Source organism: Mustela nivalis, assembly GCF_964662115.1.
Source record: "Mustela nivalis genome assembly, chromosome: 6".
Lineage (NCBI taxonomy): Eukaryota > Metazoa > Chordata > Mammalia > Carnivora > Mustelidae > Mustela > Mustela nivalis.
Genome location: NC_139025.1, coordinates 61,230,307 through 61,302,395, shown reverse-complemented (window position 1 = coordinate 61,302,395; position 72,089 = coordinate 61,230,307). Strand labels below are relative to the sequence as shown.

Here is a 72,089-nt window from a genome sequence, read left to right as displayed (position 1 = left end):
TTTTGAGTGGGTCAGTGCTCTCAAAGGATTGCTTTCATCCAAATACAGTGTCTGTTTGCATTTTCATGCTGGAGAATGATGGACAATGCATAAAAAAGAACAGACAATGCATCTTCAACATTGTTATTTACCTGTAAGTTCTTTACCTTTATTTCTCTGTTCTCTCTGCAAGTTAAGTGACCAGCCCAAGGTCAGAGTCAGACTCGGAGCTTAGAATCTGACACCCACGAGAGTGCTTTATTCTCTGAGCCAAGGCATGCTTCTCTTCAGTAAAGGAATCAGTGGAGGGCTCAGCTTTCCTTCCTCAAGATAACTGCTCTCTGAGACAGTAAGTCACACCCTTGTTAAACATGAAAAAAAAAGTTGTTCATCCTTGTAACTGCCTCATGACATCCTCACAGTGCAGACCAAAGGTTCTTTGTGAGGGATGTCGACTGAAATCAGGCTGTGGTACAAAGCCATGGGTCTGATTTTTAGTGGACCACTGTGTATTAATCATGGAATAATAAGGGGCTGAAAGTCAAGAATGACAATGCATGTGTGTAAAGAAAACATATGTTTTGTGATTTGCCTGAATGAGAAAGTGCTCTGTCCAGTGTCTTCTCCGACCTTACCTGGATGCCTACAACACTTTATAGTCTAAATCAGCACACATTTTAGAACTTGCTGACTTATAATACCATGAGCTGCTGTTTACTATTTGGGTATTAGTCTTGTTTTGATCTGTTTGACTGCAGAAACTTTTTAAGGATTTGGTGCATAATCATATGCTTGTGCTTTCTTGCCCAGCAATACCTACCCTGTTATTTGTGGAGCGTGGTTATTAAGAACTTGGATTCTGGAATCAGAGTGTGTCAGTTCTTCTGCTTGCTAACTTTGGGATCTGAGACAAATTCCTTAACCTCTTTGGGCCTCACTGTCCTCATCTGTAAATAAGAATGACAATGGTTCCTACCTCCGCTTTGTTATGAGCTCGAGATGACTTAATATACACCTAGCACAGAAAACAGTGTCTAGCACATAGAAAGGGTTCACTATTGCTATTTTAAGACATACTTAATGTCATTGACATTTAGGTTGGCCATGATTTATGGGTTCAGAAAACCTAAAGATTCTATTCACAGCTGGCCTAGGACTTCAGTGAGCAATTTTGAATTTTAATGGAGTGATATGGCTCTAGAAAGTTCCCAGTTGTTCAAAAAAGCACGTGTGAGAAGTGGAGCTGAGCTATGAATATAGCCATTTGGAAGAATTTTGGCCTAAGGTTAAGGTAAAGTAAATGGATTGACTCAGAGGTCATGACAATAGGATGGCCCTATGTACTCAAAATTATCTTAGCAAGAAATAATCAAAGACAATTCGTTGGAGGATTCCAAGGCTCAATAAAATCCTGAATTCAAAAATCTCTTCTAGCAAAGTCCTTTAAAGTTGTAGTAGGTTCTTGGGTTGAAACCCATTAACTCCAGCTTTGATTAAATAATCATGTGGTTCTGAAGTACAAATGGTGATGAAGAATGTGGCTGCTTGTATCCAAAGAGGGCCCCTGGGGCGCCTGGGTGGTTCAGTCAGTTAAGTGTCTGCCTTTGGCTCAGGTCATGATCCCAGGGTCCTGGGATTGAGTTGCACATCGGGCTCCCTTCTCCCTTTCCCTCTGCCATTCCCTCTGCTTGTGTGTGCATGCTCTCTCTCAAATAAAGAAATAAAGAAAATCTTAAAACAAACAAAAAACAAAAAACAAAACAACAAAGATGGCCCCCAAAGAGGACTCCTTTCCAATAGATACACTCAATCAGTCTTCTTCTCCCCATTATTCTAGGATGGCAATGAGACTTGCTTTTGACCTGCAGAATGCAGTGGACGTGACACTCTAGGACATCTGAGACTAGGTCATAAGAAGGCTTTTAGTTTTTGCTTGTTCTCTTGGAATACTAGCTCTGGAGGAAGCCAGTCATCAGGCAAAAAGTCCAGTTATCCAGCAAGACCCATCCTGTGAAGAAGTGGTATGTCAAGACAGTGGGAGAGGTCCACCAAGGATATAGAGAATAAGGGGATGCATTGGTATAGAGAATTTAAGAACCATTTTAAAACCAACTAAAAATCAGTCCGCTTTTTATTATTATCATGCACAACCAATTCTAAACAGTGATAAAATATTCCTTCCCATTCTCACTGCCTCTGTCACTCACCCTATCCACTATAAACCCGTGTTGTGAAGCCCATGGCAGCCATATGGAAGGAGAGATGTCTGACCAGCCTCCAGATGTGCCAGCCATCCCAGGCCAGGCACTGGGCACCAAGAGGAGACTTCTTCGGTGTCCACCCCGCTCTGGCTTTTGGAAGACTCCAGCCGCTGCTGCCATCTGATTGCACTTGCACAGGAGATCAAAGCCATAACCATTCAGCTAAGCCTAGTTAAATCACAGAACCCTAAGAGATAATATAAGTAGTTGTTTTAGGCTACTAAGTTTTGGAGTGGTTTGTTATGAAGTTATGAAGCTGTTGATAAGCAGAAGAGAAGAGAAACATAGAAGAAGGAAAAAGCCTCTCCCAACTCTTTTTTCCCCTCCTGCTAGGGATAAAACAGCACTCAAGTATCCTTTGCTGTGTAGGGTATCTAGAGATCAGCTTACCTTCATATTAACAAAAATACTTGATTTCACCACTAGATGGAAATTATATCATATGGATGTTGCCTAGCAACAAGGGATTAAAGACCGCTAAGGAATGACCATAGAATGCAAAGAATTTGGTCGGCCTACTAAGTTCCTGTGCCACTTCGCTTTTAAAATCTGGTCGTAGGAGGAAGTGATGCCCATGGGGAGGGGAAGAGTGTCTCCGAAAAAGACAATGCACACTTGATGATTATTAGCCTGAAATGATGAATGCACAAGAATGCCCACTTATAACCTTACAAATAGTCATTGTAATTTTTAGGAATAAATACTAGGAACTCTGTCTCTTTTCAACCTCACTTCGTTTGAAAAAGTGTTTGTAAGGGTTAGAATCCTTTTCCCTGAGATACCTTAAAGCTTTGGATATTATTGTAACACTCAAATTCATATGCAATAATGTCTTTCTGAGCTTTACAAGCATATTATTGGGTGATGAGCAAATTCACTGTGTTTTGGGGAAGAGAAAATCAGTAGGTTGGGGGAGCTATGTAATTTTCCTTTGGCTGGTCAGAGTAGGGCAGTGGCAGGGGCAATCTTACTGAGGGCTTTGGCGGTAGCTTAGTAGCAGGTGCATATGAAGATACTCATGATCAGCATAACATGTCTGTCCCTTAAATCACCAGAGGTCCTTTTCATTATTTCCTCTGGGTGGCCTTTCAGTCCTCCATTTTTTCCTGATAATTTGGGTTTAAAAAAAAATTTTTTTTTTTTAATTTAAAAGTGGTGTTGCAAGGGGAAGGTAAGCTCTGTAAAAGTGAAATAGGAATTGAATGCATTTTCAATATGTTTCAGCAAAACCTATGTGGAACCCCAAACATACACATTATGGGCGCACCCCCACATGTCCCAAGGCTTTCCTGAGACTTAGGTATTGAGGGAGAATAACCGTGCACAGTGAGTGGCAGAAACCCGCCCTCAGCCTGCCCGTGTTGCTGTGGTGAGCTCTCTCCCGGGCGAGCATGACTAGAGCAGACCCACCAAATCCCATGTAAGTGGTCAGAGCACAAATGAGGCTGTCGGTGGGTAGTCCTACCCTATTCATGAGCTCTTTCAGAACAATTTTCATTACTTTTTTTAAATACTGTTTTTGGCAAACACTTGCTACTTGAAATAAAAAATGCATGAGTCACCTACTGGGATAGGCACAGTGTGTGGTTCATTGAATTTAGCTAAATTGTGAGTCATCCATCAATAGTCCTCTTGGTGAACATACTTGTAATAATTTCACACGTTACAAACAAAAATTGGTATGATTTTCAAGATTCTTGAAGCTATTTCCCTTGGGGTTTTTTTTTTTTTTGGATTCTGTTTAGTGTGTGTGTGTGCTGTCTTGCTAGGTGGCAAGAAAATTGTCAGCCTGGTTTTCAGATGGATCCAAGGCTTGTCCCTGTCGTGTTGTAAAAGAACTTTGATTTGGGAGGCTTGGGGGGGGGGGGTGGAGGAGTGGCGCCTAGAATGTGGAGCTGGAGACATGAGTTGGGGAGAATAAGGATTCATGATTCCTATTTGTCCTTGTCGGATCATTGGCTTGTAAGATGAATTTTGGTATCTGAAAAATGGTCGGCCCCACTCTCAGAACAGTCTGAGAGCTGCCAGGGTATCCCCTGGGGCCCCTTGTCTCCGGGCAGGCGAGGGCGGGGCAGGGTGGGGCCGTCCGGAGTGTCCGTGCACCACTGCCCTCTATCGGATGGCACCAGCGTCTCTCCGGACCCACGCCCAGATGGAATGAGGGGTCCTGGTCCCGTGAGCGGTGGCCCAGGGAAATAAATTGCATTGAACTAAGACCAGTTGTTACTTGGTTTTTATAGTTGGCCTGTCTAAACCAAAAGAGATCGCTTTCTGGCTAGAGCAGTGTGTCTATGGTTTCTGGCCCAAAAGGCCCTTCCTTGCATTCTGGTGACTACCTGGGAAGACGCTGTTGAATGGCAAGACAGACGTTGTGATTAAACTGCTAAATCGCTGTTTTTTTTTTTTTTTTTTTTTTTTCCCAAGAAGTGAAAAAAAATCACACGAGAGAGCGTCCCTACCTGTTATTTTTCTCTCTCTGATAAGTGCAATAAAACTGTAAAGGCTCTATTGCCTTGGGCTGTAACCAGAGGTGATAGTTTGTGGATGGATGTAAAATGAGAAGTTACGGTTCTTTGCAACAGTAGCTAAGGTGCCTGTAGCAACAGGATGTATTCAGGAAACTGGCTGGTCACTTTGCTTTGTTTTGGCTCATCTCTCTGCCCTTCTTTACTGTCCCTGGCTGGACTGAAGTGTCCAGGCAGCAGCCTGGGGGTCCTGACTTACCAGTGCTAGCTGAGTAACTTGAGAAAGTTGTGTAACTTTCAAAACCTCGGGTTTTTTTTTTTTTTTTTTTTTTTCCCTCATGTGTAAAGCGAGGCACTCAGAACAGATGATTTCTTGGGATTGTTGCATTTCCTAGATTCAGTAAATGATATTTTCTCCCTGGATAATAATTTAAGCACCAAAATTAGCTTATTTAAATATCATGCACACACTTAAACAAATCACTTTCTTTTTAAAAAGCAGGGTGTTTACTGTGATAATTTAGCACCAGGGTGGGAGGTGGTGGAAACAGCGGTGGCTATTTTGTTGCTCTAGTCCTTTCCTGTACCTGCTGGATGGGACAGGCGTCCTTGCCCAGCGGCCTCGCCAGAGTCTCTAAGGCCAGCAGATGGCGCACTTGCACAGTCCACACGTTTTCCAGGCTCTCAAGGTAAACAGTACTGATGAGCAAGCATTCAGAAATAGCGGCTACTAATGTTTGAATAAACTGCAATATTTTCTAGGCTACTAAGACCATGACTTTTTGAGATGGAACATTTACTAATATTTATTATTGTTTGGAAGATAGTGAATCTATAACACTGTCCGCTGTTAACAGCACCCTTCACCTGGGAATCAAAAAAAACCTGTAATGAATTGGCTTATTTTTTTCAGGTGGAGAAATTAGGTAGAGGATAAGTTGGTTAAGAGCCCTGAAATAATTCAGATCAGACATCTTGGTGATATTTTAAAATTGTCATTCTTACTCTTCCTTTCTTTATCTTTTTTTTATTTTTTAAAAAAGATTTTATTTATGTATTTGATAGAGAGAGATCACAAGTAGGCAGAGGGGCAGGCAGAGAGAGGGAGGGAGCAGGCTCCCTGCTGAGTGGAGAGCCCAATGCGGGGCTTGATCCCAGGACCCTGAGATCATGACCTGAACTGAAGGCAGAGGCTTTAACCTACTGAGCCACCCAGATGCTACTCTTTCTTTCTTTAATGATCCCTTCTGATTGTGGAGGGGAATGTGTGTGTGTGTTGGGGCTGTTGACTGGGGGTTTGGGAAAAGGCATTGACACCTTCCTCACTCTGGACCATTGCCACCTGCCTCAGTCACTGTAACTTTTGACCTCCACAGCCTGTATGTGGAAGACCTCATGATAATGTAGCTGCTTTATTGATTACTTGCTTTGAGCCAGGCATTATCTAAGCAGTTCTCATATATTAATATATATTAATCATTTACTCCTCCCCACAGCCCATAGAGGTAGAATGGGCAAGGGACTTGCCTGAGGTAACAGATCTTTGTAACTTCCTGGGTTCTGAATTAAAGCGTAAGGGTAACAAATTGTTTTTTGGTGGTAATCACTCTGTGCCCAACGATTTTCGAGCTACTAGATCATGAGCTGATTTATATTTTAACTTTTAAATTATGGGAAAGGTACGGTAACCTTGATTGTATCATGTCAGCCTTGGCAATATGCGCTCGTGAGGTTCTTGTGGGTTTAGAAGAGTTCCACAACCTCATGCTTAAGAGAAACTAGTCATGGGAAATGGTAATGAGATGTGAATGAAATGGGGAAGCTTGGCGACTTAATTACTCCAGTAATAAATATATTCCAAGCATTCACTTTTTCCATTAGCCACCAATGGCTTCAGGGATATGTAATAAGAAATCAACATTTATTTATTGCAGAAGCCTACGGAGTGCTCCCACCTGCGTACCAGGTACAAGCATTAGTTCATATAATGATTCACAGTTGTGATGAGTCCTGTTTTACAGGTGAGAAAACCAAAGTTAGGAGAGGTTAAGTGTCACAGCTAGGAAGGGATTCAAACCAGCCTATAGGGCTTCTGATCCATGCTGATAAGCTATAGGCTGTGCTACCTCCAGCAGTAGGAAGCAGGTATGTTGGCAGAGAATACAGCAATTTAGTTGGAATCAAAAACAGAAAGGAACACTTTTGGTGTTGATTTCCTCCTACCTAACAAAAGTCCTGGGATAGCAAAGAATTTCTAAAGTAGTAAGTGAGGGGTGCCTGTGTGGCTCAGTGGGTTAAGCCTCTGCCTTGAGCTCAGGTCATGATCTTAGGGTGCTCAGGCTGCTTCCCCCCCACACACACACACCCACCCTCCCCTGTCTGTCTCTATGCTTACTTGTGATCTCTGTCAAATAAATCTTTAAAATAAATTAAAAAAATAAAATTTCACATTAAAAAATAAAGTTGAAAGTGAGAATAAAGGAGAATAAGAAATACAAAGAACAGGAAACAGCAGGGAGACCTACAAATGTTTCTTTAAATTTAGAACAATGATCCATTCTTCATTTTCACTGAAGGCTAAACAAGAGGCAGTTGTGTTTTCAGAGTTGTGTTGGGGTGCACATTTGGTAGCTTTACCCTCCCTGCTCCTATAATGATGTCAGCCCCCCCACTGCATCTTTCCTAGGGGAAAACCTTCTTTACTGCTAATGTGCATGCAAATTACCTGGGGATCTTGATTAAAAATCTGGATTCTGCTAAGGTAGGTCTGGGGTGAGGTTTGAGATTCTGCATTTCTAACCAATTGCTGATACTGCTTCTCTGGGCCTGCCTGTGAGTGGCCAGACTCCTCCTCTGTGTGGTCTGGACTTGGCCAAAGAAGGTTCTTAACTGTTCTCCTGTCCCCAAATCACAGACCTAGGAGAAACCTGACTTGAGGAGGAAGCAATGAGGTCTATTCACTGAGAGATGCTGAAGAGAAGAAAAAATTGGGGAGAAGGGAGAAACAGAATAAGAGAGAGAGACCTGCTAACATACCTTGAGTTCTGGACACCAGCTTTGTCCTAGAACATCTCAGGCAGACAAGCCAAAAACTTCCTTTTGGATTAAGCTAATTTGAGTAGTTTCTGTTGCTTGTGATTAAAAGGTTTCTAACTCAGAAGTGATTTAGGTTTGATATAAAAGAGAATTCTTTCCTGGGGCAGGAGGGTGGTTGCAACTCTTAACTGAAGATTATTAGGCATAGAAAAGATACTGAGGTGATCTTGGGGGGGACTTCCAGGAGACATGCTAAAATATTTAACAACTAGTGGGGCATGGACAATGACCAGCAAAAACAAAATACCAACCACAGTGACATTCCAACAAGCGCTAACTGAACTCCAGCCATGGTCTCCTGGATGCCATTTGTAGCAGGCATGGAATCTGCACTGTTTTTGTATTGCTACGGAATTCTCTAGACATATAATTTTTCAAAAGAGGTTTTCAGTAATGTTTATATAGATACAATGTTCTTTTGCTGCTTATACATTTAAAACTTCAATCTCCCCCAGTGGAGACTTCATTTAGAATAAAACTATCTTATGTTATCCTAAATGTATTAAGTGGAAATGAATATTACAAAAATGTAAGCCCTCAGTGTGCCTGGGTGGCTCAGTGGGTTAAAGCCTCTGCCTTTGGCTCAGGTCATGATCCCAGGGTCCTGGGATTGAGCCCCTCATCGGGCTCTCTGCTCAGCAGGGATACTGTTTCCTCCTCTCTCTCTGCCTGCCTCTCTGCCTATTTGTGATCTCTGTCTGTCAAATAAATAAATAAATTCTTTTAAAAAAATGTAAATCCTCAATCTTTAGGAATTTTATTTTTATTTTTTTTTTAATTTTTTTTTTATTTTTCTTTAGGAATTTTAGAATGTTGGGTGAAGTTAAAAGTGATACTACAATTTGGTTTTATTATACATGGTAAAAATGTATCAAAAGAATCCCAAGAAGAGTCAGTTTTTTCAGAGTTATTATAACCATGTTCGACTCTATTTTAAATGTGCTATTAATTTCACCCGGAATAGAAAAATTCTTATGCATTAGTAGACAAAGAGCAATGGTGATGGGGGAATTCTTAGTTTGCTTTAGGTCTCCTAACTTTTTCTTTTCTTTTTAAATTTTTTTTAAGTAAGCTCTACACCAAAAGTGGGAATTGAACTTAAGTCCCGGAGATCAAGAGTCACAGGCTCTACTGACTGAGCCAGCCAGGGGCCATGGCCTAGTTATTTTCAATGTTTTCTCTGCCTGCTTAGTTTAAAGGCAAAAACCCTGCATTAGAAGTTCAGGGATCTGGGTTTTAGTCTAATGCCTTTTTGGCATTCCACTCTGTACCTCCACCTCCCCTTTCTTCCTCCCCCTGCCCTGAGCCCCAGTCTTTGTCTGCAAATAAACCAAAGGCAAGAAGCTTTTGCTAGGAATAAGGTACTATTCATTGCTCTTAAAGTGAACACAAAGCAAGCTCAGGAGCAGAGAGTAAGATTCTCCAGGAAAAGGAAAAAGGCCTTGATGTAAGGAAGCAACATTCCGGAGCAGCCGGACATTGTTCTAGTCCAGAAGGTGGGTGGTTTCCAAATCAGGGACCACGAAAATAATACTGGAGATCTGTGAGTCCTGAACACCCATCAGGCCCTGGGGACGCACACCGCATGTAGACCTCACACACACCGGGTAGCAGTTTCCTAATACGTGGAAGTGCTGCTTGAAGGATCAAATTCTGAAGTTCCTTCCACCAAGAGGTTTGGAAATGAACTCACAGTAGCTTTCTGTTGGACTTTTTCTTTTCTTTTTTTTAAAATTATTTATTTATTTATTTGACAGACAGAGATCACAAGAAGGCAGAGAGGCAGGCAGAGAGAGAGGGGGGAAGCAGGCTCCCTGCTGAGCAGAGAGCCTGATGCGGGGCTTGATCCCAGGACCCTGGGATCGTGACCTGAGCTGAAGGCAGAGGCTTTAACCCACTGAGCCACCCAGGTGCCCCATGGACTTTTTCTTAATATAAATATAAGCTCTAAAATAGAAGATCCTGAGTCTCGATCCTGTGGCACTCCTTCAACTCTTAAGCATGTTAAAAAAAAAAAAAAAAAGTCCATAATTTTTTTTTCCCCCTAACTAAAGGACTTGAATACAAAGTATTTATTCTGAGGTTATTGGAAGAACTGGAGGATCAAAGGGAAGATTCTGCCAATGCAAGGCAAGCTGGAAATGGGGGGGCGGGGCATGTTCTGTGTTTGATGGGGGGTCTCCACCGCCATGGGCGGCTTCATGGATGGCAGAAACAGTTCCAGACAACTGCAAAGGTCTTTTACCATTTGCTTCTCCATCCCAATGAGTAATAGCAGCTTCTTTCTCAGCTCTGGGTGCCTCCACCCAGCAATGTGGGACTTTCTTGACATTCTGTAGAGAACAGGTTCCTCTTCACTTTCCACACAGCCAGATCTCAATTCTAGCTCCTCAAACACAGCCTATAGGAGAAGGAAAGACTTTTCCTTCTAAAGAAATAAGAGCAGAGTTTAACTATAGAGAAAAAAACGGATGATCACAAGAGAGGAGGTAGGGAGGGGGATGGCTGAACGAGGGGATGGGGATTAAGGAGGGCACTTGTGATGTAATGACCACTGGGTGATGCGTGGAAGCGTTGACTCACTCGGTTGTACACCCAACACTAATATGACACTGTATGGTAACCGCACTGGAATTTAACTCAAAGCTTTAAAAAATGAAGAAATAAGATCAGAGAGACTCTAGAATAAGGGACACTAGATGATGTGGGGGCTGAAAACAGGAGGGTTTGGTTCCAGTCTACATATGAAATGTGGAGCCTCAGGACGCCTTCCTTAGCTTGTTTCTAGATCCCTGGCAAACAGACATTACCGCACTGTCCAGTCTTGGACAGAAGGTTGCATTCGTGTTCTCTCAAATCTGCCTATCTATACATCAGATAGTGACATTTGGCGTCACCTCAGTGAGAATGTCAGCTCTTTAATTTCTTTAAATTATATGTACCTGTTAAATCATAAGAATAGGGTGTGAAAATGGCAAATGTCTTCCTTGGGAGGTTTGCTACCTCCTCGGGCAAAGAGTCATCTTCACCCTACCTCAGTTTTTCTACTGTCCTAGAACGATCGTTTTCATGACATTTTGTAGATAACTTGGACTTAAAAAGATGAAAACTGAACTTCTTTCAGCAGCAGCTGATTTTTTTTTTTCTTTTTAATTCCCTGGACTAATCAGAGGGTGCTCCTTATATATCCTTAGGACTATGAAGAATTACCTAGAGGCAAGATAAGAGCTCATTAATTAAATATTTCCGTACTGGACACTCATCATGCCTGACAGTTCTCTCATTATGTGCCCCTGAGAGGGATACTAGTTGTCAGCAGCTGATGTAAAATAATTTGCTCACTGCTGCAACTGGAGGAGAAAAGGCTTGATAGCAGTTTTTCATGTCTATTAGGTAAATTATTTGAGAAAAATGGTTTTCACAGAAGGGAAAGTCAAAACATCTCATGAGAAATCTTAAAATAATTTGTTTTTCATGACAAGAAAAAAAAAAGAACTTTCTTCAAATGTAAACATCTTTTGTGTGCCCTAGGGACCCCTCCACCTTAGCATTTGCTGCCTCTTTCCTCAGGTACAATTCTCTATTTATTATATAGAATATATAGAGAATATTCTATATGCCCTGATATACTCTGACAGAAATACTGAGGTTAAATAATTAAATTGTTTTTAGTGAATGTTGTAAACTGAGAAATCCAGTACTTTGTGGACTTTTTGGTGGGTGAGATCTTTGGGTATTTTTCAACATTCTTTTCCTTGACAGAGATGAACATATTTAAAGAATCCATATCTATGTCTGTGATCTACATCTATATCTATCTATATCCAAACCTGATAAAAATTTTGCTTTGTGATTTCATTTTTACATTAATTGTAAAAGCAGAGCTCTGGTCATTTGGCCAATCATGCTGGTTTCCATAAATAAACTAGTGCATCATGTCCTGATTCCATAGCTGATTACAGCCACATGTGGAAGAATGAAACTGGACCATTTCCTTACATCATACAGAAAAATAGACTCAAAATGGATGAAAGACTTAAATGTGAGACAGGAATCCATCAAAATCCTAAAAGAGAACACAGGCAGCAACCTCTTTGACCTTGGCCACAGCAACTTCTTGCTAGACATGTCTTCAAAGGCAAGGGAAACTAAGCCAAAAATGAACTATTGGGTCTTCATCAGGATAAAAAGCTTTTGCACAACAAACGAAACAGTCAACAAAACCAAAAGACAACTGACAGAATGGGAGAAGATACTTGCCAATAACATATCAGATAAAGGGCTAGTATCCAAAATATAGAAAGAACTTATCAAACTCAACATCCAAAGAACAAATAATCCAGTCAAGAAATGGGCAGAAGACATGAACAGATATTTCTGGAAAGAAGACATCCAAGTGACCAATAGACACATGTAAAAGTGCTCAACATCACTCAGCATCAGGGAAATACAAACCCAAACCACAATGAGATACCACCTCACACCAGTCAGAATGGCTAAAATTAACAAGTCAGGAAACAACATGTTGGGGAGGATGCCGAGAAAGGGGAACCCTCCTACACTCTTGTGGGAATGCAAGCTGGTGCAGCCATTCTGGAAAACAGCATGGAGGTTCCTCAAAAAGCTGAAAATAGAGCTATCTTATGACCCAGCAATTATACTACTAGGTATTTACCGTACAGTTGCAAATGTAGTGATCCAATGGGGCACCTCACCCCACTGTTTATAGCAGCAATGTCCACAATAGCCAAACTATGGAAAGAGCCTAGATGTCCATCAACAAGTGAATGGATAAAGAAGATTTTATTATATAAAATTGGAATATATATATATAAGATTATAATACATATAATTTTATACAATAATAATTTTATACAATCACATCTTACATAATCACATATTATATAAAATTGGAATATATATATATTCCAATATAATTGGAATTCCCATATATATATTCCAATTTTATATAATCAAATATAATATTTATAAAATATAATAAAATTTATATATATATATATACACACAATGGGATATAATGAAGTCATCAAAAAATATGAAATCTTACCATTTGCAATGACATAGATGATACTAGAAGGTATTATGCTAAGTGAATTAAGTCCATCAGAGAAAGATAATTATCATATGATCTCACTGACATGCGAATTTAAGAAAAAAATGCAGATGATCATAGGGGAAGAGAGGCAAAAAATGAAACAAGATGAAACCAGAAAGGGAGACAAACCGTAAGAGACTCTTAATCCCAGGAAACAAACTGAGAGTTGCTGGGGGGGATGGGGTGGAGGTAGCTGGATGATAGACATTGGGAAGGGTATGTGTTATAACGAGCACTGGGTATTGTATAAGACTGACGAATCCCTGAACCCTACTTCTGAAACTAATAATACACTATATGTTAATTAATTGAATTTAAATTAATAATAATAAAATGAAGCAAAGGAAGGCACATCTTGAAGGTCATTAGAGGCTTACCTCCAATGCAGCACTGGATCCAAAGAGTCTTGCATGCAATTCCTGAAAACTTTCCTGAAAGAAACACTGTTTTAAATACTTCAACACTTCACAATTGGATTTTTTAAATAACTCTGATGCTTAAAGAAAAACATGTATAAAACTAGCTTGATACAAAAGTATCAGATTAGATAAACAAAGAAGCAGGACTAAGGTTTATTCTGAAATACAAATGTTGAGGATGCCCCACCCACATCTGACTTCTGCCAGAGTCAATCCTCAGCTCTCCTACCCCCAGAGCATCTCCCACCCTTGGGGGCTCAAGCTGCCTACAGGCAGGTGCAGCCCAGAGGGGTGGAGGAGTTTATGCCTCCAGAGATAGTTGTCAACCGCCGGGATTAAAACTCAATGAGGTTGAATTACAAGGTGCATTGTACACAATTCCTCTGAGGTAATTCGAAAGAAGTTGAACCCTAGTTGTCCTCAGTAGTCATCAGCTTATCAATGCACCCTTTATTTTCTTCTCCTTCCCTGTCTCAGTCTCTGCACACCCTCACTCCAGTTTTCTGGTCTACTCAAGTAGACTACCTGTACCAACATATCTGCATCTAGCTCTGCTCTTGGGAAAACACACTAAGATGTAGAAATAATTCAATATTAGGAAATCTCTTGGGGTGCCTGGGTGGCTCAGTTGTTCAGCATCTGCCTTTGGCTCAGGTCATGATCCTAGGGTCCTGGGATTGAGCCCCACAATGGGCTGCTTGCTTGGCGGGAGGTCTGTTTCTTTCTTCCACTGCCCATACTTGTGTTTCCCCTCTTGCTGTCTCTCTCTCTGTCAAATAAATAAATAGAATATATATATATATAAAAAAGGAAATCTCTTCATGTAATTAATTTCATCAGTATATCCACAGAGATAGGCAATAGAATCCTTTGAACAGATTTTAAAAATTTCACTATAAAATTTTTTTAAAGATTTTATTTATTTATTTGACAGACAGAGATCACAAGTAGGCAGAGAGGCAGGCAGAGAGAGAGCGAGGAGGAAGCAGGCTCCCCGAGGAGCAGAAAGCCTGACGCAGGGCTTGATCCCAGGACTCTGGGATCATGACCCGAGCTGAAGGCAGAGGCTCTAACCCACCGAGCCACTCAGGTGTCCCTTAAAAAATTCACTATAATTCAACATCCATTCTGATAAGAACTACTGTTAAAATTTGAATGGAAAAAATTTCCTTACTATCTCAAGCAGTTAGGGTTCATTCAAAAAAAAGGGGGGGGAAACCACTCTAGATATGTGAAACAAAAGAAATTTGATATGAAAATTGATTACAAGCATAATGGAAGGATGGGAGGTAGGTAAGGTCACTAAAAACAGTAACTGCAGCGAATGACGAGTATCCTTGGGCTTCAGGGAGATGTTTCCCAGCAGTCAAGGGAATGACAGTCAAGCAGTCAGAGGCTTCTGATTTTTGGTCAGCTGCTACACAGGACTCAGGAGCCTGCACCCCCCACCCACTGTTTTTACTGCCCTTGGCCATTGCCACAGTCACTGCTGGTATTGTTGTTGCCATTGCTGCAAGCTGACACTGTCCTCGCTGCTGCTGCCACCAGATAGGCCATCAGAAACCAGAAGTAGCAAGAGGGTTCCTTCCACTTTTCTCATCTCCCACCAGTGCTTTTCCATTGGCAGACCAAAGAGAGAGCATCTGGAAAATGTGGTTTTGGGTATTCCAGCACCCTTCCTATATATATCTAAGCACAAACGTGGTAACCAAAATCCTACAAAACTGAAGATAGCTGGAATATTTTCCTTAATCGTCAGGGATGAGACAAAGGTGCAAAGCATCACAATTCCTTTTTAAAAAATAGCTTTATTGATACATACAAATTATACAATTCATCCATTTTAGGTGTACAATTCAGTGATTTTTAATATATTCATAGATATGAGCAACCAACAGCACAGTAAATTTCTGGCAATTTTTGTCACCTCAGAGAGAAATCCTGTACTCTGTGGCTATCACCCCCCACCCCCATCTCCACAAGTTTCCTCCATCCAGCCCTAAACAACAATTAATCTATTTTCTGTCTCTTTAGATTTACATACTCTGGATTTTCATACAAATGTTATCATATAATACTTGGCCTTTTGTGACCAACTTCTTTTGCTTAGTGTATTTTCAAGGTATGCCCATGTCTAGTAGGTATCAGTACTTCATCACCCTTTATGGCCTAATAATACTGCATTGTATGAATATGCCCATATTTCACAACCCTTCTTTAATATTTTTCTAAAAACTGTAATTAGGTTGGCTAATATTTTTCTTTATGTTTCCTTTAAGTTGTAGCTCTTATTTATTATTTCCCTTTAAGTTATCAAAGTAAGCATGACTACTGGAAAATAAAAGAGAAAATTATTTCTATTTTCCGATTATATGATTGTCTACCTTGAAAGCCAAAAGATTTAAGGAAAAATGATTATAACTAGTTAAAGAGCTCTGCACAGTGATTTTCCTGTATAACAGTCAGTTAGCAAATATTGTGGAAAAATATTTCATTTATAATATCAACGGATGTTTCTATACTTAGAAACAAAAATCAGATGCAGTGTATAGGATACACAAACACACAAACCTCAGAGACAGGAGACTTCCATAATGAGGAAGCTGTTGTGTTGCTAGAGTAAAGAAAATACTGTAAATGTAGTGTAAATTAATTTATAAATATGTTACTCTCAAATGAAAATTTTAATGATACTTATACAGGAGCATTATAAAATAGTTATTGTTTAGCCAGAAGAATAAATGGATGGGAATATATCAGTAAAATGAAAAAAAAAAAAAAAAAAAAAAAAAGAAAAAACAGTGAAGAGGGAACTGTATTGATAATTCATATATTACAAATAAAAAATAATTTAGGCAGTTTGCTTATGTAACAAGAATAGACAGAGTAATTAGTAAAATAAAACATATAATCCAGAGGCAGTGTTAAATATGAATAAGAAATTAGTATATGATAAAAGTGTAATTAAGCTTCATCATTATTGGGGTGCCTGGGTGGCTCAGTGGGTTAAGCCTCTGCCTTCAGCTCGGGTCATAATCTCAGGGTCCTGGAATTGAGCCAGGCATCAGGCTCTCTGCTCAGCGGGGAGCCTGCTTCCCCCTCTCTCTCTGCCTGCCTCTCTGTGTACTTGTGATCTCTCTCTGTCTGTCAAATAAATAAATAAATAAATCTTTAAGAAAAAAGATTCATCATTTGTTATTCAATAGGACATCTGACTAGTGATTGCAATCTTGCAGTCATGAATGTTCCTAGTTGCAAACATAAAAAAAAAAAATTATTTTTTTAAATAAGCTCTCTTGTTAACATTAGGTGGCTTTCAGAATTTTTAGAGCTGAAAGAAAATAACTTCTATACCTAGCAAAAATATCCTTCAAAGAGAAGGTGAAATGAAAATATTTCCAGGTAAAAACTGAGAGGATTGTTCACAAACAGATTTGCACTAAAAAAAAGTTACTAAAGGAAGGTCTTTAGGCAAAAGCAAAATGATCTCAGAAGGAAATAGAGAAACACAGGAATAAATGAAGAACTGCAGGAGAGGTAAATAGGTAGAAAAATATAATGGAAAAAATTCTATTAAAAAACCATAATAGGGGCGCCTGGGTGGCTCAGTCCTTAAGCATCTGTCTTCAGCTCAGGTCATGATCCCAGGGTCCTGGGATTGAGCCCCACATTGGGCTCCATGCTCAGCGGGGAACCTCCTTCTCCCTCTTCCACTCCCCCGCTTCTGTTCCCTCTCTCGCTGCATCTCTCTCTGTCAAATAAATAAATGAAATATTTTTTTAAAACCCATAATAATAATGAATTACTGGGTTTTAAATATATGCACAATTAAGGGGCATGAAAATAAGAGTTTAAATGTGATGGTAAGGTAAATGGAGTTGACATAGTCTAAGGACCTAATATTGTCTGGGGGGTGGCAGAAGAATTGAATAAGGATACAAAGTTCTAAACAAAATATTTGCAAATAGAAGCTATCAGTTTATTTTTAAAAGATAATATATCACAATCAAGTTACTTTTATTCTAGGCATGCAAGGTTGCTTTAATAAAAATGTCAACCAATGTAACTCACCACATTAGCAGAATAAAGGGGAAAAATAATATGATTTTCTCAGAAGACGAAGAATACCCAGGTGACAAAATTCAGTACTTACATTTATTATTTATTACATTACATTACTTACATTTATTATTTAAAAAACTTAGGAATAGAGAAAGCTTCTTTAATCTGAAAATATGTGTCTTCAAAAAACCTACAGTAAAATGATAGTTAATATTGATATATTGAAAACTTTCCCTCTGATCACCTGCTGTCATCACTTCTGTTCAGCATTTCCTGGAAATCCTAGGCACAGAAAAAGGCAAACAAAAGAAATAAAATATGCAAAAATTTGAAACAAATGAACAAATACATCTTTTAGGAATTGAAAATGTCATGATTATATATCTAGATAATTCAAACAAATTTTGCAGAAACAGTATTAGAATTAATGAGTGAATTTCAGAAGGTCACTGGATATAAAATCAGTATATAAAATTTAAGATATATAATGAATATATACATATACATATACATAGCAGCAAACAATTAGAAAATGAAAATTTTAAAATAATATCACAATATCACTGAAAACATTAACTAGGAGGAGGATCTCATAAAAGAAATGTAAGACTTACACAGGAAATTATAAAACTTTAGGGGCACCTGGGTGGCTTAGTCGTTAACATCTGCCTTCGGCTCGGGTCATGGTCCCAGTATCTTGGGATCAAGCCCCATATTGGGCTCCCTGCTCAGCAGGGAGCCTGATTCTCCCTATCCAGCTCCCCCTGCTTGTGTTCCCTCTCTCACTCTCTCTCTCTCTGTCATAAATAAATAAAATACTATTTTAAAAAAAGGAAATTATAAAACTTCATAAAACCCATAAAACTATAAACTAAACAAGAGATGTATCATTCTCATGAATTGTAAAGCTCAGTGTTGTAAAGACATAGATTCTCTTAAATTCATCTATAGATTCAATGCACTTCCAAATAAAATTGCAGCAGACAGTATTTACAACAAAACGAGGTGATCACGAGGGGTGGGAGACACCGACATGTGCTCTGGAAGAAAAGACTGTCTGCCCAGCTCCTAGGAGCTCTCAGCAATTTCAGGATCTGCCTCAGCTTGCAGAGAACTGCCTTGCCTGGAACCTCACCTTTCCCAGGACAGGCCGCTTTCAAGAGCTGAATGAGAGGGGGTATAAACTCGGTGCTGTTTGCACGAACTGTGGGAGGGTTGTGATAGGCAATATTTTCTGCAGACCTCTGCTGGGTTGCTGGAGGCATTGCCAGACATGCACTGCAGTTCTACAAGTCCTTCTGCCCCATCATTCTTTTATCTGTGCTGTTCCCTAAAAAGCACTTTGCCCTCTAAACTCCATCATAATGGATGCTTCTGGCAATCCACAACCTGAGACAAAAGGCATTCCTGTGAACTGTAAAATACTAGCAAGCAGGAAAAAAAACCCACTATCATGATACCTGCATGGGACCTGCAATCTTTGAGGAGGTGGGGGTGGAGGAAAACAGAGGGAAGCAATGCAACGTTTGACCTGAGAAGAGCAGATCTCCAAAGTCACCTGTAAGTATTTCCTAAAAAGCCTGATGGGCTAGGTTGCAATCCATGATAATAATATATCCCATCTGGGAGAGGTTTTGCCAAGTCTAAAAGTGGGTCGTACAAGGGGACAGGTGGTAAGGTCTGAAGAAGATGAAGAAATCTAGCCCTTGTGAATTCTCAAAACTGACCACCCGCGTTCCCTTCTTAGATGGGGTCCCAGAAGAGTATGACAGAGATAACAGATGGAGGGAAGAGCAGGTGTAGATAAAGGTAGGAGATGGGGACAGAATTGGGGAATATCAGAAGCTAAGCTGCTTCCTTTTTGAACACCAAGAAAGCAGAAGGAGTTCTATGAAGTTAAAAAAGCTGCCCTGAATTATGCCTTCATCTAAAAGGTTTTTCTTTTTATAATTTTATTTGAGGGAGAGAGAGACAGAGCATGAGCGGGGGGGAAGGAGCCAGAGGGAGAGGGAGAAGCAGACTTCCCGCTGAGCAGGGAGCCTGATGGAGGGCTCGATTCCAGAACCCCAGGATCATGACCTGAGCTGAAGAGAGACACCTAATCAACTGAGCCACCCAGGCATCCTTCCATATGAAAGTTTGGGAAAACTAATTTCATGTGATAAATAAGCCATAGAAATTATTGAGGTAAAATCTTATCTAAACCTGTAAGAAAAAAAAAAATCACTGCTACAGACAATTAAACCATTCCAGAAAGACAGGCCAGCAGAACAGATGAAAACTATAAACTCCTGTATCAATGTGAATAAAAAGACATGAAGAAAATACAAGACATGACCCACTCCCCCCCAAAAAATAAGATTTAGAAAAAGAAAGAAATGAAGTGGTAGGACTCAGAAAGAAATAGAAGAAGAAATACCACATGATCCCGCAATCCTGCTTTATCTATCCAAAGGAATTGAAATCAGGATCTTGAATTACTGTCTTCACTCTTAAATTTATTGCAGCATTATTTACAATAATTAGGACATGGAAGCAACCTAACTGTTCATCAAAAGATGGATGAATAAAGAAGATGTACTATGTAGATTCAATGGAATATTATTCAACCTTAAAAAAGAAGGAAATCCTGCCATTGGTGACAACATGAATAAACCTGGAGGACATAAGGTAAGTGAAAGAAGCCAGACATGGAAGGAAAATTACTACTTGGTACCACTGAAATGCGGAATCTAAAATAGTTAAACTCATAGGAGCAGAGAGTAAAATGGTGGCTGCCAGGGCTTAGGGGAAGGAGAAATGGGGAGGTATTAGTCAAAAGCTATGAAGTTCCATTTATTCGAGATGGATAAAATCTAGAGATTTACAGTAAAACAGACTGTCTCTACTTAATAATACTGTATTGTATACTTAAAAATTTATTAAGAGGTAGATCTGATGTTAAGCATTCTTATCAGGAAGTGGTATCAATCAGTCAATCAATAAGGCAAGAAGAAACTTTGGGAGGCAATGGATATAGTTATGGTATAGATTGTGGCAATGGTTTCACAAATGTATACTTATCTCCATACTCAAGTTGTGTCCGTTAAATATATACAGATTTTTCTATGTCAATCATGGTTTTTAAAGTGGCTTTTAAAAAAGAGAAAGAGAGGCGCCTGGGTGGCTCAGTGGGTTAAGCCTCTGCCTTCAGCTCAGGTCATGATCCCAGGCTCCTGGGATTGAGCCCCGCATCGGGCTCTCTGCTCATCAGGGAGCCTGCTTCCCTCTCTCTCTCTGCCTGCCTCTCTGCCTGCTTGTGATCTCTCTCTCTCTCTCTCTGTGAAATAAATGAATAAAACTTTTAAAAAATAAATAAATAAATAAGAGAAAGAATTAGAAACTAAAAACAATAACTTCCAACATAGATACTAAATTAGAAGAAGGGGTAAGCATTTTAGAAGAGCATTTGAATATTATTTGTATTTATCATGCACATAGGGTTACATGCTTAATCGTAAACATGTGGAATTCCATTCTTTTTTTTTTTTTTTAAGATTTTATTTTTTTGACAGAAACAGCAAGAGAGGGAACACAAACAAGGGGAGTAGAAAAGGGAGAAGCAGGCTTCCTGCCAAGCAGGGAGCCCAATTCGGGGCTTGATCCCAGGACCCTGGGATCATGACCTGAGCTGAAGGCAGATGCTTAAAGACTGAGCCACCCAGGTGCCCCTAGACTTCCATTCTTTTTTTTTTTTTTAAAGATTTTATTTATTTATTTGACAGAGAGAGATCACAAGTAGGCAGAGAAGCAGGCAGAGAGAGCGGAAGGGAAGCAGGCTCCCTGCTGAGCAGAGAGCCCGATGCAGGACTCAATCCCAGGACTCTGAGATCATGACCTGAGCCAAAGGCAGCGGCTTAACCCACTGAGCCACCCAGGCGCCCTAGACTTCCATTCTTAAGAAAGACAGGTACACAGAAAAAACTCAGTCAGTGAAAAATGATAGATGACAACATGACTTAGAGAAAAAAACAACAACCCCAAGTTCCCTGACTCCAGAGGAAGAACTTTGAAGATTATGCAGCCAATCTTCCCCGCCCCACTCTGCCTTTCTTACACACCGGAATACTCTCCTGCCCAACTTGCCAAGGGCTTTCCTGCCACAGTGATGTGGGTTGGAATCTTTCTGACTGATCTCGGACAAGTTATTCAACTTCTCTAGGCTTCATCTTCTTGATCTGTAAAAGCACATAATATATATATATTCTACCAGTGGTTTAATAAATGAACTAAAGTCTACAAAGGATTGGGCATAGAATAGTAAGTGCTCAGTCAATGTTAGCACGCTTTCTCATCACTCATGAGGTGACCCTTCAGTTGAACATATTTGGCCAGGACCCAGTACCCAGATAATTGGTCAAACATTATCCTAGATGTTTCTGTGAAGATATTTTTAAGATGAGATTAACATTTAAAATCAATGGCCTGGGGCACCCGGGTGGCTCAGTTGTTAAGCATCTGCCTTTGGCTCAGGTCATGATCTCAAGGCCCTGGGATGGAGGCCCGCATTGGGCTCCCTCCTCTGTGGGGAACCTGATTCTTCCTCTCCCACTCCCCCTGCTTTTGTTCCCTCTCTCAGTGTCTCTCTGTGTCAAATAAATAAAATCTTAAAAAATAAAAATAAAAAATAAAATCAATAGCCTGATTGAAGTAGATTCCCTCCACAACATAGATGGGCCTCATCCAATCAGTTGAAGTCTTAATTTTAAACAGGCTGACCTTTCCCACCAGAGAAAAGGGAATTACACCAGCAAATGGCCTTTGGACTCAAACTACAACTCTTCTCTGGGTCTTCTACTACCAGGCCCATCCTGTAGGATTTGGACTTGCCAGCCTTGACAATCATATGGGCCAATTCCTCAAGATAAAAGTCTCTCTATGTATACACACTCTATTGGTTCCATTTCTCTGGACAACCCTGACTAATACAGCATGCAGTATGTAAGGTAATTATTTAGTGCTGCATTAAGAGCATAAGCCCTTTATGGTGGAAACTGCATACCTAGTGTTTCTTATCACCTCTACCTATACCTTACCTTAGCATCTACCACATGATAGGTTTTTACTAACTATTTATGAAATGAATGCTTGAATGCACAAGTGAATGCTGTAGAGGGAATCTGAAGGGTGAAGGCTTTCATTGAATTTAGGAAGTTTTAGAAATATAAAGTCGATAAAAACCTCGGGTATAGTTTTTTTCATATAAATTTCCTTTTGATTTGTTACTGAGAAGATAAAGTCTGAGGCTCTATAAAAAGTATAACATTTGAAGAGGGGGAGACTTTGTTCATTAGTTGGGAACTGGGCAGAAAATTGGTGGTTTGAAGACTTGTATTGGAAATAGCACACGTAGCAAATACAGAGGTCGTTCTGTGTGGTCACCAGCCATGGGCCCCTTGAGAGATGCCATTAAACCACAACACACATAAATGGGAATAATATTATCTATTTACCTATCATTTTTTAAGTGACCAGAGGCAAAGAAATGAAAAAAAAATCAGAGGGACAAGAGAAAAAGGTCATTTCTTGGACTGAATTTCCAATTTGAGTAAAAAACTGAGTTTTAAAGTCTGCTACAAAGGGTCAAAGGGACCAGATCACAAAACTAGAAGGAGTAAAAATGCGATTTAGAAGCGGCGGAGTGGAGTCTGGCTCAGAAAGCAAGCTGAAGCTGTTTGCCACTAAAGAACTTTGGAAGAAAAGGATCACAACACAGTGAAAACTGAAAGCTTTCGGCAGCGATGAGGAAGAGAGAATGCTCCAGAAACTTGAGGCCATCCAAAAAGAGACTATGAAAGAATCTCTGGAATGTCCTTTTTCCCCACTCCTGGCTGAAGACTAGGCCCCAAAGCTCCCCCCCCCCTTTCTCTAGCCCATCTTATCTTATGAATCCTGCTTATGACTGGAGGGCCTGGGAAGATGATGCTTTCCCATTGATTACGTTTGGTGTATTCTCCAGCGATGGCCTTCTCTGGCTCTTACAAAGGCCATTCCAATTCTAGAGGCTGGGACTTTTCTAGGGACAAACAGCTAAGGGAACAGAGAAGCAGGCTTTGTGCCAAACCCTGAACGAAGCACTCTCCATATAGAGAGTCTGAATGGGAGTTGTCTTATCTTTTACTTTTATGAAAAACTGCTTTCTTTTCCTCTCTCCTCATTCCCTCTATCCCTCTCTGTCTACTCCCCCCTTCCTTCCAAAAAACAGTTAATTAGCTGGTACTATGTTCCTGACACTGTTTCTATGTGCCAGAGATGGATCAATGACCAAGACAAAGTATGTGTATTCATGAAGCACAAGTTCTAGTGGGGGAGAAACACGTACAAAATATAGAGAATTTCGGACAGTGACAACAGCTGAGAATAGAGGGACTGAGAGGTGCTGTTTTTTAGGACTAGGCAGGAAAGTCCTCACACTGACATTGAAACCTGAATGATTAGAAGGAGGCAGCTTACAGAACTCTACGGAAATATGCTCCTGGACAGAGGGGACAGAGTCAAGAATGTGGTGTGTTTGAGGGATGGAAAGAAGATCAAAGAATCAGGAGCACAGTGGGCAAGGGGAAAATGGCAAGAGATGAGATTGGAGAGGGATGTAGCGGTCATATCACATGGACTTTGGAGGCCAAGGTAAAAAATTTGGATTTTATTCTAATTGTCGAGGGAAGCCATTGGCAGCTTTTAAGCTGGAGAGTGATGCAATCTGATTTATGCATTCCATATATTTTTGACCTTTTCACTTGAGCCCTGGCTAGTAATTTTGAGCCCTAGCAGTGCTATTAGAAAGCCTCAAATTACCAGCTCTAAATCAAATTGATCAGAAGTGCTGTCACCCTTAGTAGAGAGTTGAAGTCAACATAGGAATCAACCCAATTTAAAAATGAGCAAAGGATTTGAATGACATTTCATAAAAGAACATATATGAATGGCTGTTAAGCACATAAATAGATGTTGAACACTGTTAGGAAAATGCAAATTAAAATCACAGTGACATGTCACTATGCACACACTAGAATGGCTAACACTGAAGACAGACAGTATTGAGTGCTGGTAAGGATGTGAAGTCACTGGAACTCTCCTATGGTGCTGATGGGGTGGCATAATAGTACAGCCACTTTGGAAAATACTTTGGCCATTTCTTATATTTTCACTTTACTGTAGGATTCAGAAATCCCCTCTTAAATATTTACCCAAGAGAAATGAAAGCACATGTCCACACAAAGACTTGTACACATATACACACGTCCAGAGCAGTTTATTCGTAACAGCCCAAACCTGGAAACAATCCAAATACCCATCAACAGGTGAATGGATAAACAAAGTACGGTGTATTCATATAGTGAAACTCTACTCAGCAGTACAGAGGAATGAACCACGGCTACAAACAAGTGGGGATAAATATGAAAACTATTGTTTAATAAACAAAACATTGTTTAGCAAAAGAAGCCAGATGAAAGACAGTATTTAATGTGGGATTCCACTTCTATGAAATACAAGAACACACAATAGTCCACACTGATAGAAAGGAGATCAGTGTTTGCCCCGGGGCTTGGGGTAAGCTGATAAAAGCCTTGAGGAAATTTTGGGAGATGATGAAAATGTCCTGTATCTTGACTGTAGTGATGATTACAATTGTGTAAACTCATCAAACTATATATTTAAAATGGGTGCATTTTATTGAGGTGAATATAAAAACCAGTAGGAAATACTTGCAGTGTATTCCCACGAGGGATGCCTCTCAGAAAAGCTTGTAATCTCAGGTGCTGTCAAACCTTGTGGAATCAAGACAGAGACAAAACTAGCTTCTTTCTTCTTTCCTTCCATTTCCCACTTCCAACTCCAAGTAGCCCCAAGGGTTATTCTGTCCTCCACCCTCACCCTTGAAGCTTTGGTCACAGAATTTCCTGCCTCGGTTGTATGGTTTACATCACTGGACTCCATTTGGGTGACCCAGAAATCTCATCTTCCAGGAGCATGGATCAAGTTGGTATCGCCAGCATTTCTTTGGGAATACTGGCTAATTCACCCTCTTACACCCTATTGATAGGCCCACTTTCATCAGGTCATTTTGAAAGACTTCCAGTATTAATCTATTCTTAATTCCTAATCTATGTGCTATGTTTTTCCTGGAACTATCCAGATTACTATAATTCCCTGTATTCATCATTTATTCCCGACATTGATAGAAATAACGTATATATGCTTTACAGACAGATATATCCTTCATAGAGGAAACAGAACTCTCATAGATGCCAACAGTTAAATGTGCCACTGCAGAAAATGAAGAGAAGACTTTTTCTCTGTCAGCACCCTAACTGTGGGGTGCCTAAAATTGGGTCTACCACTTGAGTAAGTGGCTGAGTTAAATATTTTGACTTGAATTTCATAACTTGTCACAGTGATCCCATTGGCAGTAGAGTGGTGGGTTGCCAAGAAGGCAATTAATTATCTCTCTGTCTCCCTGTGTATTTAAATTTCGTTCCTTCTCCCTAAAGAGAGGTGATGCTATGGCTTACAACTAATATGCTCTTGCAGAGCTCTCCACACCAATTAGAAGGGTTCTGTGTTATGACACTCTTTGATAGGATGTTATGACACTCTTTGATAGAAAGCCGCTGTCCCATAAAAGCAGAAACTTCATTGAAAGTACTGAGAATCAAGGGTGTACTCTAGACACCCCGAATGGGAGGGGACTGTGCTCACTGGGTCCATCAAACAAAGCTCTTCCCACATAGGTCTTTCCATGCAATCCATCTGGTTCCCTGTATTGATCTTCTAGCTCCACCCTATTTAGTACTCAGTTGGATGGAGGCCTATAATCTAGCATTTCTAAAGTCACTACTTGGGACTCTTATGTGTTTATTGAAAACTCTGAAAACCCTCTTCTGTGAAAGGTGAAATTACCTGTAGCATAGCAGTGGGCAGAGGGGGTTGGGATTAATTCTTGATGAGAGTCATGCTTTTCTCTGGGAAAAGGTGAGAGTCATTGCTATAAACTATGCTATGACACTTCTTAAAATCATGAATTTTAACATCCCCAACTCTAATTTTCCCTTAGAAAGGCTTGCTTGTGGTCTCACACCAAATTGCCCTGTCTGGAAAATAGGAAATTTAATCTCAGAGATGTGAGATCAAGCTGATATTTACATAGCATCTAAGATTCTTAGATACTATTGCATTCCCATTATTATCAGGGCCAAGAATTGCATAGATAACTCAGTCATTGTTTCCATTATTTCAGTCCCATTTCTTATTTAGCTTTAACTAGAGCCAATTCAAATAACAAAATGATAACAAATCAAATGACATCAGACCAGAGATTCACAGTGTACTGCTTTTTCCTACTCCCGAACCTCTTCTGATCAAGGCATCAAAAATCTTCGGTAGGGGTCAAGCTTTATGGGAAGAAGATGTACTATTAATTCAACTGCCTAGAGTTCTATTTGGCTGAAAAATTCCTGACATAGATGTACTCATTCTCATCAGTACTTTTGAATCCAAATAGGTTCTAACCAGACCTATGGGGAAGAATTAGGTTGAATTAGGTGATAACTTTCAAAAATGAGTAAAAATGTTTATGTTCATTTTAGTGTCCAATTGCTCACCTTCATCTTGGAAAGCCTTCTAGTTTTTATACAAAGAAGAAGGATTTAGGAATATTTACCCATGGTACTTCCTGACCGATATATTCTAGCAAAGATTACCCTTTCATATTCCTATCCATCAAAACCTGGCAGTCATTACTATACTGGTAGGGCTTTTGTTTTGTTTTGTTTTTGCCTGATGCTTGAAGTAAAGGAGAAGATACAAAAATAGGTGAGGCCTATTCCTGCCTTCTGAGGGCTTAGGTCCATCTATCATCAACATAAGAAATCTTTGAAATGGATGGATTAGTTCTCTGCTATATGAGCTTAACAATTTCAATAGAAAATTGTTAATTTATTTGAAATTGCTTGAAATTTATTTGAAATCTGTAATAGTTAAAAAATATAGTATTATAGAGCTTTCTACTTGAATTGAGTGTTAGAAGCTTAATCTAAAGTCACTTCTGTCATTTTTCTAGCTACTTCCCATTGAAATTCCCCTTCATAATTACCTGTACTCTTTTTTCTAAATATATTATTTATTGTTATGATGAGGAGTGGGGAGAGCCCAAGCAGGGGGAGTGGCAGGCAGAGGGAGAGGAAGAAGCAGGTTCCCTGGCTCAGCAGGGAACCCGATGCAGGGACTCGATCCCAGGACCCCAGGACTACGATCAGAACTGAAGGCAGATGCCCAACCAACTGAGCCACTCAGGCACCTCTACCTGTATTCTTCTTATCAAGAGCCAGTGAAGTTAATCTCATAGTCTGTATGTGTGTCTGTTCTCCTTGTTTGGTTACTTTATTGGTTACGACACAGGCTAAATTTCTCTTAACAAAGAAACCCAGAAATGCACTAGCCCTTCCCAAGAGGACATTCAAAGATCTGGGCTATGGAGTCAGCTCTGTCGTATAGAACATGTGGCTTCCATGTTAAGCATCCAAAGTCACTACCTCAATTAGTGTCATTTTTTAGTCAGGGGAACAGGAACAAAAGAGGTCCATGGCAGGTAGCTTTATCATTACGGATGTGAATCAGAAGCTGCCTATATCACTTCTTATCCCTCTCATTGGCCTGAACTTAGTTATGTTGCTACTTCTAGTTGTAAGTGAGGCTGGGAAATGTACTATCTTCTTCTAGTTGTAAGTGAGGCTAGGAAATGTACTGTCTAAATTTACTGTCTCCTGGGTGGCAGGAGATTCCATTATTTATTTATTTGTTTGTTTAAAAATTTTTTTGGTAGGGGCACCTGGGTGACTCAACCCGTTAAGCATCTGCCTTCAGCTCTGGTCATGATTCCACAGTCCTGGGATCAAGCCCCACATCAGGCTTTCTGCTCAGCAGGGAGTCTGCTTCTCCCTATCCTGCTGCTGCTCCCTTAGCTTGTGCTCGCGCACGCGCTCTAAGAAATAAAATCTTAAAAAAAATTTTTTTTTTTTGGTAATGTCTATATCCAATATGGGGCTTGAACTCATGATCGCATGCTCTTGTGACTGAGCTAGCCAGGCGTCCCCTGAGATTCTATTATTTAAAGGAAGAAAGAGAGAATGCATACTGGCCAATAACTAGCAGTCTTTGCCATATTCACTTATTCCTCCATCAATTTTTTAAAAAATTTTATTTATTTATTTTGACAGAGAGATCACAAGTAGGCAGAGAGGCAGGCAGAGAGAGAAGGGGAAGCAGTCTGCCTGCTGAGCAGAACTCGATGTGGGACCCGATCCCAGGAACCGAGCTGAAGGCAGAGGCTTTAACCCACTGAGCAACCCAGGCGCTCCATTCCTCCATCAATTTTAATTCATATGTGACCACTGGTCTCTGTTTCATTCCTGCTTTCACCGGCGATATAAGCATGTGACTAATAGTCCCTGCAAGCTACAGCTGGACCAGAACAAGAATACAAGAATGTTGCTGATCCTTGGAGTTAGCTTCTTCTTTTTCTTCTTTTTAAAGATTTTATTTATTTATTTGGCAGACAGAGATCACAAGTAGGCAGAGAGGCAGGCAGAGAGAGGGGGGGGGAAGCAGGCTCCCCACCGAGCGGGGAGCCCGATGTGGGGCTTGATCCCAGGACCCTGGGATAATGACCTGAGCCGAAGGCAGAGGCTTTAACACACTGAGCCACCCAGGCACCCCAGGAATTAGTTTCTTATATGTCACTATACTTCTTATCTATCTACCTATCTATCTCATCTGTTTTATTTGTCCTGTTTGCCTCAAATTCTGATAGAAGTTTGAACCCCTTGGGTTTGGGTAGATTCAGTCAAGAAATCTATATATATTTTATTGGGAAAGAAACTGCATGCTAATGAGTGAGTAGGAGTTAAATAAGAGTAGAAATAATTATAAAGCACCTGTCAAAAGTGAAGTGCTATAGAAATGCTAAATAATGACACTAATAAAAAACTGATTGTCGTGACTTCAAAGGAAGTGTTAAGTTGGAGTGTTTTGACGTGTGTGGCATTTGAATGATCTAAATAGGTGTTTAGACACTCACATGAGAGACTTTTCTATCCACTCAAGGGAAACAAGAGTCTGTTCTACCCACTCAATGTTTTGATGCTTCCGTGAGAATTTTATCGTCTTTAAATATTATTTTAAAAGTAAGGATTGTGCTGCCTTTATTAAATTCATATAAAGGAAGGACACTGCCTAACAAAAACAGTGACCTTCTTCTCAGACTGCCTTGCTTTGTACCTTCAGTTCCTGGAGTCTCTCTCTGATCGGACCCAGTGCCCCAGAATCTGTGTGTTGACCATACACACGAGTAAGGACTGCGAATCAGTAGTGAACTCTTGTTAGAGTGAGAGCTTTGGGTTAGGGAACTTCCTTGTTTTTTAAAAACACATATCTTTAAATATGTCAGCAACAAGAGTAAAAAAGCAACTAAAACCAACAAAGCCAATTCTTTAAATATTTATGAAATACAGGGAACCTTACCAAAGGCAAAAATGTGGTGATTTGAATGTTAAGGGAAAGAAAAAAATGGATTATATTGCAGTTTTATATCAGCAGTTTTAAAAGAAGTTAGATACTTTGAACTGTAAACATCCAAATGTTTGAGATATCCCCAAGCTCAACACTGTCAGTGCCCATGCATGCTTTGATTTAAAATATTAATTATAGGAGCAGTTGGCTAATTAATTATAGGAGTTTGAGCCCCATATTGGGTGTAAGGATTACTTAAAAATAAAATCTTTTAAAACATATTAATCCTAAAATATTATTTCTCTTCTCACATGGGGCTCAAAAAACAAAATGAAACAAAAAATAAAGTATTATTTAGCAAAGTGGTGACATCCCAGGCTCTGGACTCAGTCAGAGTTGAGTTTGGATCTATCTGGTCATCTTGGGCCACCACAGGATCTTTCTTCTCCATACCTCAGTTTCTTCACGGCTTAAATGGATATTAGAACAATAATAGTACCTGCTTAATAGTATTGTGAGAATTAAATGAGATCATGCATGCGAAATACTTGCCTTAGTATCTAAAATATGGGAGATACTCTGGGGTGCCTGAATAGTTCAGTCAGTTGAGCATCTGCCTTTGGCTCGGGTTGTGACCCCATGGTCCTGGGATTGAGCCCGACTTCGAGGCCCGCATCGGGTTCCCTGCTCGGGGGAAAGCCTGCTTCTCCCTCTTCCACTCCCCCTGCTTGTGTCTCTTCTCTCACTGTCTCTCTCTGTCAAATAATTTTTTTTTTTTAAATATGGGAAATACTCAATGTTAGTCTGGCTTTTTGCTTTTCCTATTTGCTGGGATATTCTGGGAAGGGCAGCAGTTGTCATCTTTTCTGCTGGTGATTTCAAACCTCACCTTCACTGTGGTGTCATAGAAATGGCAGTATAACTTAGTGGCTGAGCTAAAAATTCCTAGCTCCACCAATCTCTAGCTGTGTACCCTTGGTGGTGAGTTGGTTAACCTTTCTGTGCCTGGGTTTTCTCATTTGTAAAATGGAGATTTGAATAGCACCAATGTCACAGGGTTTTTGGGAAGACTAAAAGGTATATAAAGTACTTAGGCCAATGCTTGGCACATGATAAATACTCAACAAATATTACATATTATTAATTTCAAAGCGTAAGGTGATTAGTTTTGTTTGTTTTCAGTAAAATGAATAGGTTTTGGGTATCTAGATTCGCCACTTTGAACACTGTTGATTTCCCCATTTTAAGAGCAGTTCTTTCCAGTACTTTGTGGTTGTTTTTTTTTTTTAATTTTTTTTTTTTAAATTTATTTGACAGAGAGAAATCACAAGTAGGCAGAGAGGCAGGCAGAGAGAGAGAGAGAGGGGAGGAAACAGGCTCCTGGGGAGCAGAGAGCCCAACATGGGGCTCGATCCCAGGACCCTGGGATCATGACATGACCCGAGCTGAAGGCAGAGGCTTTAACCCACTGAGCCACCCAGGCGCCCCTACTTTGTGGTTTTTAAAATGGGTTCTCAATTGTAGGTGGTGGTCCAGGGTGCAATATCATGAATAAGTGAAAGAAAAAAACCCCAAACTGGGAATCCAACTTTCTGACTTTCTGTTAAGAGCTTAGTAATAACACCTACCTTCAGAATTGTTACAACATATTTTTAAAGATTTATTTATTTATTTGAGAGAGTGAGCAGGGGGAGAAAGAGAGGGAGAGGGGTAAAGAGAATCTCAAGCAGACTCCCCCTTGGGCACAGAGCCCAGTGAGGGGCTCAATCTCATAACCTTGAGATCATGACCTGAGCTGAAATCAAGGGTCAGACGCTTAACTGACTGAGCCACCCAAGTGCCCCCAGATTTGTTATGATAGATTCCAATGAATAAATTTGGGTGTTTTATTTTTTCTTTTCTCCTATTTAGCCTCTTAATGAAGTAAACAGATGGTAGACAACTGGCATCATGAGTGAAGAAAACTGGCACCGTAATGATTAATTTCTTCTCCCAAACAACATTTGAGGATTCTCCTAGTGTCCCCAACTGGTCATTCATAGTTTTGACAGAGAGGCCTGAGGGCTAATGAGGGTGCAGGGAACAGCTGTGTGTGGCTGCCCCCACAAAGCACCTGAGGCAGACACAATATGGATGATGAGACAAACTCCAGACATCACTCTTAGAGAAGCCCCTACCCAGTGGCCCACAGTGCTGGAAATCCAAGTGGTCCTGTGAATGCTTCAAAGGCAGGAAGCTTATCTCATTAGACTTTGTTTCTCCTGCATCCAACACTGGCATACGGTTAGCATTTCAAAGTGGCTTATTAAACAAATACCTCAAAGTAAAAAATACTTCTTTATAATTTTGTGTTAGATTTCATTTTATTTAGATGTTGCTGGTGCCTGGAGAATTGAAGTCATCCCTTCTTCAATTTAAAATATAGATCTGTCTACTTAGCACTTCGTTCTTTCAGAGGATGCCTGCCACCAAATGTTAAATTAAAACATCTCTGTGACCAATTGAAAAGGCAGCTACGAAAGCATTATAGATGCTTCAGAATATAAGTGTTGTATTTCACTATTCTATTATTATTTGAAGGTGTATTGTTTAATTCCTTGTGGAGCTTATGCTCTGAGGTAAAGATTTTATTTTTTTTTGAAATTATTATTATTATTATTAGAGAGAGGGAGGGAGAGGAACAGAGAAAATCTTAAGCAGGCTCCACACCCAACATGGAGCCCAATGGGGGGCTGGAGCTCACAATCTTGAGATCATGGCCTGACCTAAATTGAGGAGTTGGACACTTAATGGACTGAACCACCCAGGCACCCCTCTGAGGTAAAAATTTTAATGCTTTCTCCTTGGGGCAGAGGTGAAGGCAGTGGGGGAAAATGGCTCAAGTTTGGGGGTTTCTTTCAGATGTTGTGCATGGGCATTCTCAGAGCAATTGTCCTTGCTCTTGTCTGGGAAAGTCAAGGTGGTGGCTAGCCTTTTCCTGCAGTTACCCCTGAGCCAGGGCATGGACCTGGGAAAGAATCAGACACAAGCAACAGGATGTGGCTCACTCGGTGGGTTCTCCAAGAGAGCACTTGGACCCACCTCTTGACCCACCTTTATCTTTCAACAAAAGGAGGAAAGTGAGTTCCTTCCAGAGCTTGTTGAGATGCTCCTTGGTGCTGGGCTCAGGCAGGATACAGCCGCTGAAGTGTAGTACATTTTAAAAACTCTTTCTGGGAAATGAAAACATAATTTTGAAGTAGTCTATAATATTGAAATGCAGCACTCTGCTTCTTTTCGAAGCAAGACTTGCTTTAGGCTCACTGGGTGCAGAAGGGTCCTCAAGGCGAAGAGGCTCAGAGACAGCAGGAATGGGATCTTAAGAAAGATATCACTCATTCTATGAAACAAATTGCTCTAATTAAAAAAAAAGAAGTGTCATGTTAGCAAGAGTAGCTCAATTGGTAATGTGACGGTGGGAACAAGTTGTAAAAAGCCTCTGTAGAAATATCTGGTCTACTGATCTGTAATTTGCTGTTTTGGGTTGTGATGAAAGGGATTGGAAATTGATAGCTAGTGGTCTCTAACACTTCTGGCCATTCCCTACTCCTTTCACTCTCCTTTCCCAAGAATAGAGACCTTGAAAAAAATTTCTCTTCCATTTTCCTTCCCATCTTCTGTCTGAATATTTGACTGCATTAGGGAGAGATGGCTGAAGACAATATTTTTTTTCAACTTATGTCTGTTTTACCCATCACCCACAAATTCCTATAAACTTTGGAAGACTTGGAGATTTATTAATTTGTGCATTTGTAAAAAATTCTGTGCCCTTCATATTGAAAGAGCACTACCAAAAGGAAAAAAATAACATTTGTTGAAATACACATAAATTTCGAGATCATAAACCTCTGTGTCTACCTAGACGTCCTATTCCCCCTTTTCACCAATGTTTATATCCTTGCTTTTGTTTGATCTCATTTGTGTGAATTAAAATATTTTGCCACCTGTTTGTAGAAGTGATAAAATTTAGACAGCTTTATTTATTTTTAAATTTATACAGTTTTAATCGAATCAGATTGCCTATTGGTGTAAGAAATTCTCATCTGTTTTGTCATAGAGAGGAAATGCTATATTGATGTAAAATATACATGTCTAAGGATTATAAATCTGTAGGTACTTGGAAGTAAATGCCAAATTTACAGACTTCTTTTTTTTTTTTTAATACCAGTGCTTCTCCAAATTCAATGTTCATACAGATCACCTGGGGATCTTGTTAAAATGCAATTCTAATTCAGTAAGTCTTGGGCAGAACCCAAGATTATGCATTTCTGACAATCTCTCAGGTGCTGCTGATATTCTGGAACATATTCCACACTGGCTAGCAAGCATCTATACACATTTGCATTTTACTCTCTTTGGTTCCAGTCGTATGATTCATTGGTTGGTGCAACTCAAAGTTGGCTTTACTAAGCATGATTAAGTTACAAAATTTGCAACTTTGGCACTGAGTTGAAAATTATCAAGCTCCTTTTTTTAAAACAAATTTTATATTTTTAATTTTTTAAAAATTCAATTAGCTAACATACAGTACATCATTAGTTTCAGATGCAGAGTTCAATAATTCATCAGTTGCTTATAACACCCAGGGCTCATTATATCCTGTGCCCTCCTTTAATGGCCATCATCCAGTTACCCTGTCATTCCCACCCACTTCTCCAGCCACCCTCAGTTTGTTTTCTATAGTTAAGAGTAGTTCCCTCTTTTCAAAGGAAGAAAAGTGGGATTCTCAGGTGGTGTTCATTCCTGAGACCCTCAGATCCCTTCTGTGGTTGTCTAATAGTGCTCTAGATCTTCTCCTGTGTCTCTTAGTCATGTGGGATTATATTTTCCATTCTAGATATCAATTAAAGATGGGTGTTTTTAAAAAATGTACTCCTATTTCAAAATATTTCCTCATCAATGATTTTTTTACCTAACTCTCTGAAGAATATTCAATAATTTGACTAGAACATGAGAGTCCCTCTTTATACTTTTGGCTGATTATAACACATAAATAAATAATTATCTAAATTAAGTAGGGATAAAATGATTAAAATTTCTTACATTTAGTTGTTTATGTGTTGGCCCTCCCATTAGTCTATAAATCCTTTGAGGGCAGGGTCTATGTATGTTTCATTTTCATGTAAGTGTAATTGCCAATAGAGGTTTTAGAGAGAGTTGGCATATCATAAATAGTGGACAAATTAAATTCAATTATCCAGTGGACACGAAGATTCTAATATAATAAGGTCTCTAAAAATGATAATGACTGTTCTTGGGAAAAGCCTAGGGTACTTTCTCTTCTTAGGACTTGAGATACTTCAGACAAGCCAGTGATCCCATGTTGTTCTCTGAATCTTCGTTTTCCCTACTTATAAAATGGAGATAAAAATTTTTCATTAGTGAAAAATGGTAAGAGTAAGCTGTAGGTTTGAGTGTTCAGTGATTCTAACAGTCTGTTTTGCTGGACATAAAGGGACTCAGGGAATATAAAAACATCCTGAGAAAGAGCAAGACTCCCTTACCCACTGGCTGAGACAATGCTCAGTGTTTTTTCTTTTTTCCCCACCACACAAAAAGGTTAGATTTTCTAGCCTCTCTTGTAGCTATCTGAGACCACAGGGTTAAATTTTGGAAAAGGCAGTATCAGTCAAAATGAAGTACACTCTTTCTAGACCTCATCCTTAGAAACCTTCCGCATGAACTCTTTGTCTTCTCCTGCTGTTCTTTGGTGGCCTTGGAAATCACAAATGCCAGATTGTGCAGCTGCAAGATGAAAGCACCTGTGTCTCTGAGCTTGGAGGATAGTTGCCCAGGAGAGCCACATGACCTGTATTGGATTGCACTGAGGATAAGAAATAAACCTTGACTGTGTTAAGCCACTGAGATTTTTGCAGTTGTTGTTATAGTAGCCAGCATTAATCATTCTGATTAATATACCTCCTTATATCTGTAAGAGATTTCCTAGACCTGGGGAGAGATGAGGGATGAAAGAGGGGGAAAAAATGAGAGAGAAGTGTTGGTGGGCTTGGAAGAGGAGGACTGGGCATGAAGATATCATGTGAAGAGCAGGAGAGCCAGTGTCCAGAATCAGCCTAGCTTCTACCTGTAGAACTTCCCCTTACCATCACTGAGAGCTATGTTTACTGTTGGTCCTATTACCCCAGGAAAGAGAGGAAAGAAAGCTAGTAAATCCCCTATTTACTGGGCTTGAAACTCATCTGTATTTCAAGACTTTTTTTTACTGTAGAGCTTAAACAGGTTGACTCCTCCTCTACTTCTCTCCTTCCCCATATACATCAAGTTCCTGGAGTTTTGTGAAACACATCGCCTGAAGATGGTCCCTAAATATCCAATAGGGCGATGGTGAAATGGAGTAAAAGCTATAAAGAGTGCCCCAAAGCAGGTGAGTGAGAAAAAATATAACATCGTTATAAGAATTACCAACATGAAATGATGTTTAATATATGTCTGGCACTGTGTCCAAGGCTAGACCCATGTCATCTCATTTAATCCATCCCTTGTGAGAAGTTACTATTTTTTTTTATTTAATAAAAACCAAGGCATAGAGAGCGTTAAATAAATTGTCCTGATCCCACAGCTAGTAAATGAAAGACACCACAGCAGTTTCCCATTGCTCTTAACGTAAAGATTAAATATCTCGATGTGCCTTACAAAATCCTATATGAGCTGGTTCTTGTCTATAAACTTTTTCCTTTTACTTGTTTGCTTTTAAACTGGTATCATTTACTCATCCTTCAAATCTCAGCTGAGAAGTCACTTACTCGGGGAACTCGTTTTTTTTTAAGATTTTATTTATCCATTTGACAGAGAGATCACAAGTAGGCAGAGAGGCAGGCAGAAAGAGAGAGGGGGAAGCAGGCTCCCCACCGAGCAGAGAGCCTGATGCGGGGCTTGATCCCAGGATCCCGAGATCGTGACCTGAGCCGAAGGCAGAGGTTTAACCCACTGAGTCACCCAGTTGCCCCACTGGGGGAATTCTTCCCTGACCAACTTCGAAAGTCTGAAATTCCGTTAAGTTCCCCTGCTCTCCACACTCCTAGCACCTTGTACTCTTCTATCGTGGCACTATCAGAAACATTTATCTGTATTACACTTGGAGTACTGTCTGTCTTTTCTAGAATGTACTCACTGTGAGGCAAGGACTAAGGGTGCTTAGCTCATTATCTCTGCCTGGCACATACAAAGCTCACAGTAAATGTTTGTTAAGAGAATGAAGAAAATGAATGACCCTTAGGTTTTAAATTGGTCTCTAGAATAAATATTGATAGAAGATGGGATGAGAGCAGGAGAGCAGGTAAAGAATATTGCTGTTTGAAAAGAACTATGAGAACCTCATCACTTAACATGTATTCTTAACAGTTTCATTGTGTTGAAAAGAGAATTTTGTTTTCTTTTTTTATTCTTTTCACAGTTTTGCAGTGAGTGGTACTCTTATTAGTTTTTTTTCTTATTAGTTTTTGAAGGTAGTATTATTTCTATAAGAAAACTTGGGGTTTTTAATCTTCTGAGTGACTCTGAATTTATTACAAAGGATTCTTAAGGTTATAAAAATATTGAGCATTGTATGTAGATTGATTAAATGACATGCCTTCTATTTAAAAGATAAATATAGATGCTATTATAACTAATGCAGTGTATTTACAAGCATTAACAAATCCACAGTAACTTTTTACAATTACATATTTTCCTCAATTAGCAGATTTAAGTATTTTCACTTCTTAATATTAAAAATAAATGGCCCTCATTCCTAAGTGGTAAAAACTTCTAGGTTAAAGAGAGCTAAATCTTCTAACCCTATTATGAACCTAGTTTTAAGATGTTATTGAAACAAATGATCTGTTATGTACTAATGTTCTAGTTTTACATTGTATTTTTACATTCCTCATGAAAATCGGTTTCTTAAATCAAGGCCATCTCCAAATTGTGTTTGATTTTTCTTTTTGTGAGATCTCTCTTTGGCTGGTTGGTTACTCACTCTCTCCTTAGCTTCTAGTACACAGAGTACTCACAGACCAGTTACTAAAGGCAAGAATTGATAATTAAGGGAGAGTATAAATTAATTTGACTTCTTACAAAATCAGGAAAATATTGTCATGCTATGAAAAATTTGTATTTGTTCATGTAATTACCAATTTGACTATACTAGTGGTAATTAAGAAAGTGAAATGGTTTCTAACAAATCAAATTTCTTACACTATTTCTTCAGTGTATTCTATATATGCATATCTCCAAAATAATTTTCCAGATTCCTTATTTTAACATTTTAGTTTCTGCTCAAAAATTTGCAAGGGCTTCAATTGCCTACAATTTAAAGCCCAAGTATTTTATCTTAGTGTGCTATATTCTCCCCAATTTACTTTTCTGTTCTTTTTTTCTCAATATGTCCCAACAAAGCTGCTTCAGGGGGGCGGTTAAAGATGTGGTTGAAAGCAAGAAAAACTCAGGTCAAATTCTGGCTGTACCACTTGCTCCCAAGTACTGGGCTGAGTGCCTAGCAATAAATCCATGTCATATTTATATCCTAAGGCGGCTTTATAAGGGGCATTATTAGTATGACCTTGATTTTACAGGTGAGAAAACTGAGGTTTACAGCAGCTAGATGGCTGGTCCAACACCACACAGATCAAGTGTATGGGCTGAAAAATGAGAGAGATTTTCAATTTCTGAAAATAGTCTAAACATGCTGATTTTTTCATAAAAAGAAAATAATTGAGCCATGAATAATTTTGAACATACTTAAAGAAACTTTACCTAAAAAAGAGAATTTGAACAGTACTATAGAGTTAATGAAGTAGAAATTAATTTATTTCATACTTTTATCCTAGAATTTATTTAGAAATAAAGCTTGTCATTTATAGTAGAAGAATAAAGTTGCTTTTAGAAGTGTGTGGGGAAATAACACCAAATAGGAGTCCGGAACCTCTTTGGAAGGTTTGTTACTGGGCATGCCACTTAGCCTCTCCAAGCCTTAGATTTCATATTCTAGAAGGTATGCCATAAGAGTCTTCTTTCTGATCTCACAAGATTATTTTGAGGCTGTGTGAAAATACTAGAAAATGTCCTAAAAACTGTGAAAATATAAGATACTATTATCATCTATTCAAAATGTGACTTTTTAAAAAAATATCAATAGAGAATAAAATCATACTATTTCTACTATGGGACTAAACCTTGATTATAGGAATACTTTTATCAGGCCATAATATTTTTTCCCATTTTTACCTACACAATTACATAGACATTTTTATTAATTTTATTTTTAATTATCACAAAAAAACTACATTTTGATTGTTGGGTGGGTTGTTTAAGAAAATTGTTGGAAGCTTAGTCAGCTAATGGATATTAATAATCAACTTGTCCATGAGTTTTAAAATATATCCAGGAAAACTTTAGCCAGTTGCAAAAATGTCATTGGCTTTTTCCTTTACCATTGATGCCCTTCCTTACTGTACCCAAGTTCCTGATGTAAGATAGTAATAAGCAGACAAATCAACATTCCTTCCTATACAGCAAAGCAACTCGTCAGTGTATGGGAGGGTTCAAAGTTCACAGAATCTGCTTACTTTGGTTTTTTTCAGAATATGTGGCTTTGCCTGATTGTAGCCTATAAAGTCAAAACTGTATTCATGTGGGAAGAAATGAAGGACATAAGGCTCTAGTTTTTGCATAAAGATAGTAAAAAAAATATGAGATGCACCATTTCCATAATGCTACACTTTGCTTTTGCATTTGGGATAGATTTTGTGAAAGCATGTCAGTCATTCACTAACATTTAGCTCTAATATGAAGTGGCATATAGTAAACAGTGCCAAAGATGTAAAATGCAAGAAAAATGGTTCATAGAATACAAAGCATTTATTCCAAATGCTCTAGAATACAAAGCATTTATTCCAAATGCTCATTAAAATAAATGAAGGTAAGTGGATAAGCCATATATTTTTATTTTATGCTCATATTTGGAATAGTTTCATCTACTTAGAAAAGAAAAAAATTTAAAAATATGAATACTCTCCATGAAGCTGAACCAAAGCATTTGAGAATTTTTTAGTATAAAATAGTTTTCAAGCAGAAATATTTATGTGCTGGATTTAAAGGAGAAGACTTAAATGTTTGTTTCAACAAATTAAATGCTTCAATGATGATGTAAAACTATAGGCTCAAAACTGTTTTTGAAAGTTTTTCAAACCAAATGCATTTCTTCTTTTGAAGACACACACACACACACACACACACACACACACACACACACACTCTAAAAGGATCTGGACTCATGTTAGGGTTTCCTTCTATAAAGGATTCCTTTTTCCAACTCCACTATGCCTTTTGCTGTGAATTGTTGAGATAAATGCATTATCAGAGAATAAAGGTTTCTTTCCTTTTCCAAAGTCATTTTTCAGATTAGCTGATAAAACTAAGAATGTACATACTACTACTTATTTTCTTGCATTGGTATGCTGGTGGGTTTAAACCCATCTGTTGATGTTGCAGAATGTACTTAGTCAAAGCAGAAGTTAGGCAAGAGATTGAGAAACATGGACAAGGTAGCTTTCTCAGAGTTAGATTCAGGCCTTAACCAAGTTGAGGAAATGGAATGACAGGGTTTTTGTTTAGTTTTAGTTTTTGTTTTTAATTTATGTAGCTTCTGAAGTCCCTGGAAAAGGGCTTTGTTCATTGTAAGCACTTAGTATTTATTGAATGAATGAAGGAAAACTCAGGGAAGAAAAATGACTTCCCTCTACCTTGCCTTCCCATAATGGTGGTGATTAATTAGGGTGGAACTGTCCCATGTTGACCTTTTGGAATAGAAGTGGGATGGAGAGAATGGATGCTTGAACTTGGACCTTCCTAAATCATTTCCCCTGGTTTTAGCACTCCCAACGGAGGAATTGCCTAGGGATCTGAGGTAGGACCCTTTCTTTGGCTCTGTTTTATATTCAGTACTTGTTTGGTAAGGGCACATGAGTGAGCCTCATCTTCCTAAAATGCCAGGCTTGGATAAGTACAAGTGTACTTCTTTTTTAACTGTCTGTTTCCATCCAGCTACTGAAATCAACCTGTTAGGGTACTTTGGTCTGAGGAAGATTTGAGTGGAAAAAACATTTGTATATCTAAGTCTTCCTCAAACATTGGAGAGTATTATGGTTTTTCTCCTGTGTTGGACACACAGGAATGCTTTTAGGTGGGACATCATTTGCCAGCCTTGACTGAATTCCAAACATGTTACCACATAATTCTGTGGTCTGTTCAATCCTGTCTTCTCTCTTGGGAAGCAGCAGCCGAGGCTTCCCAGAGAATAGGTTTTCCAGGTCCTTCATTAGTCTTCATTGGTACCTTCATTGATTACTTCATCTAAGTAATTTAGATGGTCATGTAGGTACGGATTTCCCAATAGTTCTCGTATCTTCCTTCAGATAATGCATATTTCTAATTCTAGATCAAATTCTGATCACTGACTTTAAAAAAATCCAGTAGAATCATGATTTGAAAACTGAACTGCAGATTTCTGTGAACTCCCATCTCCCACTCTCTTCTCATGAACTTCCCTCCTGTAGATTCTAAGGTCATTCAAAGAATACTGAGCTGATCAAAAGCAAAATGTCTTTAGATATCAGACACTAGTTTCAAGGTATTCTTGGGATGTTCTCTATAGTGGAATTATGAGTTTTCAGGATTTCTAGTTAGATGTGTATAAACAAGTATTTAAAAATTAGTTTCTAATTAATAGTAATTAGAAAATTATTTCTGCCTGAAAAATTCAACAGGCATTATTATTTGAAAAGTTATTAAAATCAATGTGTTGACAATAAAAAGACTTTTCATTTCTCATCCTCACAGAACTTTGGGATTTTCTTTCTTTCGTCTTGAACTTGAATCATGAAATATTTTAATGGAAAGGTATCCCTTAATTAGGGGAGGATCAGTAGTTCCCTGAGTATGATAAATTTTTTCTCAATGACAAATTTCTCTCTCTTATTTAGAAAAGAAGTATGAGAAATAAAATTTATTAGGTGGAATATAGTTTACACGATTTTCTTTATAGCTTACAAATAAATATTTTATCTTTGTCTATGTATAGACACTGTGATATCACTGAGTGTTTTGTAGGCATCGTTGATGATGAAGCAAAGTAATTTGTATATTTGTGTTCATGTTGTACCCAGATACAATATTAAACCCTAATTCCTGTCTCTGTGGTTCCTAAAAACTTCAAATTAGAAAAAAGTGTGGTTGAGAAAGGAGGTTTTTAAAGATGGCTTATTCTTTTAATAGGTACAGAAAGTCCAAATATCTTAATCATAATTTTAACATTATAAATATTATTAATAAAACTTAACAGTCAATCAACAATAGCATATTTTAGCATAACACTGAAATAAGAAAGAAAGAAATGTGGGGAAGTTGTAGTGTTTCCCACTGTTAGTTTACAAATAACAATATTTAAGCACAAAATATTAAACCAACATAATTAAGGCTCTTATACCTCAAGAGTCAGTTAGCAATAATATTGAAAGTATCTAAATTACTAAATGGTAGAGGAACATACTCCCGTGTAGTCTAGCTGCACCAAAATAGAAATGTCAGAATTGAAGTCAGCATAATGTTTTCTCAAGAACAAATCAGGCTTCTGCAGTTGGTTTGAATAAGATGTCTGAAGTGTGAACGTATACAGTTGACTGTCATACACTGTGACCCCTCTGGGGCTCTCCTCTGCTGGGTTCATGCTTCTATCATAAGTGTAGCTTCTTGAAGGCTAGTGTGAGAGCTTTTGAGTGGAAGAGTAAATTTCCTAATATTTCTCCTACTTCAGGGAGTAAGTGGAAAAAGGGGGGGGGGCTTAAAGACACATTCTTTTATGCAAACATTTTTCGAAGGTTCAAAGGTGGATGGGTGAAAGTTGCATGTCAAGTCTAGTAGTACTTGAGCAGCTGCAGATTTCCTACCATAGAAAAAATGGTGATCTTATGGTTGGTTCAGATGTATACCTCAAGATAATTGAAACTTTCACCAGGGGTTTTGGACTTTCTATAAGAAAAAAACAATAATTGGAAATTGTTCATTGTGAATACATTAGATTTGTACAGACAAAACATTCATGAAGTGCAATTATAGCCAGTGTTGCTATATTAGTATGAATGTTAATAGCATGTTTGTTTTGGAAATGGGTTATGCATTCTGATAAATGTCTGCTTTAATCTAGTCATCTGTGTATCACTTGTCTAAGTACTCTCATTTAAGATGCCATATCCCTTCTTGTAGCAATAAAGGGGTAAAGCAACATTAATATTAAATAATTAGAAAAACAAAAGGGGAATGATTAAACATATTTACATAATTGAAATAACACTGTGTCGCAGTGGGAAATCGGGACAATGTTGTCTCCTTTCAAAGTAATTCATAATTCAGATTTTTAATTATGGCATATTCATTCATTTAAAGATGATTCTGGATGAGAGGGCCACTAATGAAATACAATCATTAGCATCTAAACAAAGTAATTTACAAAGTCTCCTTTAGGGGAAAAGATTTCTAGAACATCATCAATCACACAAGATATGCAAAAACAAGCAATTAAACCACACACAAGAACTACAACAGCCTTATATATCAGTAATGTACACATGAAAACATAACTGATTACAATGATTAGACTAGGGTAGTGTGGTTAATTTGTATTTTATGTAGTGATTCCATGGAAGAATGCACCCGGACAGACACATTACACACAAGAGGAACTTCATTTCATTAATACTCACTTAAAACACATGACCAAAAACACCCAAAATACAAACCTTGAATTTTGAGTTGTTGCCTGTTCATCCACATGGGATCAAAATCCTACATAGTTTGATAAAACCTCTTACTCTCTCCTGCATCTCTTTTTGCCTGCTATTTACTTTTATAAACTGGCAAAATGTGCGATTAGGAAAGTATTTTGTGAGAGGCAGGTGCTGCATTGGTTTCTCATTATTTGTTCAAATCCTGCTTTAGACCTCCAATGACAAAGTGTTTCCAGCCCTCACAGGGTCCGCGATTTACCAGCTCTTCCTCCATATACAGAATTACAGATTATTAAACATGCAGCAGGCCTAAATGGATAGGACCATTCCCTGACTTCTAATGCCTGTGTTCGGTATCTTGCTAAATAGACCCACAAAAAGGCTGGTTTCAAACACAGCTCCTGCAGGCCGTCTTAGAGTTGTTGAAAATCTATACTACTTACTTCCGCCAGTAGAATTTTCTTTGTGAAGGTGGAAGGAAGGCTCGGGTGGAAAAAGAGAAGGAATTAAGAGAGCAGTGTTGTGTCGAGGAGGGGGAACTCCGTGGAGGAGGCCGGCACCCCTGGTGTAAGCTGAGCTGCCTTCGATAACCACCAGCTACAGAAGCCAAAATATGCTCTATTGGGTACTCGAAGGATAAAAATACTGGTTAATTTTCAACAGCGCTCCTTCATTTGACTTTACAATTTACAACAGTGAACATTAATGCAGGAATAGCTTGGTTGAGGAGGAGTTTAAAATTAGAGCCCCTCTTCTCATTAGCCCCAACAGCCTGACCCAGGGTGACTGAGAAGCAATTTGTCGCCAGATTCTCATTTTGCTTCTGTTATGGCTCCTTGTAAATGAAGCGCGGCAATTTATTGTAGCACCTCTAGGAGTCAAGAACATAATGTGTAAAACACATACAAAAAAAAATCTTTCTTCACATTCATTAACACCCAGCACATAGAGGCTGTTCACTTTTCCCTCTAATGAAGTGGGGGGGGGATCTTAAATCTAAAGCTTTCCATCATGTGAAGAAGTCCTCTTCAGGCCATTAAACGGAGGCTGAGTTGGAGTGAAGAAGGGTCAGTGACAAAACCAGAGAATGGCAATAGGAGGAAAAATAGAAAATGGATAAAGGAGGAGACTTTAGAAGCCTCGAAGAATGGAAAGTACATTTTTGGCATCCATGATCAACCCTTCTTGTCTCTTAGTGTATTTTCTGTTGTCAGGGAAGAAAAGAAGATGTGGCTTTTTCTATAGCTGGAAATTGCTCTAGTGTTTGGCCAATTCTCATTGCTTCACCCCTGATCTGACCCTGTAAGCAGCATTAAGTTAGGTTCATTTAAAGATCATATTGTCTATAATCTCTAAAACACGTTTGCTTGTTTCCTCTCCCCTCCCACAGCCTGTGTAAGAAATTGCGATGTTCGTGGTTTTAATGCACTCTGTGTAATAGGCTGCTAGGGCCGAGGGCTGGCCATAGGGTTTTAGCTTGCTTCCATGATTAATTCTGATTAATGGTTTGGTTTGTGTGGGGTCTCACAAATGGCACCTCCAGAGGAACCTAATGACAAATTACTATATGGAAAAAATTACACAAGGGTCCAGGGCTGCCCTTTTGGATTAAATGCTGAAAGTTGTCATATACTGTACTGATGCTCTCACCCATTTTATGATGTAGTAAAAGGCACTCAGTACTTCTGGCAATAATAGTGGTCTTTTAAAACTCATTTTAGAAAAAAGTCAAATATTGAGTTTATAGAACCAGGTGAAAATGTCAGCAAAATTGGATAGGTTTTCTTTGGAGGGTTTAGTGAGTGTTTATGAAGTGCCAGGTACTGTGCCAAGCCGATTAAATGACTTAACTAAGTTACTCCTCACAACACCGGGTTAGTATAATTAAAGTAGGAATAGGAGATTGAGCGTAGTAATATCAAATACAAATAATAGGATCTTCCTTCTTCCCCATGATGCGGTTGAGGAACCTAAGGTAAAGGGAGGTAGAATTACGTGCCCAAAGTGAGAAAGAAGCAGAGCTGGGATTCCAGCCCAGTCCATGTGTTGCAAAGGCCCATACACATCATCTCAACATACCACTCAGGTGGGGGCACCTTTTGTTTTAAACTCCCAGAACAAGTTCCTCTTCTTGCTTCTATTAGATTTAACAAACATCAATTTTTTTGATGGTACAGGTTAAAATTTCTCTTTAAAATACTGAAATTTGTAATGCCAAAGCAGTTAAACTTCTGTTTTGCCAAATGCATCACATTTATTGTAGGGATTAAAACCTGTCTGTCTCTTTTCTGCCTAACCCAACTGATCAATGTCCTTTCATATGTTGCCTTATATTCACCTTTCTTAGTCACACTCTTAGTTATCTGAGATTTAGATTGGGGTCGTGTCAGCCAATTCTGGTTTTTAATATTTTATTTGTCCTCATTCATAACCTGCATGTGTACTGACAAAGCATGGTTACTATCTGAAGGTCAAAATTTGTCACACACAAAAAAGGTAAAATTAAAGAAATTTAAGAACAGTTGTCTTGGGCAGTTTGGGTGTGTTAACAAAAATATCATAAATTGGATGACTTATTTGCAACATAAATTTATTTCTCACCATTCTAGAGGCTGAAAATCTGAAATCGGGGTGCCAGCATCATTGGTTCCTGGTGAGGGCCTTCTTTATGGTTGCCAAAGGCTGCCTTTTCACTGTGTCCTTACAAGGGGAAAGAAAATTAGTTAGCTCTCATTTCATTTTTGTTGTTGTTGTTTTCTTATAAGGACACTAATTTCATTTGAAAGGGCCCCATCCTTTTTACCTAATGATCTACCAAAGGTCTCATCTCCAAATACTGTCACGTAAAGATTAGAGTTTTGGCATATGAATTTAGGGAAGACAGAAACATTCAATCCATAACTATTCAACTAAAGCACCTTTTGTTACAATCCTAGATTTCTCTCTGTTTTGATGTCCCAGGTCAGCACCTAAGTGCTGCAACCAGACTTACAGTCTGACCACTGTCTGAAGCTCATTCATGGGTGGGGTCTTGGATTACCTCACTTGGACAGCTCCTGCTACCTGCCAACTAACTGTGTGAGACAGTGACCCAAGCAGTTTAACAACTGTGATATTATGATTGATAATCCGTATGTATTTGGTCTTCATTCCCTTTTCTGGCACAGAGCTCCTAAAGTTCCTGGGATTTCCTAAGTGATGAGAACTTTAAAGTTGTCTTTTGATGTTACTTAGGTGACTTTTAGACCGCACCTAAGGATGGGGGCTGGTTGCCGGTGGATCCAACCATGTGCTTAGAGGGACAGAACCTTTGGTCCCACCCCTTGACTTCCAGAGAGGGGAGAAGAACTGGAGGTTGAGTTCAGTCATCAATGGTTGATGATTCCATCAGTCCTGCCTTTGTAATGAAGCTTCTATACAAATCCAAAAGGGGAAAGTTCAGAGAGCTTCTGGATTGGTGGACATGTGGAGATGCTGGAGTACTGGCACCCTGGAGAGGGCAAGGAAGCCCTGGGTCCTTTCTCACACACCTTGCCCTAGGCATGTCTATCTGGCTGTTCCTGAGTTATATATAGCCTTTCATAAGAAACCAGTAATCTAGTTAGTAAAATGTTCCTCTAAGTTTTGTGAGCTGCTTTAACAAATTAATCGGACCTGAGGAGAGGGTCGTTGGAATCTCTGATCTGTAGCAATTTTGTCTGAAGTTCAGATGATAACCTGGACTTGCCACTGGCATCGGAAGTGTGTGTGGGAGGGGGTGGGGCGGGTAAGAGCAATCTTGTAGGGCTGACCCCTTTACCTAAGGAATCTGACGTTATCTTGGGTAGACAGCAGTAGTTGTTGGGGAAACACATTCCCCTCCACCCTCACAGGTTAGAAACCGGGGTCAGAACACCCTTAATAAAGAAAGAACATTAGATGCTATGGCTGATCCCAGTGTCATCTGGTGGCTGTGATTGTGTGTATTTATTTCTGCCAGACTATTTGCTCCCCATGGACAGAATGTGTCAGTCTTACTGTGTTCCTAAGGGAATGGCATGGTGTTGCCATGCAGTATAAAGTTGTCACTGAAGGAAAGATTCTTCTTTAACAAAAAGAGTCCTGGAGCATCTGCACTCTGAAGGCTTTAGACAAACTTGAGCAAACATGACATTGACTGTAAACTGGGGGACAAGCAACTTCTAATTGTCTATTAGTTCTTGGAGCCATTCAATTCCTTTGATTTAACTGTGTTAGTCTCCCTGTAATTATTCTCTTAAAATGTAGTGTGATTTCTGAAGTCTAAGAGAAAAATTTTCCCACCTAATGCTTTGTGTACAAAATATTAGCTGTGAGTTAATATTCTAAACCTTTATTACTTCCTTGCCTGGCTCAAAAAAACACATTTGTACCTACTGTCTGCAGTCAGAATAGGCTAGATGCTGAGCTAGATGTTGGGGATATAAAGATGAAAAATTTCTGTTCTTAAATTTAAGAACAGTGGGGGGAGACAGATGCAGAAACAGATGCAAAAAGGGTAGCTTTCTCACTGATAATGTTGAGAAGCCAAAAACTTTGTTTATACATCTGGTTATCTGAGTTTGTGTAGTTGATATATTTATTACTTACCTTCCACAAAGCTGCTTTGGTGTAGTCGACTCCAAAACACAGATTATTAAATCATTAAATCAAACAATCAGATTATTAAATCATGCTCAGAGATTGAAATAAGTACATTCAGTATCTTCGGAACAGTCTCATTCAGTTAAACCCTGATCTAATTTCTATACGATGCCATTTAGGTATATGAGGGTTTCTTATGTGCCCATAAAATCCAAGAGGCAAATTTACAGTAAAGCTAAATTTCAGGGTATCTCACCCACATGGGGCCCTAGAAATGAGTTCATATGGCCAAATGTCTTAGCAAAATTTTACAAAAGAAGATATTTTAACCACTGTGGTCTGTGCCTTGGTACTTCAACTTCCCATCCATCACACTTCCCCTCAGGTAGGGTAGTGCATTAGTGGCCTTGAGCAGTTCTTAGATACAACCAAGTGGAAATTGATTTGGAATACATATTATTTGGATTCAGTGGGATCATTTATGTAGCCTGCAATCTCTTCTGCATACAGTTAAATTATTCTAGCTGCTCTAGTCCTGACTTGCAAATTGAAATGAAATATACTGAATTTCAGGGGACCCCGAATAGTCAAAACAACTGTGAAAAAGAAGAACAAAATGGGAAGACTCATAGTTCTTGATTTCAGAACTTTCTATAAGGATAGTAATCAAAACAGGATGTTACTGGCCTAAGGGTAGACACATGGACTGATGGAACAGAATTGAGAGCCCAGAAATAAACTCTTATATATATGGTCGGTTGATTTTCAACAAGGACACCAAGGCCTTTCAATAAGAAAAGAACAGTCTCTTCAAAAATGATGCTTGGAAAACTGGGTATCACATATCAAAAAAATCACTTAAGTATTCTGTAGCCAGGGGCACCTAGCTGCCTTGTGACTCTTGATCTCAGGATTGTAGGTTCAAGCCCCATGTTGGAGGTAGAGATTACATAAATAAATAAATAAATAAATAAATAAATAAAATCTTTAAAAAGAAATTGTTCTGTAGCCCAAAAAGCAGGAGAAAAAGTATATTACAGAGGTATGTCAAGCAGTTGAGTAACACAAGTATTACAATACTCTTACGGATTTTGTGATACTTTGATAACTTTTCCAAATTGATTTCTTATTCTAAATAAGTACTCACTTTCATACCTAATTTTGTATTCATAATTTTTTAAAAATTTACTCTGAAAGTGTTCCCTACCATCCCCAAAATAGTAAAAGCTTCATAAAATCTGCATTGACCTCTGGAAACTAGGTAGTGAGTCTCTAGTAGCCCAAATAGCACAGATAATGACAAATGAAGTAAGGCTGAGTTCTAGCTGAACCTGCTTCCTTGGCTGGGTGCCCTCATGTAAAGTACACACTGAAAATTCTACACAACAGCCCTATCACCTGCTATGCAGATGTTTCTATACACACACCCGCACACACACACACACACACACACACACACACACACACACACGTTTCAAGTGGGGTTTGATCTTCTCAGTGTAAAGTTAGACTATCTTCTAGATACTAGTTTTTCAAAAGCATTAATGATGGCAGTTTTTGGCCCTGAAGTGATTTAGCGTTCTGTTTATATTTTTATTTTTTAAAAAATATTTTATTTATTTGTCAGAGAGAGAGTACACTGGCAGGCAGAGGCAGAAGCAGGCTTCCCGTCGAGAAAGGAGCCCTATGTGGGACTCGACTCCAGGACACTAGGATCATGACCTGAGCTGAAGGCAGCCACTTAACTGACTGAGCTACCCAGGCATCCCGTGCTCTGTTTTTATTAATTGAAAAAGTATTTATTAGGTATATACTCTGTTCAAGACCCTGTGATAACCAAAAAAGATGAGTGAAGCCAGATTTTGTCCTCAAATCAGTCTAAGACATATCTGTGTAGTACAATAGAATAAAAAACAGTGATGTGTCTCACAGAGGTTCTTGGAAACTATTATGAGTACAGTGATCATATAATGTGTTGTTCAAACTCGATACTTTTGAGAGTGAAAAAAGACACTGCTAATAATTAAATTGAGACAACAGGCAAAAAGTGGGACAATCCAGGCAAACCAAGACTTACGGTCATCCTTGTTATGGGGAATTGTGAGAGGAAAATCATAGTGAAAAGGGACATTTGGGATAGTTTTTTGTGTCAGCTTGACTGGATCAGAGGATGCCCATTTATCTGGTTAAGCATTACTTCTAGGTATATCTGTGAGGATGTTGCTGAATGAGATTAGCATTTGAATCAGTGGACTCAGTAAAGAAGTCCATCTACTCCCTAAAGTGGAGGCTCTCATCACCTCTTTCTTGCCCTTCAACTGAGATTTACATCTGCTTCCCTGTTTCTCAGGCCTTCGTACTTGAACTGAATTACACCACTGATTTTCCTAAGCCTCCAGCTTGCAGAAGGCAGATGGTGGCTCTTCTCAACTTCCATAGCTGGGTGAGTCAATTCTTCATAATAAACCTGCTTTCATATCCTATTGGTTTGGTTTCTCTGAAAAACCTCTACTAATAGAGCATCTATGTTAGCTATAGAGACTGAGCCCAGGGGATAGACAAGTAACATAAAGACATAGGAAGAAAGTAACAAATCATTATTTTGATCACCATTTGTCTTAAGGTTGACTAGACCATGGTGCTTCTGACCCTTCAGAGAAATGTCCATTGTACATGATTTTATGACAGTTACAAAACTCAGAAAAATGCTAATAGGATTACACATCTCTGAGTAGTCTCTATTCTAAAGTCATGTGTCAAAAAGTATTTTTTTTTTTTTTTAGCAAAGTTGAAAGCATTTTCTTAGGAGATAATGTTTTATGATCAAAGGCTGTTTTGAAATTGTAACATTTTACTGTCTTTCCTACCTTTATCAGGGTGTCTGCAACCTGATTAGTTTCTTAAAAGATTATTATTTCCCTGTGTTCAACCCACATGTCTGCAAGGACAGGGGTAAGAGCAACCAATCAAAGCCCAGAGTTTAGAAATGGCCAACTATCATGAGGAATAATCCATGGACTATTTTAGATAAAATTCTGACAGCTTGCTCTTGTGACAAAGATGTTAACAAGGAAAGAAAATGGCACTAATTTAATCTATTCTTATAGTTCATTTTAAAATGAGACTAGCATGACACCAAGTTATAATAATAAATACTATAGTAATTTCACAATTCTTCCTACATGCTGTTCACACTCCTTTCACATGCAAATTTGCCATCCATTGCTTCATGACAGTGATTTTAAGTGCATTAAAGAATTCTGAATTTTCTTATACTTGGTCTCCTAATTATGTTGCAAGAACATACACAGAATAGTACCATATACTGGCATTTTCCTGATTTATAGCATCTCTTCTGCAGTGAGTTCCCCTTTTCTCCTGACACAGATATGGGTTCTTGGACATAGTAACACTAGTATAAGTTGATTACTACTTCTATAGTGATTAGTATAGGAGTAATAATCAAATAATCACTAGGAGTAGTGAAAGAGAGAAGTAACATTTTCCAAAAACTAAGTCATTGTGAAATACCCAATACATCTTTATATGGTAGTACAAATTAACATTTATAAAAAGTTTTTTTTTTAAAGATCACTTGGGTGCCTCAATCATTTGAGTATCTGACTCTTGATCTCAACTCAAGTCTTGATCTCAGGATTGTGAGTTCAGACCCTGCATTGGGCTCCACATTGGACATGTAGCCTGCTTAAAAACAAAACAAAACAAAACAAAACAAAACCCCATAGAGTATATATAAAAGACATATCTAAAGATTTCCCGTTTTTGAGAACATGTTTGAAAAGGCTACATAACTGTGAAGAAAAAATACTTAGGATCATTGCTTTTGAGCATCCCACTTTCTAGTGTACTGGATGCAAAGCACAGCATTGGTGTTGTGTTAAAAAAAAGTAGAAATGCGGGTCCCTGAGTGGCTTTGTTGGTTGATCTTAGTTGGTTGGCTAAGGTCATGATCCTGTTGCCCAGGATGGAGTCCTGCCTTGGGCTCCCTGCTCAGTGGAGAGTCCACTTCTCCCTCTGCCCTGTTCATGCTCTTTCTCTCTCTCATTCCCTTTCAAATAAATAATTTAAAAAAAAGAAATATTATAGAAATATTATAATTGTTTAAGGACTGTGAAACCCGAGCCAATTGGGATTTCTTCATACGTGTCAGTGAATGCTAGGTCTACTATTCTAGATGAATTTGGAGTTTGGGGTAGGCCTTGAAAATAATGAAAAGTCTGGAGAGAGCACCTTTCCCTGAGTTAATCTAGCTGATCCATGAAAAGGTAGTATCCAAAGGTAACTCAAAGTCAATATATTGGAAAATCCTTTACTTTGGTGAAACTATGAAGAAGGGGTAGTTGGTCTCATTATATGGTTGTGCTTGGTGTCCATGCTTGGTGATTTAGTGGTGAGAGATTGTGGGGCAATGAATTAAAGTGTCTACTTTCTGAGAAATGACTTTTGTACTTTTCCCTGTGAATAGAAAATTGTGACTGAGGAGTGTTCCAGGTGACAGCCCTTCTCACCTATTTCTTTAGCTTCTTGCCCACCAGGAGAGTGAAAACAAGGCTCTGACTTTGTCAGTAACTTCTCTGCTTGCTTGTTTAATTAATTAACCACCACCTCAGAATTCAGCTTAATAGCCTTAATTATGCAGAAAAACAATACACTGTGTAAATTAGTATACACCAGACGTGACATAATTACCAGGGCAGGGTGGACAACATTTTGTTGAAGTGCGGCTTTGAATGAGTCATTTCAATGCTGAAAATATATTTTTTGTATTTGAGAGCTAATGTACTGAATTGTTCTTTCAGAAACCTGGTTCCAATTGCTCTAAAATGCCAGGTAGGTGGAAAATAATAAATTCTGTGTCTTTTGAGATAAAAACCACATTTTGTATTATACTGCTGGGTGGCACAATCACTGTAATTTAGGAAGGTTGCTATTATTGTATGAGCAAACTTTTTTGGTATTATTACTGTTTATTTTAATGCAGGGACACATTCTCTAGTAGACACATAATGAAAATGGCCCTGTATTAAAACTGTTTACCTGCTGTTTGCTGAAAGGCGTTGTAAAAATTAGAAATAAAAAAGACCTCCTGTCACCTAGCCCATCCCAGGCAGGGCAGAGAGAAAAAGATTATACCCTTTAGCAGCTTTGCTAGGGAGCCAAAAATAGATCCCACTTTTCACATGTCTCACTGAGTAAATTGTAGGTGGAAGGATGAGATCGTTTGTGTCAATTCAGGAAGAAAAACAGTATTCCCACAGATGTTGAGAAAGAGGGGTACCAATTTATTGAGAAATAAATTGACTGAGGTCCCACATTTGAGGGATTTAAGGTCAAAACAATTTTTTTTAATTCCTCAAATTGAGTGTGCTGAATTGTGCAATTATTTAGAGTTTCCCTGTTAACTTATCCAATTATCTGTGTAAGCACATAGGCATTGGAAACAGAGTGGAGAATGTTCTTCTTTCTGGAGAGAAAGTGCAATAAAACACTGGATTGCTTTGAATTTTACTACCTCCTCTTTCCTTTCTCGAGGTGCAAAGGAGCAAGAAACAGCAAAAGTGTACATAAAAGCAGGAAGAAGCAGATGAGTCAGGAGAGGCCTAGGTAATTCACACCAGAAATGAGCCCTCAGACATCAAGGGTTGAAGTGACACTGCAGTGATAAAGCTGAATTAGCCCTTGGCAAAATTGTGAAGCAGTCCCGGGTCAGCCCTTCTCTTGGTTTCTGAGACATTTTCTATCCTTTTCTGCCACCTTTTGCCTTTCCTGTCAATACCCATCCACTCCCCTTTACCCTCCACTGGAGCCCAAGAAACTCCCCTAGTCAGTGAAAATCTTCACCAAACTAAGTCAAAACAAAACAAAAAACAAAAACCCCAAATCCGATGTTAGCTTGTTATCCATTTATTTTGCAAAATCGGTGTCTCTTTATGGCCCCTTCCTCCACCCTTTCTGTCTGACCTCCACTGTGATTAGAGAAGGGGTTACTTTGCAAGTCTTAGACCCTTAAAGCTTTCAAGGACTTTCATATGAGTGACAGGCAGCAGCTAAATGGCTCCAGGGATCCCCACCTGCTAGAGTTTTGCCTGTGTGTAACTCCCTCTCTTTGAGTGTGAGCTGGACCTAGGGTCTCACGTCTAACAGAATGTGGCAAAAATGATGAGATGTCACTTCTGAGATGAGGGTGCAAAAAGACTGTGGCTTTTTTCTTAGGAAAGGATCTTGCACTCTCCCCTGGCTTGCTCTGAGAGAAGCTGCCTGCCACATGGGATATGTCTTATGGGCAGGAACAGAAAGGGGCCTTCAACCAACAGCCCGCCAATGACAAGAGTCAGCTTGGAGGCCGCTCCTTCCTAGGCCGCGCGAATCCAGGCATAGTTGACTGTCTGCCCGCAATTTCCGGAGCGACTCTGAGCCAGATGTGCCCAGGTTCCTGACGCACAGCAACTGTGTGTCACTGAATAAACGTTCACTGTTTTAAACCTCTAAGTGGGGAACAGATTACACAAAGAATAATAAACAATGAATCCTCTCATTTATAACATAAAAATGAATTTCAGTTAAGAGGATAATCAGTTAGTTAATTTGGTTAACCAAATAGTTAAATTAGCCCTGTATTGCCAACATCAGAACTCACCACCAGTCTTGCGGGGTGTATGCTTGGCTGAGGAGCCAAAGGGCGGGAGAAGCGCGTGAAGCTACCCTCTGCGGATTACCGCCGACCGAAAATCTGACGTATCCCTGCCAACCCAGGAGGAGCTAAACGGCAACGCAGGGGGCGTGGTTTGGCCTGGCTACTGCGCCTGCGCTTGCGCCTGCGCCTGCGTGGCCTCATGGGGCTGTGGAGGCCACAGAGATGAGAGGCGCTTTCCTGAGTTTGGAGGTCCCTGTGACTGCAGAAGGGTCACCCATCGCCTCACCACAAGGTACTTTTGTGGGGAACCTGGTGCTAACTTCATTTGCAGTGCACTTACTTTTGTGAGTTTCATGATTGGAACATGGGGCCAATGAGGTCCAAATTTTGGACTCATTTATGAACCCGCGTTGTCGTGTTAGCTTGGCTTGTAAATTTTGTCCTTCGTTCCAAGGGAATTCCCACATTTAACTGACTGTGGAACGCTTTCTTAAACAGAATCTCGTGAGACTACTGCTCTTAAGGAACACACTTTGGGAAACATTGATAAGGCGTTTCCTGTTAATGGGTTTATGGGTTGTTGGCAGTTTTCAGCCATTGTAAATAACTTCTTTGGGAACATCTTGAATTGTTTCCTACAGTACGTCCCCAAGAGAGGAATGGCTGAGTGAAATAACATGGTAGGAAATTTTGATAGAAATTCTCAAATTACTCTTCAGGAATATTACACCTTATTGTGTTTTCCCTAAACTCTGTCATTGGAAATTGCTATAGTAAATATTTGTCAATTTAGTAGGTAAAAAATTATGTATGTGTTTTAAAGTACACCTAGTTTATTTGATTATTAATATAGTTAAACATTTAAAACTTTGGTGAGTTGCTTATATTTGTACTTTCCCTTCTTTTTTTGTCATTATTTTTGGAAGTTTTAAGTATAATTTCGTGTAAATATAAGTGCTTTGAAGGCAGGTAACTGAGTAAGTGGTTAGAATTGTGATAAAGGACAGAGGTTGGAGGCATATTAATTTAGATAGCTTGGTTGAAGACCACTCAGAGAAGGTGACATTGTTTGTCTGAAACATCTTTTATTTGCTTTTGTACAAAACATTGTCCAGATTCAGCTTCACCCTTCCCATTGAGCTCTTCAGCGGATTGTCCTGTATGAACAACATTAAAAACTTCCCCTGGCTTCCCCTTGACCAAAGTAAATGGGGAACCCAGCAAGAGGCCAGAGGGAGGAAGGGGAGAAATCAGGGTATCTATTTCCCTAAACCTCTTGCCTCTTCCCCCAGTAGTTATCCCAGCCTGATGAAGATCATTGCCTGTGTCAAGGCAACTTTCTCTTTTTGAACCTTTCTTGATTCAAGTAATAGCTCTATCTCATCATCCCCACCCCCAGCTCTAGCAACGTAAAGCTTCATCTCTTGTAGTTTACCTAACCCCAAGCACACCTTTATAAGTAGTCTTTGCAAATACACAATCTTTAAATTATTGTAGTGTGCCATCTATTTCCTTTTGAGACCTACCCATATCCTTTCTGCTAAGCCAGTTTGCCCATCTTCCTGCTGCTGTGAATGTTTGCTGCTAATGGCTTACAACTGTGCACTTCAGAAAATTGCCCTTGGGCTCAGGGAGCCTCCTTACTCAGAAATGCCCCAGAAGTTCAGCTCTCCCACCCTGGGGGCAGCCTGCAGCCCTTGACTGACTGACTGATGTAAAGGGGCAGGATACAAAAGTCTAAACTCAGCCTTGGTGACTAGAAAAAAGCAACAAAAGGTGATGAGTCATACCAGATACTAGGCAGTAATATGAATCTGTATTATTTAAAACCTTGAGGTACTTGCCCGGGTAGACAAATAGAATAACACAGAATAGACTAAAATCAAACCAGGGTATATTTGGGAGTTTTATATATGAGAGAGGTGATAAAATCAGTAGGAAAAGGTTGAACTATTTAAGAAATAATTCTGAGAATATTGGCTATGATACAGTACAAGATAAATTAAGATTTCCATATCATCTCATTCACAAAAATACATTTCAGATAGGTTAAAATTCTAAATTCCAAAAGTGAAACTATAAAGCCTTTAATCAAAACATGGGAGAATTTCTTTATGCTATTAGTATTATTAAGTTATTATTATTATCAAATAATAATATTATATTATTAAATATATTATTATTATTAAATCATTAAATTATGCTGTTAGTATTTTTAAATGCAAAAAGTAAAAAGGAATATCTTGATAACTTTCCTACATTAAAACAGAAAACTTCTGTGTGATAAAAGGTGACAAAAATGAAAATACAAGTCATAGAGAAAACAGCTACAATTCATATTACCAGTGAAATATCTGTCCAGAATATATAAAATGCTATGAGAAATTGAAAATCTCAAAAAGAAATATTGTCAAAAGATATAATAATAAATTCGTAGAGGAAAACAGATGTCCAGTAAATATATGCGAAGATGTCCAACTTCCTTTGTAATTAGGAAATGTGAATTAAAACAAAGGTACAACATTTTATATTTTAAAATTTATTAATTTTGATGATATTAACTGTTAGTGATGACATGGAGAAATATGAACTCTAACACACAGCTGGAGGGAGAGAAAATGGATCTAATCACTTTGGAAAGGCAATTTGGAAGTAGCAAGTAAAATCCGACAGTGTGTATACTCTGTAACTCAATGATTCTATTTCTGGGGCCTGCTTATCCAGGAGAAACTCATGCAAGGAAGCATGTACAAAGACTTTTATTTCTGAATTATTTGTTTATTTTACAAGGCTAAGACGACCTAACTTTCTGACAATAGGGCAATGGAAAAATACATGGTAGTTTGACACAGTGAAGTTGGGTTATGGACATTGGGGAGGGCGCTGTGGTGAGTGCTGTGAAATATTAAGCATGAGGATTCACAGACCTGTACCTCTGGGGCAAATAATACATTATATGGTAATAAAAAATAATTAATAAAAAAGGATGAAAATGAATGAACTAGATTTGAATGTGAAATTTCAATGTGAAAAAGTCTTAACATAATATTGGAGGTTTAAAAAAAGGTTGAGTATAGATATAGTACAAACATTTAGGACGTTTACTCAAAGGAAGAACAAAGTGTGTATGAGTTTGTTAACACTTATTTTAGGCAGGGGTTATTTCTGGATAGAAGGTGGGATCATACTTGTATTTGCAGTGGTTTTGGGGTTTTTTTTTGACAATAAAGATAATCTAAAGAGAATAGTTAAATAAAAGCAAAATATTAATAGAGATTTAATCTTAGTAACAAGTATATCAATATCTCATACATTTCCTATAATTTTTTATTTGGCATAAATATAATAAAACAATGTACAAAAAACCACGTTAAAAATATATAGAAAAAATTAAAATGAACAATGAAAATCATACATCTTTAAACAATACCTAAATTATTTGTGTTAACATGGCTCTAAAACACTAGTTAAAAATTTGTTAATGAGGGGGGCGCCTGGGTGGCTCAGTGGGTTAAGCCGCTGCCTTCGGCTCAGGTCATGATCTCAGGGTCCTGGGATCAAGTCCCGCATCGGGCTCTCTGCTCAGCAGGGAGCCTGCTTCCTCCTCTCTCTCTGCCTGCCTCTCTGCCTAATGTAATCTCTCTCTGTCAAATAAATAAATAAAATCTTTAAAAAAAAAAATTTGTTAATGAGGAAGATACTTGATGTAAAGAATTAATAAATATGGGTTTGATCTTTAAAAAAGTCAGAGCCTTTTGCCTCATGTAAGATATCCACATGTTGCTTTCATATTACAGAACTCCCCATGGGAGAAGTTGTTTTCAATTCCAGAAACCAAAACGTTAAAACAAGAACATTATTTCAAAAGGTAAGAGAACACTGAAAACAATATTTTGTAATTAATGTTTTTGCTTTAATGTTCTGGTTTCTGGGATTTAAAAAGCTTCTCCATTAAACTATACATAAAAAGGGTGCTTGGGTGGCTCAGTGCGTTAGGCCTCTGCTTTCGGCTCAGGTCATGATCTCAGGGTCCTGGAGTCCTCAGGTCATTGGGCTCTTTGCTCAGCAGGGAGCCTGCTTCTCCCCTTCCCCCTCTGCCTGCCTCTGCCTACTTGTGGTCTCTCTCTCTGTCAAATATATAAATAAAATCTTAAAAAAAAACTATACATAAAAAAATAATTTAAAATATATCATCTAGCATTCTAGCTAGTAATTTACTATCAGTTGACTATTATAAATATAATATTTATTGTTAAACATTAATAGATGATAAATGATTATAAAATAATAATTTGAAATAACATGCATTAAATAATTTAAAATGTATTATCTGGTATTTTTAGCTATATATGTAGGTATTTTACGATATCTAGTCTGCTAGAAGCAGAAGCTGGAGGCGGTATATATGCAGATACTTGAATGTGATAAAGAAGCAATCTATGCAAAAATTAGTTCCAGAGAGAAAACAAAGTTCTGGGACAGGGATAGTTTATAGAGTGTTCAAGAATTGTCAGTGCAAGGGTGCCTGAGTGACTAATTCATTAAGCATCAGACTCTTGATCTCAGCTCAGATCTTGATCTCAGGGTGGTGAGTTCAAGCCCCATGTTGGGCTCCACACCCTCTAGAGCCTACTTAAGAAAAAAAAAAAAAAAGAAAGAAAGAAAGAAAGAACTGTCAGTATAGCAAGTGTAACTAGCATGATGTAGCAAGGGGGGAGAATAATTGGAGACAATGTCAGAGACGAAATAAGGCCAAAATAGATCCTGTTGGAGTTGTGTAGGGCATATTAAGAATCTTGGATTATTCAGATTTTGGTGGGAAACCATAAAATAGTTTGATTAGAGGAATGATGTGATATGATTACGTTTTTTAGAGGTTACTCTCTTTGTTCTATGGAATATAGTAAGGGGGTCAGCTGGCTTTTGAAGTAGTCCAGGTGGGAGATGATGATGACTATATGGATTATCATCTCTGTTCCCAAAATCAACAAAAGCACTGAATACTCTGGCACATGGGTATTATTAGCATGTCTTTTCTTACCAGCATCATTCCTCCCCTTATTTCTTCAGCTGCTGTGAGGCAGGGCACTTGGAAGAAGAATTCATTAATGGGATTTTTTAATGCCATAATTTTACTTCTGCAAACTCTGCTTCCATTAATTACTTTCAACATGGTATGTTTTAGTAAATTCCACAGTTAGTCTTCTTGGTTAAGGTAATTTCTCATCTAGTTCCACAAATTACCTGGAATATTTTATTGAATTAAATAGAGTATCTGGGTGGAAAGGCTGTTTATGGGCAGGGCATCATTTATTGCACATAAGTACCATTATTCATCATTATGCTCATTATAGTACAAAGGCTTTATCTGCTTTTGACATCTTGCCCTTTAAAGCAACCCAATTTTGGCTGCATGTGGAGGTTTAAGACGAAGTACAGCCCATTTTTCTAATGATGGTGCTATAGAAGCTAATGGCAGCATAAACCACTCTAGACAACTAAGAACAACTTGAGTAGTACTTTTAAATACTTTTAGAGGAAAATCTGAAAATCTATCAAGAAGGAAAAATGGAAGTTTACTTTATAATCAAAGAGCTTTTAATTCTTGTTATTACCATCATGGATAGGGAAAAAAGGAAACACACCTTAATATGAATCGAATTTATGTGCATGTGCCTGCATGGGTAATACTCTCTACAGAGACCTTGATTAGGAGAGAGCATGCATTATGAGGAATCAGAAGTTGAGTTCAAGTGTGAGTCACGTTCTGATCTGGCAATTTGGTGAGTGACCTTAGGCAAATCAGCTTGTTTCCTGGGCTGCTTGCTCTAATATTCCACAGTTGTATAATCTCTCTTTGTATGAAGAAGGGGTGATCAATACCCATTTGACAGGTGTCTCATTTGTGGATAACTACTTGACAACTGTGATATTTGCCTTTGTAAGTATGATTCCCCAGAGGCATTGACCTCAAAATTTTCTGTCTGCTGCTCATGATGTATCATAGGCTTAACAATATTTTTCCACGATGAAGATAGTGCTGATAATGAAGTTGGAAGTCCATACATTTGAATGTTGTATTTTTAATCTTTTAATCTCTTTTATTACGAACCCTTCTAAGAATGTCTTAAGAAATATCACTATAGGAACATACCCACCCCTTATACTCACTTTTTTAAAAATTGTGATATATTGGTGGTATATTTTATTAATGATCTATTTCCTGTGGGATATGTCTCCCTAAAGAAAGTACAGGGTGAAAATGAACTATTAGGTATTTAGCTTCTTAACTTAGGTACTGCTTTAAATGTTCTATTTGTGCTTTAGAAATTTTCTATTTGTGCTTTAAGTTTCTGAGATCACTTACCTAGGAGTGATAAGAGGCAAGAAAATGTGAGTACTGGAAGGCGTGGGTAAAGGAGAGGATAATAGTAGGTTTCAGAGTTTAGGTCAGGGTGGTCGGAAGAAAAATAAAAGTGGAAGTATGAGGGCGGAAGAGAGGGGAGGATTTATTCTATTTACCCAAAAGCTGTATTGGTAATACATACCTTAGAACAAGTCATTCATTCATTAATTTGTTGAATAGTTGTTAAATAATGTTATGCTAGGGGTGTGGGAATCAAATACAAATAGGATATCATCAAATAGTGAGAAGAGATCATAGTTTACAGAAGAGATGCAAAACAGTTCTTTGGGCGTATGGAGAGATAAGAAAGTGCTTTGTTATTCTTGAGCAGGTCAGGGAGGTCTCTAGAAAAGAGGTCTTGAAGGATGGTGGAAATTTTTCACTCTGGCAAATATTTAATGAATGTTTATATTGAGGCAGGATTTCTTCTTGCTGCTGGAGATATGGAATTAAACAACATGAAGTCCTTGCTCTTGAGGAACCTTCATTCTGGAAGGAAAAGACAGAAGATTAGTATTCAGTGTTTCTTTTTTCCTTATAAGTGTTACAGAGAAAAATAAAGCAGAATAACAAGAGTTGAAAATAATGGGTAGTTCTATTTTATATAGGGTATATGCAGGAACGGCTTCATTAAGAAGATGACTTTTGAGCAGAACCATGATGGAAGAGGGTGCAAGTGATGAGGATATCTGGGGTGAGCATAGCAGTTGGGGAGATAAGCATGCTAGACATGTTTTAAGTACATTAAGGAGGCCAGTGTGGCTACAATAAAACAAGCATGAGAGAGAGCAGAAGAGTATGAGATCATAGAAAAAACCAAGGGGGCCATATTATGGAGGATCATGTAGCCTATCTCAGAACTTTGGGTTTTACTCTAAATAAGGTGAGAAATCACTGGAAAGTTTTAAGTTGAGCAATATGATGATTACACTGTTGGCTAAAGAACAGATCTTGTGTGAATTGGAGAGGGGGCAAGTAATGGTAGAAGCAGGGAGGCTTGTTAGTGGGTTATCATGACAACCCAGTTGAAGAGTGGTGGTGGTTCAGATCTGAGTGGTAACAGCAAACATAATGAGAAATAGTTGGATTTTGGATATATTTTAAAATTAGAACCCAGGGGATTCACTCTTGAATTGGGTATAAGAGTAAGAAAAAGAGAGTAGTCAAGGATGACTCCAAAGTTTCTGACATGGAGTAACTGCAAGGTTGACAACTAATCTTAGATGACATGGAACAACTGATATGGTGAAAGCTGCAGAAAAGCACAGGTGTAGTGGGGGAATATGGAAATTAATATTATGTCTTAATATTTTAAATTTTAAGTGTTTATTTATTAGACATCCAGGTGGAGATGTTGAGTAGTTTGTTGGCCATATGAGCCTGGAGTTCAAGGGATGAATTGGATCTAAGGAAATGAATTTGAGAGTTGCTTATGCAGAAATGGCATTAAAGTCCTGGACTAGATGAGATCTCCTAGGGAGTAAGTGAAGATAGAGGAGAAGTTTTAGTATGAACCCTGGATTACTCTGACATCTAGCTCCCTGGATGATGAGGGAGACATAGTAAAAATGAGTCCAAGAAGGAGCAGCAGTTGGTTTAGACATACGAAGAATGAATGATGTCCCAAAAGCCAGGTGAAGAAAGTATTTCAAGAAGAGGGGAGGGACGCCTGGGTGGCTCAGTGGGTTAAGGCCTCTGCCTTTGGCTCAGGTCATGGTCCCGGGGTCCTGGGATCCAGCCCCACATCGGGCTCTCTGCTCAGCAGGGAGCCTGCTTCCTCCTCTCTCTCTGCCTGCCTCTCTGCCTACTTGTGATCTCTATCTGTCAAATAATAAATAAAATCTTTAAAAAAAAAAAACAAGAGGAGGGGAATTTGCAACGTCAAATACTGCAGATTGGTCTAGCAACATGAGCATTTAGGATTGTCCATTGGATTGTTGACCTTTATGAGAGTAGTTTTAGTGAAGTTATGGGGACAAAAGCCAATCTGGAATAGGTTCAAGAGAGAGTAGGAAGTGTTTGTAGCCATCATGTCAATGGCCATGAATTTGAGATCAATAAATTCCAACTCCAGCTCTTGGACAAAGGTAGTTTCCTGTAGAATCACTTTGGAGACTGGAAAGCCCTTCACCCACCTCCCTTCTGGTAACCCATCCCCTCACCACCTCCCTTTTGGTAACCATTAGTATGGTGGAAGAGTCTTTTTCTTGATTTCTCTCTCTCTCTCTCTCTCTTTCTCTTTGCTTATTTGTTTTGTTTCTTAAATTCCACGTATGAGTGAAATCATATGTGGTATTTGCCTTTCTCTGACTTATTTCCCTTAGCATTATGCTCTGTATCTCCATGTCAGTATAAATGGCAAGACTTCATTCTTTTTTACAACTGAATAATATTCCACTATATATATACACACACCACATTTTCTTTATCCACTTACCAATCAGCGGACACTTGAGCTTCTTCCATAATTTGGTTGTAGTAAATAATGCTGCTGTAAACATATGAGAGCTTGTATTGCTATGAATTAGTGTTTTTGTATTCTTTGGGTAAATTCCCAATAGTGAAATTGCTGGATCATAGGGTAGTTCTATTTTTAACTTTTTGAGGAACCTCCATACTGTTTTCCACAGTTACTGCACCAGTTTGCATTCCCTCCAACAGTGCACAAGGGCTCCTTTTCTCCACATCCTCACCAACACCTGTTGTTACTTGTGTTCTTGATTGTAGCCATTCTGATAGGTCTGAGGTAATATCTCATTATAGTTTTGATTGCATTTCCCTGATGATGCATGATACTGAGTATCTTTTTCTTTGTCCCTTGGCCACGTGGATGTCTTCTTTGGAGAAACATCTGTTCTTGTTTTCTGCCCATTTTTAATTGGACTTTTGTTTATTTCCATTGCTGTGCAGAAGCTGTTTACGTTAACGAAGTCCAAATAGTTTATTTTTGTCTTCGTTTTCCTTGTTTCAGACTTATCTAGAAAAAAGTTGCTACCGCTGATGTCTGAGAAGTTACTGCCTTTGCTCTCTTCTAGGATTTTTCTGGTTTTAGGTCTCACATTTAGGTCTTTAATCCATTTTGAGTTTATTTTTGTTTATAAGAAAGTGGTCCAGTTTCATTCCTATGGATGTAGCCGTCTAGTTTTCCCAACACCATTTGTTGAAGAGACCATCTTTTCCCCATTAGATATTCTTTTCTGCTTTGTTGAAGGTTAATTGTGGGTTCATTTCTGGGTTTTCTCTTCTGCTCTATTGATCTATGTGTCTGTTTTTGGGCCAGTGCTATACTGTTTTGATTACTACAGCTATGTACTATAGTATGAAATATAAAACTGTGATGCCTCCAGCTTTGCTTTGCTTTTCAAAGATTGCTTCTTTTGTGGTTCCATATAGATTTTAGGATTGTTTGTTCTAGCTCGTGAAAAATGCTGTTGGTATTTTGATAGGGTTTGCATTAAATGTGTGGATTGCTTTGGGTAGTATAGATATTTTAACAATATTTGTACTTTCAATCCATGAACATGGAATGTCTTTCCATTTCTTTGTGTCATCTTCAGTTTCTTTCATTGGCGTTATATAATTTTCAGAGTACAGGTCTTTCCATCTCTTTGGTTAGGTTTATTCCTAGGTATTTTATTATTTTTCATGCAGTTGTAAGTTGGAATGTTTTCTTAATTTCTTTCTCTGCTGTTTAATTATTGGTGTATAGAAATGCAACAGATTTCTGTATTGATTTTGTATGCTACAACTTTATCAAATTCATTTATCAGTTCTAGCACTTTTTTGTTAGAGTCTTTTGCGTTTTCTGTAATAGTATCATGTCATCTGCAAATAGTGCTTCTTCCTTATTGATTTGGATTCCTTTTATTTCTTTTTGTTGTCTGTTTGCTGTGGCTAGGACTTTCAGTACTATGTTGAATAAAAGTGGTGAGCATGAATATTCTTGTCTTCTTCCTGATCTTCAGGGAAAGGCTCTTAGTTTTTTCCATTAGAATGATGTTAGCTGTGGGTTTTTCATATATGACATTTATTACGTAGAGGTATGTTCCCTTTAAACCTACTTTGTTGAGGGTTTTTATCATGAATGGATGTTGTACTTTGTCAAGTGTTTTTCTTATTGAAATGATCCATGTTCTTACCTTTTATTGATAGGATGTATGATGTTAATTGATTTGTGAACCACCTTTGCAACCAGGGATAAATCCCACTTGATTGTGGTGTGTTCTTTTTAACATATTTTTGGATTCAGTTTGCTAGTATTTTGTTAAGGATTTTTGCGTCTATATTCATCAGAGATATTGGCCTATAGTCCTCTTATTTTGTGGTGTCTTTATCTGGTTATGGTCTCATGGTGATGCTGGCCCCATAGAATGAATTTGGAAGATTTCCTTCCTCTTCTATTTTTTGGAATAGTTTGAGAAGAATAAGTATTAACTCTTCTTTAAATTTGGGAGAGTTTGCTTGGAAAACCGTCTGGTTCTAGACTTTTGTCTATTGGAAGTTAATTTTGATTTACTGATTCAATTTCTTTGTTGGTAACCAGTGTTCATGTTCTCTATTTCTTCCTGTTTCAGTTTTGGGAGGTTATATGTTTCCAGGAATTTATCTATGTCTTCTAGGTTGTCCAATTTGTTGGCATATAATTTTTCCTATATTCTTTTACAGTTGTTTGTATTTCTGTGATGTTGGTTGTTACTTCTCTCTCATTTGTGATTTTGTGTTCTTTCTCTTTTTCTCTTGATGAGTCTGGCTAGAGGTTTATCAATTTTAGTGATTTTTTTTCAAAGAACCATTTCCTGATTTCACTGATCTTTTCTATATTGGTTTTTTAGTTACTATATCATTTATTTCTGCTCTAATATTTATTATTTTCCTCCTTCTTCTGGTTTTAGGTTTTATTGTTCTTTTTCTTGCTCCTTTAGGTGAAAGGTTAAGTCATTTGAGATTATTCTTATTTCTTGAGGTAGGCCTGTATTGCTATAAACTTCCCCTTTGGAACTGCTTTTCCTGCGTCCCAGAGATTTTACACCGTTATGTTTTTATTTTCATGTACTTTTTAAAATTTATTCTTTTATTTCTTTTTTGACCCATTCATTGTGTAGTAGCATGTTATTTAACCTCAATGTATTTGTGATTTTTCCAGATTTTTTTCTTGTGGTTGAGTTCTAGTTTCATAGCATTGTGGTCAGAAAGATGCATGGTATGACTTTGATCTTCTTTAATTTGCTGAGGCTTTTTTAATGGCTTAATATGGGATCTGTTCTGGAGAATGTTTCACATACACTTGAAATAATGTGTATTCTTCTTTTTTAGGGTACAATGTTCTGAATGTGTCTGTTAGATCCATCTGGTCCAATGTGTCATTCAAAGCCATTGTTCCTTGTTGATTTTTATGTTAGGTGATCTGTCCATTGAGGTAAATGGGGTGTTAAAATCTCCTACTGTTATTGTATTATTATTGACTAGTTTATGTTTGTTAATAGTTGCTTTATGTATTTGGGTGCTCTTATGTTGGGTGCATAAATATAAATATTTATAATTGTTATTTTTTGTTGTTGGATGTCCCCTTTATTATTATATAGTGTCCTTCTTTGTCTCTTGTTACATCATTGTTTTAAAATCTAGTGTGTCTAGTATGACTACTGCTACTCCAGCTTTTTTTTGACATCTGCATGCATGATAGATGTATCTCTGTCCCTTCACTTTGAATCTGCAGGTGTATTTAGGTCTAAAATGAGTCTCTTGTAGGTAGCATATAGATGGGTCTTGTTTTTTATCCACTCTATCACTCTGTGTATTTTGCTTGGAGAATCTAGTCTACTTAACATTCACAGTAATTATTGATAGATATGTATTTGTTGCCATTTTATTGTTTCTGGAGATTTTCCCAGATCCTGTCTTATCTTTCTCTTTTTCATGGTTTGATGGTTTTCTTTAGTGGTATATTTGGATTTCTTTCTCTTTATTCTTTGCATATTTAGTAGTGGTTTTTGATTTGTGGTTACCATTAGTTTTTTTTTTAAGGTTTTTTATTTATTTGACCTGGAGAGAGAGCACAAGTAGGCAGAGCAGCAGGTAGAGCGAGAGGGAGAAGCAGGCTCCCCACTGAACAGGGAGCCCAATGTGGGACTCAGTTGCCAGAACCTGGGATCATGACCTGAGCTGAAAGCAGCTGCTCAACCGACTGAGCCACCCCGGCGCCCTACCAGTAGGTTTGTATATAATAGTATATAGCAGTAGATATTAAGTTGATGGTAATTTAAGTTTGAACCTGTTCTTTACTCTTCTCCTTCCCACATTTTAGGTATATGGTGTCATATTTTACATCCTTTTATTTTGTGAGTCCTTGACTGATTTTTTTTTACAGAAATATTCATTATTCATTATTACTGTTTTTTTGTTACCTACCTTCATACTGTCACTTTTGGACTTTCCTTTCCATGTAAGGTGTCCTCTTTAATATTTCTTGCAGGGCTGATTTAGCAGTTATAAAGTCCTTTAGTTTTCATCTGGGAAACTCTTTATATCTTCTTCTATTCTAAATGATAATTTTCCTGGATCGAGTATTCTTGTCTACAGCTTTGTTGTTGTTGTTCAGTGTTTTGAATGCATCATGCCACTTTCTTCTGACTTGAAAAGTTTCTGCTGAAAAATCCCCTGAAAGCCTTATGGGGTTTTCCTTATATATTATTGTCTTCTTTTGTCTTGCTGCTCTAACATTTATTTATCACTGTATTTTACCTTTTTAATTACAATATGTCTTGGTGTGGATCTGCTTTTGTTGATTTTGTTGGAGGTTCTCCATGCCTCCTGGATCTGGATATCTGTTTCCTTCCCCATATTAAGGAAGTTGTCTGCTATTATTTCTTCAAATAAATTTTCTTCCCCCTTTTCTTTCTCTTCTTCTGGGGCTCGTATAATATGAATGTTATTACATTTGATGAGGTCACTGAGTTCCCTAAGTTTGTTCTCATTTTGCATAATTATTTTTTCTTTCTTTTGTATAGCTTGATTACTTTTCATTACTGTGTTTTCTAGGTCATTAGTTTGGAAGGTCTCCTTCTTCCAGCATGCTGTTCATTCCATCAGTTCATATTTGATTGGTTCTTGTCTACCTCTGTGTTAAAGGTCTCACTGACGTCTTCCACTGTTCTCTCAAGTCTAGTGAATATCCTTATGATCTTTGCTTTAAATACTCTGTCAGATTTCTTACTTATATCTGTTTCACTTAGCTCTCCAGCTGTGGCCTTCTCCTGTTCTTTCATTTGGGACAAATTTCTCTGTATTCTCATTTTGTCTAAGTCTCTGTGCCTGTTTTTCTGCATTAGGAAAGTCATCAGTATCTCCTGTTATTTTTTAAAAAATACTTATTTATTTTAGAGAGAGAGTGTGTGTGTGTACATGAGTGGGAGGGGTAAAGGGAGAGGGAGAAAGACCCTTAAGTGGACTCTGCTCTGAGCTTGGAGCCTGACGGGGGACTCAGTCTCACAAACCTGAGATCATGACCTGAGCCAAAACCAAGAGTTGGAGCTTAACTCACTGAGTCACCCACGCGCCCCATTACCTGTTTTTGAGGCTAATGGCCTTACGAATAAGAGGTCCTGTAGAGCCCTTCTGTGTAGTGTCTCCTCTTCCCCAGGGCCTGGCACTTTCGGGAATGCCTCTAGTATGTGCCACATGTGCTCTCCTTTTGTTTTCTGGCTGCCTTATCTTTCATGCTGGTTATTTGCAGAGTTTCTCCTTGCTTGTTATGGGCAGTGTTTGGTTCTTGGTTTGCATGTGGCGTGTTTTAACCAGCCGTGCTCTGGTCTCCTTTTGAAATGAGACCTGTTGCCGTGCTTGGGAACTGAGGCTCCGCAAAACTCCCGGGAAGGGAGTCACAGTGTTGTCAGGGATTTGTGTTTGTCTTCTTGGGGAGGGGCCTACCATGTTGGGACCAAGGCAAACGTGTCTGGGAACTGGGAGGTTCCACTGGAGCATGGGAGTTTGAGGTTCAGTGTAGGCAAGTTAGTTAGTAATTGTAGGTAGCCCTGTGCTTGTGCTGATGGTGCAGGGAGGGAAAAGGTGAGAAAATGGGGTCTGCTGGTTCCTTTGTTCCTGGAGGGACACCCCTCCAGGAATGCTGCCTCTCTGGCACACACTTCAAGATGAGCAAATAACCTCCCCACTTTGTCCCTTAGATTTTCTCCAGATCACTATTTCCATGTTATGTCCATGGGCTCTTTGCTCTGCCTTCTCTTCAAAAGGATCCCCAGTATTTCCGGGCTCTTCTTAAGCCCAGTCTGCTGACTTTTAGAACTCCAGGCTTTAAGTCCTGCTGTTTACAAGAACTCATGAAATTTGATCCCTCTAGCTTTCCTAGTCAATTACTATGGGGATTCGTTTCCACCTGTGTGTTCTAGTCTATGTTTTACTGTTATCCATCACTGAAGTTTCCTTTCTACCACGGTGGCACTATCTGTTTCTCTACCAAATTGTGTCTCAATACTTCCTGTCTTCTTCAGTATGGCCTCTTTTCTGCTTTTAGTTGTGGAGTTTATTCTGCCAGTCTTAAGGTCAATTTCTGGGATATTTAGGATGATTTGATAGTTACCTAGTGTATTTGTGGGACAAGGTGAGACTAGGGTCCTCCTACTCTACTATTGTCTTCCTTAAAGAAAAATTTATTAAATGTTTCCTTGAGCAAAATTTTTGAAATGCTTTATGCAGAAATATATCAAAAGGATGTTTGGCATACAGAATGAAGAGGTGGTTAATGGCAAAAGAACCATTAGAAAAACAGATTTAGAAATCTAATAGATGAAAAATCAGAAACCTTTTTTTTTAATGAAAGAAGAGAATTAGGCTCTGATTAAGGGATTGTATGTGACAGTAAATTGCGCTACAATATCTGCTTACCCACAAGGAGCTTGATGTCTAGTTCTGCTCTATTATGAAATATTACCTAATACTGGTACTTCTTCCCAAATGACTTTCAAGTATTTGACAGGATAGTTAGGGTAAGGCTTTATATTTTAAGACTTCCAGAATTATTATTAAAAAATTTTCCTTTAGATCTGTTTAGTACCTAAGAGGGTGTTATATTTTGTTTTTTTAATCCACATATGAGTATTCTACTTCCAGGGCTCATCTGCCCTGACCAAATACGTAGGGGGATTCATGATATAAAGTAAGAATGTCATAATAATGTTTCCATTAGTAAGTGGATGCTTTATATCTTCTGTAAAATGGTAACTATGTCATAATGCTGGGAATATTTTTTAAGCATTAGCATTTGTTACATACAGATTTTATTGTTACAAAGACAGATATGATTAAAAATAGCCACTCACTTTTCCCACTCTTAAATATATATGCTAGTTTATTTCTTTCTTTAAAAAAAACTTTGGGGTAAATTGGAAGGGGAGGTGAATCATGAGAGACTATGGACTCTGAAAAACAATCTGAGGGGTTTGAAGTGGTGGGGGGGGCGTGGGAGGTTGGGGTACCAGGTGGTGGGTATTATAGAGGGCACGGATTGCATGGAGCACTGGGTGTGGTGAAAAAATAATGAATACTGTTATGCTGAAAATAAATTAATAAAAAAAACTAAACACAAAGTATGAAGTGGAAAATATTCTGGCTTTTGACAAATAAAACTTCTTTCTTTTTTTTTCCTTTTTAATTTTATTCCAATTCATTTAATTAACATATAGTATATTATTAATTTCAGAGATAGAGTTCAGTGATTCATTGATTGTATGTAACACCCAGTGCTCATTACATCACATGCCCATCGCCCATTTTTCTCCATCTACCCCCTCCTCCAGCAATTCTCAGTTTGTTTCCTATGATAGATATGACTTGAATATTCAGGTTATGTCTGAATGCAAAACATTTTTCTAACAGAAGAACAATTTCCTTGTTTGTATCCAGTAGTATTTATAAAACAAAATATATGAATTCAATAATTTATCTAGTCTACCTCTTCCTAAAATAGAAAGCCAATTCATTTGCTGTTTGACAGAGAGAGAGAAACAGGAAGAGGGAGAGGAAATGGAGAGGAGAGGAGGAATGGAGTCAGATAGTATAGACATGTTCATCATGTTTAATGTTAGGAATTGTAATACATTACAGAAATGGTCACAGGTTCTTCCCATTCCTGTATATATGCCCCTTTGCAATGTTATCTTTCAGGTCCTTCAACAAAAGTTGGAATCTACTCTACCTTAAAGTTTTGTTGTCCACATAACTTTATTTGGCCTGTTGGACTCTGACAAATGTGTTTACCCTCCTGCTACACTTCAAGGGTGTTTGCACTCTTGTTATACTTGAAGCTCTTAGATCACCCATATGCTGAAGGATGAGAGGCTGTGTTGAGGAGACCCAAGATGCCTCAGCCAATAATCCATCAGGATCTGGCCAACAGCCCAATAACCACCAGTTAGTTGTGTTACTGAAGCCATCCTTGAAAATCCAGCTAGGAGCTTACCTGCCATTTGATAAAAGAAGGAGAGATACATTGATGAAAGTGTTAAGCAATTAGAAATATATACTATTTATACCTTTCTTGCTAACTGTTCTTACTCAGAGGCCTGTAGCCAGAGGCATGGTGCCTAACTGGAATGGCCTGATCGTGAGCCCCACTTACATAAGGCTGGTAGCACCCATGTGGTTCAACCA

At 38.5% G+C, this 72,089-nt stretch overlaps 1 long non-coding RNA gene across 1 annotated transcript; it reads right to left on the bottom strand.

The window, feature by feature from the left end:
- Positions 1-17,523: 17,523 nt before the first annotated feature.
- Positions 17,524-55,114, bottom strand: LOC309868237. The gene is made up of 4 exons (XR_014313594.1): positions 55,028-55,114; positions 46,366-46,464; positions 33,038-33,156; positions 17,524-17,680 (listed from the first exon to the last, which is right to left on the bottom strand). It is a non-coding gene; the product is annotated as an uncharacterized lncRNA (long non-coding RNA).
- Positions 55,115-72,089: the final 16,975 nt, after the last annotated feature.